Source organism: Heteronotia binoei, chromosome 6, assembly GCF_032191835.1.
Source record: "Heteronotia binoei isolate CCM8104 ecotype False Entrance Well chromosome 6, APGP_CSIRO_Hbin_v1, whole genome shotgun sequence".
NCBI lineage: Eukaryota > Metazoa > Chordata > Lepidosauria > Squamata > Gekkonidae > Heteronotia > Heteronotia binoei.
The window spans coordinates 58,981,355-59,053,443 of NC_083228.1; the positions used below are offsets into that span (position 1 = coordinate 58,981,355).

Genomic DNA, 72,089 nt, shown 5'->3' on the forward strand with positions numbered 1-72,089 from the left:
GTAGTCTATGTAAAAGTTAATAGGATTCAGAAGGATCTGCACCTCATGTTTTTGCCCTGTGGCAGTGTCATGAAGTGCTGGATCTGTGATTTTAAAAGTCTATTCTGTGCACATGATATACTTGGAACTGATAATGGATTTTGGAGGAGTGTACAAGAAAATCATGCTGATCATTCCTTCATCCATTTTTTTGTGCCACAATGCACTATGGAGCCTTGGATCGTGGCTTTTAAGAAATAGCCTGTGGACATAAGACAGTTGATCTGTGATTTGATTAGGACCACCAGCTCTGGGTGGAGATTTGGGGACTTGAAACTGGAAAAGGTAGGGTTTGGGGAGGAGAGGAACCTTAGCAGGGTACAATGCCACATAGAATCCTCCATTCAAAGCAGCCATTTTCTTCAGGAAATCGTTTGCAACAGGAGATCTTCAGGTGCAGTCTGAAGGTTGGCAACCTTAGATCTGACGGTGGAATGGGGGGGGGGGGGTCTCTATGAAAAAAGCTAGAGAATCCACTGGTTTCCCTCTAGAAGTAGGTTTACTGGGCGTCACTAATTACCATACAACTGGCTTCCAAGTGTCAGCACTGTTACTTGACTCCACGAGTTTTCATTGGGATTTACTTCAATTATAGATTGCACCTTCGCCTTAGGTGTGCCTAATTGGACAGAACTGTATACTTCTGGCAAATACATAAGCTCAAATATTTGCCGGTGCGTTTGAACTTTAAGCAGCTAACCAAGTCCTATGGAAATCCATTGAATGGATTGCTAACGAAGTATGTCTTAAAGAAGGCCGTTACTGTTAAATCTGTCCTGTGATTAGTTATGTACAACGTAAAAAAGAGCTGAGGGCTATTCTTCACTTTCAAGGGAAAGGGATTTAGTACCAAGACGTACTTTTATTTGAAACTCCGCTTCATCATCCCTTGTTTGCGTGTGTGTGTTTTTCTCCGGTGCGTGGCGGGAGGGGTCCATTATTCTCAATAGGCTTTTCGTTTTCCACCGGCCACAGCATTCTGTTTCCTTCACTCAGTTTCCCAGGTAAAACCCTCTTCAAAGGCCGGCGATGGCCTATTGTGGGCTGGACTGGCTTGGACAAGAAGCTCCGCGGCGGCTGGGAAAGGGAAGAGAACCCTGCCCCTCCGCCCTCTGACCGCCCAAGGAAAGAGGCGGCGCCGCTCATTCGCTTCCCACTCAGCAGCGCCGGTGCAGGGCAATATGGGGGAATGCGGAAGTGGAAGCTCCGGCCAGGCAGCTCTGGAGACCGTGTCTATGGGAAGCGGTGGGGCAGCGCTGAGAGAGACCCTCTCTGCGGCGCGCACTCGCTCGGCAGGCCCGGCGGAAGGCGACGGCTCTGGCTTGTTTAAACGCCGCAGTGGGCAGAAAGCGACGTGGTTCTCTCTCACTCTTTTTGTCTCCCAGCTGTTTTAGTGAGGCAAACCAGGGAAGTCTAAGGGTGAAGGGAGGCCTGGTGGTGGGGAGGGTTACCTCAGGAGCATCTCCCTTCCCCCTTTAGATGGACGGAGCCATTTTCCCCCAATCGCTGATTTCTTCCCTTCACCACCCGCTGGAATGAAATACAGGGAACCTGGTAGATCGTTGCTTCAGATAAAGTAGGGAAGCTCAGGGGGGTCTTTGCTAGTAAGGGGAGTAATCACTACAGGGGTTATTCATTGCCTCAGGTTTGAGCAGGGTAATGGAAGTTATGTTCACAGAGAGGGAGTTAACCTGAAAAGAGTGTGGAAGAATACAAGGGTGGAAAAAGTTGTGGTAGAAAAGAAGAATCAGTGAAAAGGGGTCTGCGTGTGGATGGCAATATGAACTAGATTAAGAAATCTGAGCCCAGTGTAAAACCCTTGGTTAAGGAATAGTTGAGAGATTTGCACATACAGATATCAAGGATCTGTAAAGCTTTGAAGTTCATCTCTAAAGTAGTAAGACTTCTTCAGGCTTTATCACCTCCGCTTGAACCCCATGTCGGAGACTATGTTGGCAGAACAAACCCAGAAGTGGTTCCCCACTCATGTACAGGTCACGGTCCTTCAGGCCAAAGGCTTAAAGCCGAAGGGCAAAGGTGGTACTAATGATACATATACGATCATACAATTGGGAAAGGAGAAGTACTCCACCTCAGTGGCAGAGAAGACCCTGGACCCTGTGTGGAAAGAAGAGGCCTCATTTGAATTACCTGGATTGCTGATGGAAGGAAATTCAGAAAAATACATTCTCTGCTTGATAGTCATGCACAGGTCCCTTGTTGGCCTTGATAAATTTCTGGGACAAGTGGCAATAAATCTGAATGATATCTTTGAAGACAAGCTAAGAAGAAAAACAGAGTAAGTGTTGTTTTTCTTATACTGGAAATCTAAAGTAGAACTTTTAAAAAAAATTTCAGCAGGTTTATTCTATTGCATCTCAAGTACAGATTTACAAAGACAGCAAAATAAGCAATGTTGGTATACCAAAACTAGATGAGAGCTCATCAGGGAACAGTGGAGTGTATAAGTTTCTAGGCTGTCACAGGATAGTTGGTGTCAAGTAATGGTTAAGAGAATGAGCTGGATTCTGGGATGCTGCCTGTTCAAATCTCACCTCCGTCAACACATTCAGTAGGTAGCCTTAGGGAAAGCCATTTTCTTATGACCCCATCCTACAAATGGGGACAATAGCCTGCCATACAGGGCTGCAAGTAGGGTGGTTTGAACTCTGGAAGTACTGTAAAAAGCTAAATGTTATTATCCTTATTGATGATCTCCTAGCCCACAGTGAGTATGAAGTGGTGTACACTCTAGGATTCTGAGTTAGCACACACACACACACAATTTATTGGCAATATGTAGTCATACTCCCACGTTAGATGATTGTGGAGTATTTGGATATATATGATGATATGGAAAATTTTCTGAGTGCTGCTGAGCTTGTTTGTTTATAAAATGTTTTTATTGTATTTTATTGTTTTATCATATGTTGTACTCCGCCCTGAGCCCTACGGGGAATGGGTGGAATAGAAATATACTAAAATAAATTTTAAAAATAAATTTTTAGGCTTTCACCAAAATATACTAGGATAATGCAAAGCAATCTTACGGGAACGTGATTTCTAATTCCATAGTAGGAAGTAATCTGAAAGACTGAATGCTGATCAAAGAAACTTCTATAGTGTCACTTTAGTAAAACAGTTGTAAAATGTTTACAAAGGTTTATAGTAGTAGTTAGTAGTTTTAGCAAAACTATCTTTTAAGAAAGTGATCCATATAAGCCTCTTTCTCTGGTGTGTAGGCATCTTATACCTTCCGTTATCTGTATCAGATTTACCTGCTATTCTCCTACCTTGTAGTATTTGAATGCTGTGTGAATAGCTGTGTTCCTTCCTGTATCTGATACTTCAATGAATCTATTACTCTAATGAAATAATATCTAATGTTTCATACATTGTAATAAATATTCATCCCATAAGTTATACTTTATAAGATCTTATTCTATCCTAATACTTATTTGATTTTTCACTGTTGGCTACCCATGGGCCCAAAATTGTGAAGGATGAGAAGCAGTCAGAAGTAATTTAGTTTTCAATGTGTGTGTATATCTGCTTAATATTAGCATATGTATCTGTCCTTGTAACTCTCCGATATGTCTAGCATCATCATTATTATTGCTTGAACAGTAATGATAATGTTTATATTTATTAATTAGGAAGCAATTCAATGTGTCCAAAGAAGGTATTCCAAGATGAAGTTCTGGGCTTGAGAATGTTAATTGATTGCTTTGGAGAGAAGTATAGATTTTGAGGAATTCTGCCATGAACTGCAGTTTGTTTATTTTTAAAATTCAATGCTGGTAAATCTTAGATCTCTTAGATAAAGACATTTCTACCAGGTATTCCACTTTAACCAAGTATTTTTTTGTGCAGATGGCTGTTGTGTTTCTGTGGATTGCTCAATCATTAAGAAGTTTCTTCACGGAACTTTACACAAAATAGTTCATGCAAGAATAATGGAATGAAATGAAATATTCATAAATGGAGAGTAGTGTAAAATGATGTGCATAATAAAGTGAATGAGAATTGTTGCAAAACCCAAACCACTTCATTAAGGGAAAATGCTGCTATTCTTGTATTGTGAAGTGGCAACATTTTCAGATCCATTTTATAAATATGTTGTAAAGCACTGATGAGTAAATCACTGCATTGGAAAGGCTTATTTCCGGTATAAAACGAAAGTCCTGTGGCACCTTAAAGATTGACACTTATTTTGTTTTATTTTGCTACAAAAGACCCTTCAGCTTTTTCATATATTACTACTTTCCTGTTTTGCGCCTAACTTCCACTTCAGCCCCATTTGAAATTGAAACAATAGGGATTTTCCCAAAGATTTGAGAGCCATCCCATTACATTCATTAGTTATTCACTAGAGGAACAAGAAACATTCTTCTGTGAGAACTCTATTGAAAATGATGCTTTATACTTTGACTGAAAACTCTTCCTGTTGGCTGGTATGCTTATGATACCACTGTTTATCTTCTTTCAGCAAGATGCCAGCTGATTAGCTGAGTTTTTACTGTTTCTTATGTCACTTTATCAGGCTTTAAGGTGAGAACGCTGCAGTCTTTAGAGGAACTGAAGATGGAGGCTGCATTCTTCATCTGCAGTTATTGTGGGATTCCCATAATTTCTCCTTTTCTTAATAGACCTTGTCATTACAAATTTTGGACTAGACAGGAGAGGTTTAATGGTTAGGCAGAAGGGGACATGGAGGAACTCTCTCCCTCTGTCCCTCTCTCACTTCCATGGATACCCTAGGGAAGGGATGGGTAGATGAAGAGAGGGGGTAAGAATGTAGGATTTGAATGAAAGGTGGAATGATATATGTGTAGCTTGAATGGGTTTGGTGGGGGTCTTTGTATTCTGCCTTTTTTAGAGGGAATCACCCTTGGTTTGAGCAATAGAGGTGTTCCTGGATTGATGAATGAATTGGAACTCCTCCTGCTTGCTAGCTCCGTCTTGGGGTTTCATCCTTATCCTGGGGCATTCCATTTAGAATCTAAAACAGGCACTAGGCATATTTGAGTTGATGCTTGACTTGGCTGTTATTTTCCCCAACTAAAATGAAGGTGTCATCTCTCCTGAGAAATATCCATGCTCTTTAATTCTGTTTCTGGGGATAGGCTGCAGTGAGTCAGAGGCAAAAGAATGTGATCTATATTTGCTCAGGTCAAGGTTGTGTTGTGAATTCAGTGCACATATTCAAGGACTTAGCCTTGGTATTATAAACTGGGCCATCTTCTTCCATGGCATTGATCAAGGGGTTTAGGTGTCAGGGATTTCATTTTACCTCTTCAGATTTCATTGTGGTCCCATTGTCATACTAAGTACTTCACCAGTACCCACAGGAACCATAACTTTTATTGTGCCAATGTAGTTCTCATGAAAATTTGGTGTGGCGTTTGAAGAATTTCAAAAGTTTGTGAGCATGAAATGTCAGAGAAGCTCACTCAGGATACTTTTGCTTGTGTCAGTGTATTCGTGATAGCCTTACTCTTTTCTGACAATGAAAATTATTACAGCTGAAATAAAAGGTGTTAAAACTGAAACACAGTGTATTTAGACCTTTTCATGCCTTCCAAGGGCCACAATTTATACCATGATTTTCTTTTACAAGCCTGAAGTAACTCCGTGTCCCAATAAATTCCATTTAACTCCTTGCAGCACATGCTACTCTTCATAATTATGTGTCAAGAGGAAGTGAAAAGCTGAGGGAAATTTGACTGTAACAGTTTATACCTTGCTTATCACTGGCTGTATTAGTGTAGGGCTCCTGGCCTACAACAAGTTATATCGGTTAAACATCCCTAGATTATAACAGATTGCTACTGCTTGGCTTCTCAGTTTTCTCTGTCAAGTAATGGCTGCTGCTCTCATAAGACTTGTTATATATAGCATAGGACAGTAACTCTGATGCTGTTTAGCCTTCAGGAACTTCGGGAATTTCAAGAAAGGGTATCAGGAACCATTGCAGCATGGCTGCCAGTAGAGCAGGAGTGTAGCCCTGTTTAGAAGTTACAATGAACACAGCCTGCCTGTACTTGTGTACATCTGTTCATAAGGAAGACCTAATGCTTGTTAACTTTACATATGAAATTAAGGACTAATGCCTGTATAAATGTTTATATCACATGTTGAGTTGTACATGTGTGGCATATAGCCTGATAATTGTACATATAAAGAAAAAACAAACATATGCTTATTTATTTACAGAATTTATATCCTGCTTTTCTGCTCACATAAGGGTCACCAGGGGGTCTAACAATTTAAAACAGACATCATAAAATTACATTTTAAACCATTAAAATCAACCCCCCCTCCCAAGCATATAACATTAAAACAATGTTAAAAACCAGTTAAAATACATACAAAATGCAGAAAACATGCCAAATGAAATAAAAAGAAGTATTCACCTACTGGTGGAAGACAGCAACAGATGGGTCATATGACTCTCCTTGTGGAGAGAGTTCTAGAGCTTTGTTGCCATAACTGAAAGTCCATCTCCTGGGTTGCCACCAGCCTAATCTTAAAAGATGGCGGCACTTGAAGCAGGACATCCAAAGATGATTGTAGTGGTTGGTCAGGTTTGTATGGGATTAGGTGGTCCTTCAGGTATATTCAGGGCTTTTTTTGTAGCAGGAACTCCTTTGCATATTAGGCTGCACCCCCCTGATGTAGCCAATCCTTCTGGAGCTTACAGTAGACCCTGTACTAAGAGTTCTGTAAATTCTTGGAGGATTGGCTACATCAGGGGTGTGTGGCGTAATATGCAAAGGAGTTCCTGCTACAAAAAAAGCCCTTAGTATGTTGGTTCAAAGCCATATAAGGCTTTGAAGGTCATGACTCTCCTTGTGGAAAGAGTTCTAGAGCTTTGTTGCCATAACGGAAAGTCCCTCTCTTGGGTTGCCACCAGCCTAATCTTAGAAGATGGAAGCACTTGAAGCAGGGCCTCCAAAGATGACTGCAGTGGTTGGTCAGGCTTGTATGGGATTAGGAGGTTCTTCAGGTATATTGGTTCAAAACCATATAAGGCTTTGAAGGTCAAGACTAGCACCCTTAATTGTGCCCCAAAACAAATGGGAAGCCAGTGTAGATGGATCAAGGCTGCAGTGATATGGTCCCTACAACCCACTCCAATCAGCGTCCTGGCTGCAACATTCTGTACCAGTTGAAGTTTCCAAACACTTCTGAAAGGCAGTTCCTGTTGAGTACACTGTATTAATCTAATCTAGATGTAACCAGGCAGGCAGAAAAGGACACAGAAGGTTAAGCAGTCAAAGCTGATAAAAAAAAACACTGCTGGCCACAGCTGCCACCTGCTTATCCAGCAGTAAGTCTTGGTCCAAGAGCACCCCCAGATTATGGACCTGTTCCTTCAAGGGGAGTACAACCCCATCCAGAATGGGTGACACCTTAAATCCCCGGTCACCCTTCCATCCACCAATGGCACTTCCATCTTGTTAGGATTAAGCTTCAGTTTACTAGCCTGCATCCTCCCAAAAACTGCCTGCAGGCACAGGTTCAAGTTTTCTATAACCTCCTTGGGATCAGATGGAAGTGTGAAATAGATCTGAGGGTCATCTGCATCTTAGTGACAGCCCAGCCCAAATCTCCAGATGACCTCATCTGATGGTTCCAAATAGATGTTAAAGAGTATAAGGGACAAAATGGTACCTTGTGGAACCCCAGTGGCCAAGGGGATGAACAACAGTACCTCAGCATCACTTTCTGAAATCTACCCTCTAGGTAGGACCAGAACCAGTGCAGAATGGTGCCTCCCAATCCCAGTCCAAGTAGGCTGTCCATAAGGATACATGGTCAATTGTATCAAAAGCTGCTGAGAGGGCCAGAGAATCCACAGATTTGCACTTGTACACTGATTGTTCATGTGTTCCTTTTAACTTGAGAACAGGGCCTGAGTTTTTGGGGAAGAGTTGCTATATGGTTTCATACGCTGGAAAAGAAGAGAGTTTGCTTCCTCCATGGGCACAGAGAAATACTGTCCAGTGTAGAGATATGAGAGCCATTATCTGGGACCAAGCTGAGGATGTGTGGCTGTGTTGCACCTGCCCAGGATGAACTCTGTGCTTTACTAATCATGGAGCTGGTAGGGAGTGTCCTAAAACTTGCTGTTTTTTCTGCTCCATTAAAGATCAGTGAGACTCAAGAAGCAGGTAGGCTCCCAGAAACTCAGCAGGTGGTATTTTATTGGGGATGTAAAATATCTGTTTTGGAGGCAGTCTGCTGGTTTTAAAAAATATTTATTTAATTAAATTTATGGATTGCACAATCCCTGCTACTGCAGGGCTCTGGGACATGCACATCATTTTATTAAAAAAATAATAAAATCTTAAAATAAAGCCATACATCAGCAGTACTAATTGTTAAATACTGGAAGTTCTTTTTTATAGGTGTTTATTGAACAATTAGTATGAAGTTGCTACTCAGTTGTAAAGTGAATCAGTGATTTCAATAGTGCAATAGAAGCTTTATGTGGAGAATAAACCCCACATCTTTCTTGGAAAACACATGTGTTTTTTACCTACAGCTAGTAAATCTGTTGCACTTTTCAGTACTGTTTGTACTGTGATTGTATGAGTATTAAAGCTAATAATTAATACTCCTTTACAGATGTCATTTTGAGAACTTTTAAGAGCATATTTTATTTGTTTTTGAGTTTTCTAGGCTGTTTTCTTTCCACTGTTCCTCTCAAGTGTGAACAGTCATAGTAGCTTTTAAAATGTATTTTTCTTTTAAGAAAAATTGTTTATTCCTCACACCCCAATCCCCATACAACAACAAAAAACATCTTATGAGCTACTTGTCTGTCTCATGCAGTAACCATCTATTTAATGATTTCCCTCCTTTAAAAAAAAAAAAGCTTAATTCTAAGCCATATAAGGAGCAAAATAGAAGTATGATTTAGAAGGAAGTGGAGATCAGGTAAGGTAGAGGAAAGCAAAAGTAGAAAAATAACTGAATAGGTGAGAGCGCACCTATACTAAACTGCTTTCCCTGTCAAGGCAGGAAAAGAACTGAAGAGATGGGTGGCTCTCACCAAGGAGACAGGAAAACTTTGTTCCTTCCTCCCTGAATGGAGGATGGGAATCACCCATCACGTTTTCCTCTGCCTCAGAGGGAGAAGCTGCTTTTCCCATTCCTTGGGCTGAGTTGTGATATTAACCCTGTACAAAATTTGGGGATGTAGGTGTGGTGGCATGGTCAATACAGCAGCCTCATGGGTTACATGCATAGAGGCCAAATTGTCTCAGTGGAGACGTCACAAAAAAGCCTTAGTTTATTCATGACAAAAATACATCTAGTTAGTTGTTATGCTTCCCCCCTGCCCCCCCCCCCAAAAAGGAAAGATTGAAAATGGAAGCCTTCAACTAACTTTAGTTAGTAGTGATGACTGGATGTGGGCATCACCAATGTTAGAGGGTTGTTTCCTTCTTATAGCCAGTTTGATGTAGTGGTTAAGTTTGCGGACTTTTATCTGGGAGAACTGGGTTTGATTCCCCACTCCTTCACTTGCAGCTGCTGAAATGGCCTTGGGTCAGCCATAGCTGTCGCAGGAGTTGTCCTTGAAAGAGCTCTCTCAACCTCACAGGGTGTCTTTTGTGGGGGAGAAGGTGAAGGAGATTGAGCTGCTCTGAGACTCTGAGATTCAGAGTGGAGAGCGGGATATAAATCAAATATCTTCTTTGTAACTGGGATTCTTGACCTGGGTTAAGTCCAGAAATGTCATGATAAATTGGGAGACATTTCAATGCTTCCATCATCTTTCTCCATGTGTTGTATGAGGAGGGTGTGTGTGTGTGAGTGAATGTATAGGCCTTCACCACTCACTCAATATTACATGGTGCAGTCTCCATGTTCAGCTTTGTATCTCTAGGCCCCTTACGCAAATGTGAAAATCCAATATGTAGATAATTTGAAGAGTTGAGAGAATAGGGCAATACTGACTCATTTATTTAGGGAAAGTATATGCAATCACTCCAGAAACCTGCTCAAGGCAGAATCTGAGACCTTTTCATAGAGCTTTAGTTTAATAGCCTGGTATCTGAACTAGTGTTACTGTAGCTGTAAGACAAAAATGTTTTTCAAGTTGCTGCCTAGAAAATTGCATATCTGACTCTTCCAATGTGGAAGGGGCTGGGTGTGGGATTAATTCTAGCTTGTCTGTTTCTTCGTGGTGAAAAGTTGAACCTTGGTAAATAACTACAAGTGACATATCTCTAATGCATGGTGATGTCATAATGTGACATAGGAAAACAAGACAGTTGTATGGTAACATAGACATTGTAAATAAATGTAAGAATACCATAGTTCAGGGAAACAAGAATTGGAAATATTTTATCACCCTTTCCCCTCCCCCCCGCATGCTTAGTGAATTAGTATAGAGCAGGGGTGTCCAAACTTGCTTAATGTAAGAACCACATAGAATAAACGTCAGATGTTTGAGAGCCACAGGAAGGAAGGAAGGAAGGAAGGAAATAGTTGGAGAAGGAAGAGGTGGAGGTGGAAAGAAAGCACCTTTAACTATCAGTGCATTCTCCAAGCTGCTGATTGACTTAACTTGGAGAAGTGATTTAAAGAGAGAAATGTCTTCTCCAAGCTGGCTGACAGGGCGGTGGGGGCTTCAAGAGCCACATGTGGATCCCGAGCCACAGTTTGGCCACCCCTGGTATAGAATGTATTACTTTTAAATAATGCTTGCATTTGGATGTGTATTTGGGGCCTCTGAACAAACAAGATTTCTGGTATATGTAGTCCAGTAGTAGTTATTTATATGGGAGTTAAGAGTGCATTGCTATTCTGAGTCCATGGGCCCATAATTCTAAATGCAAAAGTCGGATGCCTGGCTTTCATAATTTTGATTCTTTCAAAACAGCTAATATTTTTTTTTATTAAATTGCATTTTTTTTTGCTTTCAAATGCATTTAGCAGATCTGGAGCATTGTATCCAAAATGACTTTGTAACATTGATGTGACCATAACTGTATTTATTTGGGGGATAAATGAGATCCAAATAGTTGATGAAGTGTCTTTATTGGTAATATTTCTAGTTTTTAATATATTTAATAGCTTCCTCCTTCCAACACAGCTGTACATATGGTGCTCTAAGAGACAGACTTCAGAGTCACTGGAGTATTACAAAAAAGATATTTAATATTCTGCACAGTGCTGAACCTTGTCAGCAATTCCCTAGTGTGTTCCGCTCCCCGCCCCCTAAGAAAAATGAAGGCTACCAGCTGATCTAGGATTTCTAGGAAGATTTCTGACCAAGCAACATGCAGGGCTTTCTTTTTATCAGAGAGAAATATGGTTGCTAGCCCATTGCGGCTTTAACAGTGTATGAAACTACAGACTAATAACCTCTTGCATATAGCACTTTTAAGTTGCTTTTGGTTGCACCTTTGAACAGCATATGCCTTTAAAATAATCTGAGTGTTAAAGTTTCTTCAAGCTGTGATATTATGAAGGGGCCCCTCTTGTATTGAATATTTTACTGTCTTCATTCTGGCACGAGATTTAAGCAGCTAAAACAATAGTTAATATAACTCGGCATATAAATATTTTTATTACCATTATTCAGAATTTTTTCCTTTCATGAGTGCAAAAAATCATTAGGTTTTTTTTTCAAAACACTAGTTCAGGTTTGGTGCAGGTGGTGGTCATCAAGGTTTCATTTACAGCCCTTGTGTTGTTGTAACAGAAATGCCATAGTTACTCATGTTCCATTTTCCTTGGTTAGATGTTGCTGAACATAGAGTATAAAGGTGGGATAGGACTTGTTCACTAGTTACCTCAGAAAAATCTGGACCTATTATAAGTTGTGTTGCACACATATATATTTCCTTCCCCCTCAATGTAGTGAGAATCAAGGGGTAAACTGGACAGTATATGATTGGTTGAATATAGTAGTTTCCTCACTAACCAGAAATAAGCGGGGAGGGTGATTTAACACCAAGAGCACATTTTACATAGGGATAGTACAGACTGGTTCACCTGTTTTAGTTTTCCCCCTGTGATTGAGAGGAGAGGGGTACACAGGTGACTGAAACTCAGACAAGATGGACATTTTTAAATGGGAAAGTAAGATTTGATATTTGGGCAAATAGCATGGATAATCATGTCATTTGGTATTTAATTTTTGTTTTATTTATTTAGATTTTTATTCTGTCCTCCCTGTGAGTGGGCTCAGGGCAGATCACAACAAGAGAACAGAGTCAGCAACTCATCACAAGAAAATTCAATGAAATATACAATTAATAGTTATAAATATACATCATCATTAGGGTTTGTAGAATCTTTCGGGCTCAAGTGCCGTGTTCTACTGGAGAAAGTTTTTCTTCCAGACGTTTCGTTCTCAGCTGCGGAGAACATCCTCAGTGGCGTTGCAGCCGGAGCAGGCGCTCTGACCTTCTTGGCTGCTGCAGCAGCCAAGAAGGTCAGAGCGCCTGCTCCGGCTGCAACGCCACTGAGGATGTTCTCCGCAGCTGAGAACGAAACGTCTGGAAGAAAAACTTTCTCCAGTAGAACACGGCACTTGAGCCCGAAAGATTCTACAAACCCTAATGATGTTACCAGCTGTGAAAACCTGAAATCTTTGATATAAATATACAGTTTATAAGAATGAAAATCATTAAAATATAAGACTAAAACAGGTACCAACAATTGCATAGTGACTCACGACTTTCTCAATGTTGGGTCATTGTCAGAGTTTTGTTGAGTCCCTTCACCCCCCCCCCCCCCAGCACTTATAGGGCAATTTTATTTTCAAACTGATTGCAAGTCAGCTTGATTGCATGTGCAAAACACTTGAATCGTTATTTTTTTGCAGCAGTGATCTGCATCCACTTTGAACACCCTCCTCTGTATCCACATCCCTTTCTACCTTTTCCTTCCCCCTCATTTCCTCCTTTCTGACATGCAATATATTTTGAGGGAATTATAATGGAGATTGGCAATAGTGCATTAATGATAGCTAGGTGCTATTATTTTAAATGATCATATGTGTGATAGCACGTTTATTTGTTATTTTAAAGACTGTCATTCATGCCTTCCAAATTTTTATTATTCTGAATTTGGATTATTTTGATTATCTTCCTGTATACTCTGAGTCCAACCCCCATGTCATTCCTTTGCTTGCATTGTATCAATGGCATCAATGCTTGCTAATGTTTCCCTATTGTGATATGTTCATAATGTTCCCACTTTACTGCCAGTTTGCTAATTTCTTCAGCAGCACATGCAATTACTTGTCTCCCAACCACCATCTTTTCTCACCTTTGGTTTTAGCAATCCCGTTCACTCTGGGCAACCTGTACTTCACCCAGGGTGATTTGTCAATTTTAGTAGCTGGTAATATGGAAAATTGTTTTTTGCATTATTTTGCTGTACACATCACTCTTATTTAGGGTTGCCAATCCCCAGGTGGGGGCAGGGGATCCCCTGGTTTGGAGACCCTCCCCCCGTTTCAGGGTCGTCAGAAAGCGGGGGGAGGGGAGGGAAATGTCTGCTGGGAACGATATTATTATGGAGATTTATTCCCATTGAAAATCATGGAGAATTGATCTGCGGGTATCTGAGGCTCTGAGGGGGGCTGTTTTTTGGGGTAGAGGCACCAAATTTTCAGTATAGCATCTAGTGCCTCTCCCCAAAATACCCCCCAAGTTTCAAAAAGATTGGACCAGGGGGTCCAATTCTATGAGCTCCAAAAGAAGGTGCCCCTATCCTTTATTATTTCCTATGGAAGGAAGGAATTGAAAATAGTCCCTTTAAATGTGATGGCCAGAACTCCCTTTGGAGTTCAATTATGCTTGTCACAGCCTTGATCTTGGCTCCACCCCCAAAGTCTCCTGGCTTTACCCCCAAAGTCTCCTGGCTCCATCCCCAAAGTCCCCAGATATTTCTTGAATTGGACTTGGCAACTCTACTTTTATTTGTGTTTATTGAAATAGGCTTTCATTGGTATGTTATTCAAAATAGTGCAGGATAGCGCATGATCAGTAGTCATGTTGTAGGGGTCTTCCTTTAAAAAAAAAAAGTGATGCGTTGGGATCGATTTCAATTTAGTGTTATTGCACAGTATCGTTAGTACATGTGTGCAAAATTAAAAAGGGAGGGATCTGATGGCAGCAATGACATCATTGATGTCTGCTGCTTTCAAATTTTAAAACTGGATTGTGACCCAGTGCAAATAGAAGAACAACAAATTTAAAGCAGGAAATAGTATGAAAAAAGGTCAAGGTGTGGAATGCTAGATTCCAAAACTTGAAGATCATCCAGACAGAGGAGTAGCAGTAAGGTCAGTATGTGGAACAGACCTATGTCTCCTTTAATCTCAGGAAGCTCCAATTTAAAGCTTGACAACTTAAAAAAATGTATGTGGACATATAGAAAGATATCCTTGTATTGTTTCCTGATGCAGTCATGATTGCAGTAGTTGGGTGTTTTTGCCACTAATGTGGATTTGCTTGATTTAGTGTACACAAAACTTTGCCTGCTTTTTTACTTGAACAAATATATATTGCCATGCAGTTGTTTCTGGTGGAGTTTATGTATGTGGAACTTGATTGTTTTGTCTTGAGTAGTATTTATGGATGTGTCACAATATAATATATATTGTTTATATCAGTAGTAATATATTATTAGTCTGATTGTATCTAATACCTCTTTGTAGCTTTCTCTAGTTATCTATGATCATCACTTCTCCCTTTTCTGCTTTATTAATTGGTGCTTTCTGTATAAGAAGCATCAAGTATCACTTCAGAAATATCTAATTGAAATCATATAAAATATGGAAATATATTTAATCACTGATACAGAGCTTTTTAAGCAAACTGGAACTGAAATGGCTACCACCTGCATTTCCCCCAATTTTTCCAGGAATTTTCCCCAGGTTCACTCCTATGATGTTTTGGGAGAGGTTGCAAAAAAGCTGAGAGACACCTGTGTGAACAGGAGAGTCTGAGTCTTCCTGATCCCACCTGCATCAGCCTCATTTTCATTGCCCTAGTCCCCTCAGTGGCCATTCACTCCTCTCTGAATGGCTTTTTCTGTAGTTAGGTAATTGACATAGCATTATAATGTCAGTTTCCCTGAATTTCTAGCTTCCATTTTTAAAAACGTTCTAGCAGCTTTTGCTGTGAGGATATAAAGAAAAGGGCATATCTCTGCAAAGAGGGGCTAGAGAAACAATTAAAAAGCCCCCTAGGGATATGGAAGATGGGTGCTGTGGTGAACTGAGGGAGGGAAATTTGCCATGTTGTTGCTCAGCTGCCATAGTAGTAATGGAGAAACTATAAAAATCCAACCCTATGTGGAAAGCACCATCATTTTGAAAAAGGGGTTTGCTTTTTCTTTTGTTTAAAATTTCTTAGGTTTGCATATTTCCACACATTCCAGAAGTCTTTTTGTTTTGTTTTTTAAAGTAATCATTTAACCTTTTGGGGTGAAATAATAATAATAATAATACTGTGCCTAGTACATTTTTTGCCTTTCTGATACCAAGGGTTGAAAATTTAATTGAGAAGAAGGCTGGTGTTCTGTTCAAATTACTGCATATTTTTGGTTTTATTCATATATCCATGGATGCTAACTTACTTGAATAATTAGGAATTTATCACAGTGTTTGTTCCAACTGCTGAAAGAGTTTTTCAGTTATTTAATGGGTAAAATCTTTGCATTCCCTATGTGTATCAAAATTTAGTGATGTCCGTGAATATTTAAGACCCCTTTATAAGGGGTAGATGGACAGGTGCAAGAGTAATTTCAGTACTTTATTTACAGGGCTTTCACTTTGCAGGAGGGGGTCTTTTCTTACTGTCCTGTTTGGATAATAAATTTTAATCAATACATAACTAATTAACTTGTTTCTTTGTACTTTACTCTGTAATTTCAGCCAGAACGAAAGTGTGGCTTGAGGAACAGGTGACGGAGACATCACCTCAGCCCCTAGCAGCAAGGAATGCTTATGATGTCAGCTCAAGGGCTTTACAGATAATTCTGCCACATTTTTCAGCATCCCAGTAATTTTGGTGGTCCCCAAACCAATGGGGGCAGCAATCACATATGCCAGGGGTGGCCAACGGTAGCTCTCCAGATGTTTTTTGCCTACAACTCCCATCAGCCCCAGCCAGCATGGCCAGTGGCTGGGGCTGATGGGAGTTGTAGGCAAAAAACATCTGGAGAGCTACCGTTGGCCACCCCTGACATATGCTAAAACAACAACCACCTGTTGAATTCAGTGAAATTTGCAAATATAATGTTTGAAAAGATCATGTGTATATGTTTTTTTTTTCTCCAGCTGAGAAAAAAAGGTGCAGAAAGGTCAAATGAACATTTAGCCCAGGGGCCCCTTAGACATACAGAAGGCCCAAATACTTCTTCTCAACAACTGAGCTATCAGAGCCCCAACAACACTGGAAAATGTAGCTATGCATTTCTTGAAAAACAGTTCCTAGGTAGGGTATCAAAGTCCAGAATTTACAACATAGTGTTTTCAGAAATGATGCCTCTTCCATGCACAGGGCAGCTGAACAGGCAGAGCTAAGTGGTCTCAATATTGGTTGAAATGCTGGTGTTAGGAGAGCTTTAGCAATGGGGACAGGTTAAGCAATGGGGGAATTGTTGGGCCAAGCTGACTCTGTCAAAAGAGAAAGAGAGCTTCTATCTGTACCAGATCGTTGAGACTTGGCATTAAAAAGACTTCAGAGCAACTTTTTAAACTAATCTTGTAAACTTAAACTTTTAAAACTTAAACTTTTTAAAGTTTAAATCTTGTAAACTTACACTTTGTAAACTTACACTTTTTAAACTTAAACTTGTCAGGAAAAGCTCCCATACTGTTAGGTTTTAGCCTCACTCAGTGAGATTTATGGATTACAGATTCAGGAAAAGCAGAAGTTCTTCTCATACAATGTATAACTAACTTATGGAATTCACAGACACTAAGGTAGTGACTTGCTTAGATGGCAGAGACTGGTTCTGTTCACAGAGGATAGGTCTTTCAGGGTCTGTTTACCCATAATGGCTAAATGAAACCTCCATCTTCTGAGTCATTGTAATTCTGAAGAGCAGTGTGTGTTTGGGACAATGGGGAGCAACAGAGGAAGGGAGTTGATTTCATGCTTCTTGGGAACTTCCCGGAGGCATCTTTTGGCCACTCTAGGAAAAATGTGTTAATTTGACTTTTGGTTTGATTTAACAGAACTCTTCTCTGTTCTTAATGGTCCTATCTTCTATGAACTCACTAGCTGCTAAGCTGCAATTGCAGCCCCATTTGTAATATAGGAATAAAAATGGTAGTTGATCTTAGACAGTGGTAGCTAGGATTACTAAAGTGTATAGACTTGGTGGTTTTGGAGCTTTATAAATAAATATGCATGTTGAAGTGCTTGGAACATTTAGAAAATGCCTGAAAATGTATGATCTGTTTTTATGATTTGTTTTGAAAATGCTTCGTGTCAAGTTCCTATGTGGCAAAATAGGTATTTAAATCTTATCCAGAACCATTGAGATGTAGAGATTGTTTTAATTTCACGTTGTTAAATGAAAAATTTAAGCTGTAGTTTTAAAAAGTAGAATATTTGGTTCAGTGCAACATAACTTACTGTATATTATCTTTTCTTTTAAGGTGGTTTAACTTAGAATCTAAACAAGGAAAAAGAACGAAAGACAGAGGAGAGATAAAGGTCAATATTCAGTTTATGAGGAACAACATGACAGCAAGTATGTTTGATCTATCTATGAAAGACAAAACTAAATCTCCTTTTGCTAAACTGAAGGACAAAATGAAGGGACGCAAGACTGATGGGACCCTTTTGGATACATCTTCTGCAATCATTCCAAGCACTCACACTCCAGAAACGAGTGCTGTAACTTCCCTTAGTGAAATACAGTTAAAATCAAAACCAAAAAAGCCTTTTCTTTTGGGACCTCAACGACTATCATCAGCTCATTCAATGTCTGATTTAACTGGACCTCAAGTGTCCTCGGAAAAAATTAAATCAGGCACAGTTGGAAATCCATACTTCTTCAGACGTCAGCTAGAATCTGTTGGTTCTGTGGATGAAAGTGGTAAGTAAAAATTTGACTTTAAGCAGTGGATCTTGTTGGACACCCATATCTACTATTAATGTATATGCTTCTTTACCAGCTCTCAGAATTACTGAGCAGAAAACAAGTTAAATGTTTAAAATCTGATGATGATGATACTGAAAATATGATAATAATAAACAATATTTTAAAAAATATACAAAGCTTTGATACAAGAAATGTTTTAATCTTGTGCTGCAAAGATATCATATTTTAGTTTTTGCAGGCTCCTCATTCCTTCCCACCGTAGCGTATGCTTACTTCTACAGTGATAATCTGTGTATGATGAAAGTGGCAGAGTGGTACTAGTGAACATATGAACATATGAAGCTGCCTTATACTGAATCAGACCTTTGGTCCATCAAAGTCAGTATTGTCTTCTCAGACTGGCAGTGGCTCTCCAGGGTCTCAAGCTGAGGCTTTTCACACCTATTTGCCTGGACCCTTTTTTGGAGATGCCAGGGATTGAACCTGGGACCTTCTGCTTCCCAAGCAGATGCTCTACCACTGAGCCACCGTCCCTCCCCTTCAGTCATGTTTCAACAGCTAACTACTAGGATCAGCGTAGGGAATGCTGTAGACATTGTTTGCAGGATCAGGGGAATGCTGTAGACATTGTTTATCTTGATTTCAGTAAGGCTTTTGATAAAGTTCCACATACTATCCTTGTTTACAAGTTGGTAAAATGTGGTATAAATCCTGTTACCATTAGGTGGATCTGTAATTGGTTGATAGATCGCACCCAAAGAGTGCTTGTGAATGGTTACTCATCCTCTTGGAGAGGAGTGACAAGTGGAGTGCCTCAAGGATCTGTCCTGGGACCTGTTTTGTTCAACATATTTATAAATGATTTGGATAAAGGAATAGAGGGAATGCTTATTCAATTTGCCTATGATACTGAATTGGGAGGGGTTGCAAATACAGTAGAAGACAGAAACAGGATGACCTTGACAGGCTGGAAAACTGGGCTAAAATCAATACAATGAATTTTAACAGAAAAATGTAAAGTTCTGCATTTAGGTAGGAAAAATCCAATGCGTAGTTATAGGATGAGGGAGACTTGTCTCAACAGTAGCATGTGCAAAAAGGATCTAGGGGTCTTAGTGGATCATATGCTGAACATGAGTCAACAGTGTGATGTGGTGGCTAAAAAGGAAAATTCATGGGCTATAAGCAGAAGTATAGTGTCCAGATCACGTGATGTGATGATATCGCTTTACTCTGCTCTGGTAAGACCTCACCTAGAGTATTGTGTTCAGTTTGGGGCACCACATTTTAAGAAGGATATAGACAAGCTGGAATGGGTCCAGAGGAGGCTGGTGAAGATGTGGAGGGGTCTGGAGACCAAGTCCTATGAGGAAAGGTTGAAGGAGCTGGGGATGTTTAGCCTGGAGAGGAGGCTGCTGAGAGGTGGTATGATCACCATCTTCAAGTACTTGAAGGGCTGTCATATAGAGGATGGTGTGGAATTGTTTTATGTGGCCCCAGAAGGTAGGACCAGAACCAATGGGTTGAAATTAAATCAGAAGAGTTTCTGGCTCAACATGAGGAAGAACTTCCTGACAGTTAGAGCAATTCCTCAGCTGAGCAGGCTTCCTCGGGAGGTGGTGGGCTTTCCTTCCTTGGAGGTTTTTAAACAGAGGCTAGATGGCCATCTGACAGTGATGAAAATTCTGTGAATTTAGGGGGAGGTGTTTGTGAGTTTCCTGCATTGTGCAGGGGGTTGGACTAGATGACTCTGGAGGCCCCTTCCAACTCTGTGATTCTATGATTACATATGGACAGTTGTGATGACTGTGGCAACTGAAATGCTTTTTAAGATCCCACTCACACCACATCACAACTCTGCTTAGTTTTCTTCATGACAGGAGGCAATATGAATAGATAACTGTATGTGTCCTTAGGATGTAGGAATTGTGATCACCCTGTGTTGTAAATTGCCTTAAATAGTTACTGTATTAATAGCTAGCATTTTGAAGGAGAAAAGGGACATTATTTTTAAATCATCTCTTAAAAGTATTCCACTCACTACTCTCAAAAGAAAAATATTGATGTTAAGTGCTATTTTTAATTTTTCTTATTTTCTGTTTTTCAGTTGAAAGACAAATTGAAAATAAAATCTCAGAGGAAAAAAATGCTGTTTCTCCTTCTCCACTCCAACTTTCCCTTTGCTTTTCCCCATACCTGTACCTCTCTCTAGAGCTACTTTAACAGAGATTCAGATAACATGCATTATCTTACAAATCTTACAAGAATTCTTTTGGTACAAACATGGACTTTCCTACACATAGCATGGATCCAGCTGAAGGTTGATATTTAAAACCCATTGATTCTGTAGTAGAGATCTGAGCACATACTTAATTAACTTGCGTTTATATTGATGGGATTAGAATATACTTTCACCAGGTCGTGCCTATATTAAGAATTTTTTTATAGTAAACCAGTTTTCTGTTGGAATAATGATTAATTGCAAAAGCTTCTAAAAACAAAGTTATGATTTTTGTTTGCATAACCATGCCACTAATTGTGTACTAATAACAAAAATGATTTTCAGGAAATCTAAAATCTCCACACAGACGGACACTAAGTGCAGATACAACTAAAGTGAATCGTCTTGACAACACAGCTGATGACAGTGAGTCTGCTTTTGGAGTGCAGAATGACCCTTTTACAAATGTGAGTGCTTCATTGCCTCAGAAATTTGCAACACTGCCAAGACAGAAGAATCCATTTGAAGAAAACCCTATATCGTGGGACCAAAACATAGGCCTGTTTTCAAAAACTCATGAAATGAAAAAAGACATTAAGAAAGAGAAAAAGGAGAAGGTCAGTCTTTTTGAAAGAGTCACTGGGAAAAAAGATAGTAAGCGGTCAGAAAGACTTAGCAATGGAGGATCAGATGGCTCCACTGACTTGAAATCACCTAGTGTATTTGGTGAAAATCATCAAGGCAGTTTTGATTTTGATCTGACTAATCCCTTTACAAGCAGCTTCAAGGCGACAAATGCACTGTCATCTTCTAGGTAAGGTTTTCTATTTAGATATTATGTATTACAGTCACTATTTTTATAACATGAAGCCATTGCATTTTCAAGCGCAAATATGTTGTGCTTTAATTAGGGCCATAGACTTCTGAAATAGTTCTTTGTATTTTTGAAGTATTATTTTACCCCAGATGGCTCCTGATATGCTGCAAGAGAGCTAGCTCAGCTGTTGTGTAGGAAGCTCTATCCTCTACTTCCCTCACTAACAGCCTTGCACTTCTAACATGAAAAGCCATTTCTAACCTTAACTGATTGGTTGGAAGAATTCTGTAAGGAACAAGGGAATGTTTCCTCCATAAGCAAAAACTCACATTAAGATCCATTAGGAGAGACCCTGCTTTGTGTGTCTAATTCTAGATAGCGGTGATGGCCTTTTTCACTGAGATAATGCACCTCTGGAATTCCCTACTTAAGAAATCCCACCTAACTAGTTTAAAGTTATTCCATTGTTTTTCTTTCTTAGAACACTGAACACTCTTTGAAAAAGTTTTGATAAATAGCATTTGGGTTCCTATATATGAAATTCTTGTTTTGAATTGCCTTGTTCTTAGTTTTTAATCTGATCTGCATACTGTGATTTTATATTAGGCACTTTTGAGAGCATTTGGAACAATGGACTAGTTTATTTCAAAAGCCTCTGGATTTGTGTTGTTGTGTGGATAGGACCCATATGAAATGGGTCTGTATACTGCTCTAGTTCATACACAAATATTTATGATTTCTGTTCGCCAAAAGCAAGAGAACGTTTTATTTTTTATCTGCACCTTCTTTACTTGTTTTCTACTTGGAAGGCATTCAGAGGTATATGACAAAATTACAGATTCTAAGGCATGGTACTAAGGAACGGGTGTCAAACATTCATTAGGAGGGCCGGATCTGACACAAATGGGGCTTTGTGAGGCTGGACCATGAGTGTAAAAAAATATAATGCCAGGTAGTGGAGATATAAACTTTATAATGGAAACAGACAAACACAATTAAATATATTATTTTTTTAACTTAACATGCTTAAAACTCTTCAAGTAGTTTAAGTTGGAAAGGTAGGGGAATAGTGGAATTTGGCAGTGCAATTTTTAAAATAAAACATCAAAAAACACGAGGCTCTGACTCTGTGGAAACAATGAAATGGTATTGTAAACTTTTCCCCTCCCCCAGTCTACTCAGATTATCCCCCATTCAGCAGAGATAAGATGGCTGAAAGCATGAATCCTTTGTTTGCCAGGACACAATGCCAGGAAGCACAAGTTTCAGCTGGCTATAGGAATGCTGAAAATGTAACCATTTCCACTCCCTTTGAAACCATTGCAGAGTACAGACAAAGCTGCAAGAAAAACGTGGAATGGATCTTAAAATCCACCCAGTGTTTTTCTTGCAGCAGCCAGCAAAGAAAGGTAGGAAGAGCCAGGGAACTGAAACTCAGCCTTGGAGCTTCAAAGGGTTCTTCAAAGAACTGAAACGGAAAGAACTGAAAGAACCTCAGATCTTCAAAGAGCCTGGAACTGTAAGAGACTCAGCCTGGGAGCTTCAAAGGGTAAGAACAGGAGGGAGAGGAAGGGCGAGAAAAGAGCCTCGCAGGCCTGATCAAAGCCCTGGGAGGAATGGTTCTGGCCTGAGGGCCAGATGTTTGACACCCCTATACTAAGACATGGTTTGGGATCTTCTTCTTGTGGAATAACTAAACACCCTTGCATCACCTTCAAACTTAATTCGAAATCATTCAAACTTATGTTTATCCTAAAGCATCTCTAACTAGAACTCATGTCACATGCTTCTCCAACCTCACTGCAAAAAAAAATACAGACAATTTGTTGATTGAGTCCTTTATCTGAATTTATTGGCTCTTTCTGGCATGAAAAAGAAGAGGATAGCTCTTTGGAAACGGTTTTTCATTTGTTAAGTGACAAGAATTTGAACAGTGTTGACCTGTCCATGTTCTGAGGGTTTTTAAAATGTAAACTTGTGCCTTGGTAAAATGTGCTATAAGTCAGAGGCTCTGTCTTATCACCAGGGGAACATTTTCTAGTTACCATTAATGACCAGAAAGACACCCAATTATTTAGAGGTGATGAGAGATTTGTGTTTCAAATCCTTATCCACCACTGTAGAAGTTTACTTTTACACACTATTTGATTTCATTCATCAGTCTAACTGGATGCATTCATTGCAGTGGCTCTTAAGGAGTTAATATGTAGCTGTTTTATTGGGCAGTTCCATACAATGAACATACCTAAGGACAAATGTCAATTTAAATATAAAAATCCTGCATAAAGTAACCAGATCTACATGCTGCGTTCTAAAAAAAAATGTTTGTTTTTTTAATCTACACTACAGTAGGCTAATACACTGATGTGAAAATTTCTCAATTTACAGCATTTGACAGGTGCTAAAAGAAAAGCATCTTTAATTTTAATGTGTTGTTAGGCCCTCTTTAGAGGGATTGTGCAAGTTATTAACAAGGTCCTCTGAGACAGGAGACGGGTAATTAACAAGACCTATAGAAAGAGAGTTTGGGTAATTAACAAGCTCTTAGGCACTGGACACAGGGTAACAAATAGTCCAGTAGTTAAAGGCGACAGGTTGTTACTAGAATGATCAAATGCCAGATTTGAGAATGTGAGTAGATAGGTGTCTCAGTGAGGTGTCTAATTAGTATTGTTGTTATATATAAACTCCTTAGATTACATTTCTGTAATAGAACAGTCATGGTAATAGCAATGCATACATTTCTCAGTTCCCTTTTTATGACTGAAATTTCATTTAAAATTGTAGTGGTCTTTGTAAAGATTACTAGGGAGAAAAGAGAAAAAAATTAAAACGATATATTAAGAAAATAACATTTTAATTAGGTAAATTATGTTTTGTTGAGGTGTATGGATGCATAGAAATGTGTCCTGATAACAGTTACGCTGTTGAATGCGCCCTTTATATGTTAAGCATGATAAATCTGAGTGTTTGTAACCTAAATGCAGCATCAGGCTTCGTATTCTGCATAGCCTTTACTTACTGGCATGAGGAGAAAATGACATCTTGACACTTGGTTTCTACATAATCTCTAGAAGCATGAAGTAGACTGAAATTTACATATCTGATGTGAGAGAATGGCCACTATTGTCAGCTCTTTCCCTGCCCTCTATGTAAGAAGGTGGAACTGAACATGCTCTGTAACATCTCGTTTCTGCTGAGCTCTTTTTTATTGCTTCTTTTCCTTCTTGTGTGCTTTGATCCTGCTGTTAGCTTCTTTTCCTCAGGCCTTCAATTGTCTCTCACTATAAAAGACAAAACAAACTCTCCTCCTGTCTTCAGCTTTGTTGATTTATTTTCACTCTCTCTCCACACCACCCCCATTACTAGCTCAGTTGTGGCAATGTCACAGGCAGACTTGGCTTCAGAAGACAAAGACACTTTGATATCTTCCAAAGGGGAACTCTACAACAACATTCCCTGGCTCTCTCTCTCCCCCCCCCCCATTTCGGTATAAAAAACTTGGTGGTCATCATATCACCAGAGCAGTAGGCCTGGCCAGAAGGATGGAGGATAGAAACAAAATGGAGGATCATCAGTCTTGGAATCACTATATAGACTCTCTGAAACCATCTTCTACCTCCATTTGATGATCAGCACTGCAGAGAGACAATCCAAACCCCAGAGCATTTGACCACTTCAGGCCTATTTCTGGCTCACTAAATCAGCATGCATTGGGCCCTTTTGCTCGTTGTGTAATTCTGTCTCCACTCTGTTTTATAGATCTAAATAAGGCAACTATGCCATCAAGTTGAAGAATTCAAGTGCTGGGTCAGACAGACAGTACAGGGAAAATTTCTTACAAGGATTTGTTCCACGAAAGTCTATTGTCCAGACACCTTTTTTTCACAAGAGGAACTTCCTTCACTGTTCGTTTGTGCCATAAGGATCCAACAATTATAAACTTTTAAAGTACTTTAACCTAAGGAAAATCAAGCAGGAGTCAAGGCTGCCCACTTGGATCTATCTCCAAGGAAAATCAGGAGGACTCAGAAAGGGCCAAAATGTCATCCCCAGGTTTAGGAGTCTGGGATAATATGTTTCCTTTTCCAGACTTCCTTTCAGGAAATAAAGGAAGAATGGATATCACCCAGGATTCAGAGGTTCCACTTGCACCATACCCCCCACCCATACCACCTGCTCACTTATTTGTTTACTTACAGAATGTATACTTTGCCTTGTGCCCTCATCAGGGACACCAGGGTAACTAGCAGATTTGAAACATTCATATTAAAAACACACCTTAAAAGCCATTAAAACCAAACAAAAACACATAATTAAAACAATTAAAAACAAGCCAAAATTCACATGCAAAAACATAATGGTGAGAGCATTGTATTAGTATCTGGAAAACCCAGGTCTGAATCTCCACTTGTGCCATGGATGCTCACTAGGCCTGTCACTCTCTCAACTTATTCCACAGGGTTGTGAGGATATAATTGAGAAAATTATGTAAGCTGCTTTGGGTCCCCCTTGGGGAGAAAAGCAGAGTATAATTTAAAAAAAAATGCGTAAAAGCAACAAAAGATAGGGCAGGAAGGATGGGTTACTAAGCGAATGCCAAATGAAACAAAAAAGTCTTAATCTACTGGTGGAAGATGGAAACAGAAAAGGACAGATGTATCTGAGGAGAGAGTCCCAGAGGCTTGGTGACCAAGATGGCATTCTGCAAAATTGCAGCCCCTTCTCAGAAGATGGAGGCATCTGAAGAATGCCATGTATAGAAATAGTAACTAAGCCCTTTACAGTTTTTATGAAGCTGCATCCCTTCCAATAAGAACTTCCAGCAGAAGTCTCTCCATCCCTTCCAGAAGTAGTAATATGACATTACTCATATGGACCAGGGAGTAGGCAGTCCTTGAAACAGTGCTCTTGTGTCTAATGATCACACTGTCTAAGCCTACAGCCAAACCTACAGTGGGGATCATTAGCCAACAATGACATTGCTTTCAGGAAGCTGCTAGTGTCAGGGTAGCAATTCTGCTAGGGATTCTAAAATCATCCACCAGCAGCTGGGTAAGAGTGATCATTAACCAGGCTACACCATAGAATTCTACAGTCTACCATACTGATCTCTCATGGCTCTTGTCTCATCATGCCCCCCCCCAGGAGGTGACATACCCTGTATGCTGTACATCTTTTAGTACCTACAGAAGCAATGTGTATGTCATATACTTCGGTTCCCAAAATGAACAAGGACAGGAGAACTTTCTTAGACATCAGAACCCTTCACAATTTTGTACAGTACAGAATATTGAAGAAGGAAATGCTGAAAATGAGAAGGCTGAAGTGCCTCAAGGTAGGGAATTCAGTTTTCACGGACGTGACACATTCCAGTTTTCTGGCTGCACAAATCTTCCCTCAGATGGAAATTTGGAAAACACTTATAATTCGGGGATATGTTTTTTGGACTTAGTATTAGCCATACACACCCACCCCAGCTGGGTGTTCCAGCAAGCTTATTATGTCAGTAGCAGCCAGTATCTGAATCATGGGCATTCACCTACTGCAGGGGTGGTCAATGGTAGCTCTCCAGATGTTTTTTGCCTACAACTTCCATCAGCCCCAGCCATTGGCCCTGCTGGCTAAGGCTGATGGGAGTTGTAGGCAAAAAAACATCTAGAGAACTACCGTTGGCCACCCCTGACCTACTGCATGCATAGCTATAATCTACTTTTCAGTCCCCTTTCACACTCAAAGCGATTCAGGACATTCAGATTACCATTTAATGCTGTATAGAGAACGACTTCCTAATAGGTGAAAAGAAGAGCCAACTTACTCTCAAGTTATCCTGCATCTGGAGGTGGTCTTCATCTCAGTGGAAATCTGGGAGTAGTCTTCATCTCACTCAGTGGATATCTGGGAGTGGTCTTCATCTCACTCAGTGGAAACCTTGTCTTTCCCCAAGACATGAAGGAAAAAATGACCAAGGCAACAAAATATGTACATTTGCCAAAACAATTAACCTGATGTTCCTGTTGCAATTGCAGGCCTCCATATTAGCCTAAATATATACAGTTCCTTGGTGAAGAGCTCCTTCCTAGTCTCCACATTCATCAGACACTATGAAATTGACCCTGTTGCCTTGGCTGACACAGCAAATGGCAAAAAGTCCTCTAATAAGTAGTATAAATTCACAGTTGGCAGCAGGGGCGAGTTGGCAGCAGACTTGCTGCCTGACGCCCCCCATGCCTCCCCCCTCCCCACCGCAGCTCTGCACCTCCCGTGCCTCCCCACTGCGCCTCCTCTTCCTCCCTCCCTTCAGACCCTTTCCCACCCCCCTGTGCCAATTTCAACACCGGAACCGGCTCTAGCGCCGTGTTCCGGCTCTCTATAGCGCCCCTCCTCCCTGGCTGAATACTGGAATCACGGCTAAAACCGTGCCGCACGGCCAGGCTGCACTCACTGTCTCTCAGGAAGAGCGTCCTGAAAGGGCGACCTCTGCTGCCTCCTCTCCCATGCAGGAAGTGGGGAGGGGAGGAGTCAGTGGCAGTGGGGGTTGCCGTTTCAGGATGCTCTTCCTGAGAGACGGTGAGCACAGCCTGGCCCCACGGCATGGTTTTAGCTGCGATTCCAGTGTTCGGCTGGGGAAGGGGGGCGCTTTAGAGAGCCAGAATGTGGCGCTAGAGCCAGTTCCAGCGTTGAAATTGGCACTGGGGGGTGGGAAAGGGTCCTAAGGAAGGGAGGGAGGAGGAGGCATGGCAGGGAGGCACGGGAGCTGCAGAGCTGCAGCGGGGAGGCTAAGGGAGGGAAGGGAATGGAGGGGCGGGCGGTGGTAGCGGCAGAGGGCTGGGGAGAAAGGCAAACTAGGTGCTTGCCTGGGGCACTGGGAAGGGGGTGGGGAGCCCAATTTTCTGCCCCCAACCTCCTGGTGCCCTAGGCAGCCGCCTAGTTTGCCTAGTGGGAAGGCCCTGGTTGACAGGCAGTGTCCCTTTTCTATTAGGGTATAAAATATCACAAGCATCAGGATGTCATCTTTGAATTTACCAGGAAAGGCACCTTCTACTTGAGGATGAGGAGGACATCCCGGACATGCTAGCTGTTTTTAGGGGGGCTCCATGCTCTTTTCTAATTCACTATAGAAAATTATCTGTCCACTATGATTCAGTCTTTTATACAAAAATTCTAGTTTGTTTTCCTTGTTTGTGTCCGACTTTTTCCTGTCCTTTCTGTAATCAGTTAATGGTGCAGTATCCGCTGTGGTTGCTAATGTTGTTAGCCTACTTTTACTACCATAACATAAATCTAAGTAATTTTGGGCACACATTACAGAGTAGTTGTACTGCTGCATAAGTCTCCAGATTGAAGAAGACAGTGATTACTCCTTCTCATTGGAGATGGAAATTGCATCCTACTACTGCCTTCAGGGACAGTGGGGAAAGGAGTGCCCAAGTGTCAGAATGTTCTCCGGTGGTCTGGACAGTGGGTCGGTCCGACTACTGGGTATAGGCTCCTCCTCCTCGTCACAGGGTCGGGTGCTCCAATCGATCCGGAGGGGGAGTGGCCTATACCACCCAGGACGCGCCAGTTTTTCTCCCGGCCCTGCACGAGGCAGGACGGTTTTTCTCCAGGCGCTTGCTGAGGAGCGCAGAAGATCCGGATTATTGAAATAAAACACAGACCGGAAGCGTTGGGATCGGTCCCAACAACGCCGGTGGCGGCAGTCTGCAGGGTCTACTCGCGAGTAGACCTTGAGCGAGCGGCAGACGCCCGCAGCGCTTCGTTCCCTCGCAGACGCGATTGGAACGAAGCGGGAAGGAAAGAGAGGAGGCAAGCGGAGCGGCAGCGCGGTAAGTCGCCCTACAGCAATAGGGCTGCGCGCGGATCCACGGGGCTTCAGAAGGGTCCCCATGCTGCCTGCGTTGTCTCTCCTTCGGACTGCCTAGTCGTGTAGACTTGGCAAAGGAGTGAGAGAGAGAGGCCTCTGAGGGGGTTTGTTCCTGACTGGAAGGCAAGATACACAAAGGCCCGCTAGAGGGCGCAACGGAGGCATTCTGTCCTCCATTTGAGCCTTTCCCGCTTCTTTTTAGTTGCATTTGCCTTTCCTTCCCTTATAGGGACGTGAAAAGCAACAAAATGGCGACTAGCTCTCACAGCAACTCACCCAGCGAATTTGATCTACCTCTTCTGTCAGGGGCTCTGACTCCTCAACAGGAGGCTCAGAATCTTGACCTCACAGGAGAGAATGCCAAGTCAAATTTAGTCCTTTGGCTTAAGAAAGAGCTGCTAAAAGAGCTGGGACAGGACCTTCGTCAGCAGCTGGACTCCCCTGCTTCCCTACAGCCAAAAAGGAAGGATGGAAGGAAAAGGGGCAGAGATACTAGTCCCAGTGACACTATGGAAGGACGCTCTAAGATCAAGCCTCCTTTGGGTTTGGACTCCCCCCTCCTGAGCTCAGCTGAGGAATCAGAAGACTCTGAGCAGTCAGATAAGGAGGATGGTGAACTGTCAGACGAGGAGGAGCAGACTGACACTGTTCAATCTAGGCTCTTTCCTTCTGAATACTATTCAAAATTGCTTCCCAAAGTACTGAGGACCCTCAACTTTGTACCCACTCCTAAAGAAAATGAGGAGTTGGATCCTGATCTCCCCACAGGTTCAGGGGAGATGATGCCAAAACTGAGCAGTGCTCAGACAGGGGTTCCTTTGCCTGCGGCCTTTTTTGCCCTGGTCAAGGCAGAATGAGAACGTCTGACTAAGCCTAAAGCAAACCAACAGATTCTCTCCAAACGTTATTCTCTTATTCTACAGACTACTAAGAGATTAAAGTTACCAACAGTGGATGACCCTGTAACTAGCCTGATTTCCTATGGACGCAGATGGTTTACCCAGGGATCCATGCGATAGGAGGATTGAGCAAGCCTTACGCAAAGAGTTTGAAGCGACATCTTGGGCCATCAAGGCAGCCACTACGTCTTCATTGTTTGCCAGAGCAATGTGCACGTGGTCTAATAACTTGGCAGCAGCAGACAGTGGAGCTCCTAAGGAGTTCAAGGACGAGCTAAAAAAGATTGCTTTATCCGCTGCCTTCGTGGCAGATAGTTCATTAGACACCATGCAACTGGCGGCCAGAGCCATGGCATGTGGGGTAACTGCCAGATGCAACATTTGGTTGCGTAATTGGGAGGTAGACACTGCAACCCAGGCCAGGGTGGCAGCGGTGCCTTTTAAAGGAACCTTGTTGTTCGGGGAGGGTCTAGATAGATACCTCATTGAGAACAAGGATAAAAAGAAGGTTTTACCTTCTAAGAGTAAAGAGTCGAAACAGAGGAAGTCCTTTCCTTCCTTTCGAGATTCGAAGAAACCATCCAGACCAGGTCCCTTTCGTCCCTTCAGAGGGAAGTGGCAGCAGAAGGGGCGTGATCCCAAACCATACTATTCTGGGATGTCAGATCAGGGTTCCAAAAATCCCTCCAAGAAAGGAGGATCCCAGTGACTATGCCTCTCACCAGCCGACAAACAAAATAGGGGGTCGTCTTTCCCTTTTCACAGACCTCTGGAACCAGTCAATCCAGGACAAGTGGGTTTTAGAAGTAGTGGAACAAGGTTACACCTTGGAGTTCCACTCTTTTCCCCCCAACCATTTTCAAGGGGTTCCCCGGAAAAAAAAATTATCTACTCACAGAGCAATGTTGTCGGCCATTCAGCACTTGGTGAATATAGGGGCAGTGGAGGCCGTCCCGGTACTTCAACAGGGTTTGGGGGTCTATTCGGTGATATTTTTAGTACCAAAAAAGAGCGGGGAGTTCAGAACCATCCTGGATCTGAAATGGCTCAACAAGTTCATCCTGACAAAACATTTCAAGATGGAGACAATACGGTCAGTATTGCTAGCCATTCAGCCTCAGGATTTTCTGGCTTCCTTGGATCTATCAGAGGCCTACTTGCATGTTCCCATTCGGGAATCACACAAAAGATTTCTACGTTTCTCCTACGGGGGGAAGCATTTTCAATATCGGGCCCTGCCGTTTGGTCTGAAGTCTTCGCCCTGGGTATTCACAAAAATTCTGGTGACCCTGGTGGCGGAGCTGAGATTGCAGGGTGTGGCCCTATTTCCTTACCTGGACGACATTCTGGTGAAGGCAGGGTCCCACCAGCAATGCCTGGAGGGCATGCAGCAGACAGTGACCATGTTGCGCTCTCACGGCTTCGTGGTGAACCTAGAGAAGAGCAATCTTCTTCCCTCTCAGAGGCTAGTGCATCTGGGAGTGGAAATAGATACAAAGGTGGACAGAGTCTTCTTAACCCCAGAGAGACGGGAGAAGTTTTGCCTCCTTCTGCAAGGGGTGTTACAGCAACCGAAGGTGTCAGTCATGAAGTTAGCACAAGTCTTAGGGATGATGGTATCCTTTCAGGATCTACTGTCTTGGGCCAGATTCCACACTCGTCCCCTACAATTTTTTCTGCGGCCTTTTCAGGAGATTATAGGGAACAAAATTCCCAAACTGGTGACATTACCGTTAGAGGTGACGTCCCAGTTACAGTGGTGGTTGAACCCGGGTCTTTTCAGTCCAGGTTACCCGCTTCGCGAACCTCAGAGGGTTTGCATGACTACAGATGCCAGTTTATGGGGTTGGGGGGCTCACTCACAGGATCAAATGATCCAGGGTCAGTGGGAGCCTCACGAGATGAAGCGCAGTATCAACTTCCTGGAACTCAGGGCGATCCGGTTAGGGTTGCAAGGGTTGCAGGCAGTTCTGAGGGGTCACCATGTCCTGGTGAAAACGGACAACTCAACCGCCAAAGCATATGTAAATCGACAGGGAGGAACCAGGGTGAAATCCCTTCATGCCGAGGCGAAGGTTCTCTTCGAGTGGGCCGAAGTCAATCTCCTGTCAATCAAAGCGGTGCATGTTCCAGGGAAGGACAATCGACTAGCGGATTGGCTCAGCAGACGCTGGCTGGACCAAACAGAATGGATGTTACACAGGGACACCTTCAGTCTAATAGTGGACAGGTATGGACCAGTGTCGGTGGACTTGTTTGCCACGGCAGAAAATTGCCAAGTGGACAGGTTCTTTGCCAAGGTCAGAAACACAAGGGCAGAAGGAACCGATGCCCTCAGCGCTGCATGGCCGACGGGACTAGTGTATGCCTTCCCGCCCCTTCCTCTATTACCCAGGGTGTTACAGAGGGTGGTGGAACTAAGGGCGGAGATGGTGTTGGTGGCCCCCTTCTGGCCGAGACGGTCATGGTTCCAGGAGCTTCTGAGGTTGTCTATTCAGCCTCCTTGGCGGCTGCCGGGGAGGGACGACCTTCTGACACAGGGCAACATGTCTCACCCTCAACCAGACATGTTGCAATTGACAGTTTGGAGGTTGAGCAGTTGCAGCTCAAGGAACTAGGTTATAGCACCAGAGTGGTGGACACTATGTTGGCATCGCGTAAGTGTTCCACTAATAGGATATACAGTACCACCTGGAAGGTTTTTGCTTCGTGGTCTACCTTACGGGGGTGGGATCCGATGAAGGTGAAGGTAAATGGTATTCTAGGTTTTCTTCAGGAAGGGGCAGACAAGGGGCTTTCTACCAGCACGCTACGGCGTCAGGTGGCGGCCATATTGTCTATACAGGGGGTGCGGGGGCGTAAATCCTTGTCAGCGCATCCGCACATTAAACGGTTCCTGAAGGGTGTTGCTCTCCTTAAGCCCCCACAGGTACATAGATTCCCCTCGTGGAAGTTGAATATAGTACTGAATGCCTTGTGTGGGCGTCCCTTCGAACCTATGGCTTCCTGTGGACTGAAGGAACTGACTCTAAAAACAATTTTTCTAGTGGGTATCACTACAGCACGGAGAGTGTCTGAATTAAGGGCCCTGTCGGTTGACAAGGAGCTTTGTGTTTTCCATAATGAAAAGGTGGTACTGAGACCAGACCCATCTTTCATTCCTAAAGTTAATTCTGTTTTTCATAGGTCCCAGGAGTTGGTTCTTCCAAATTTTTGTCCCAATCCCCAGTCTCCCAAGGAAAGGGAGCTGCACTGTTTAGATGTTAGGAGGGCACTTAGTTTTTACATTGATCGCACAAAAGACTGGAGGAAGTCTGATGCATTGTTTGTTTCGTTTAGCAAGAAGTCGCAGGGACGACAGGTCTCCACTTCCTCCCTTAGCAGGTGGCTACGGGAGTGTATTGTTCTGGCTTACAAGGCCCAAGGTCAAACCCCTCCAGATGGGATCACGGCCCATTCTCTAAGGGGTGCTGCAACATCAGCTGTGTACCGGTATTTTCCGTCCTTAGAAGCTGTGTGTAAGGCAGCGACTTGGAAATCGGTACATACCTTTACCAGACACTATAAGGTGGATAAATGGGCTTCAGCGGAGGCGGCCTTTGGGAGGCGTGTGCTGCAGCATGCACTCTAAACAGGGAAGCCGGTCCCGCCCGGGGATGTTCAGCTTTGTTACGTCCCAGTAGTCGGATCGACCCACTGTCCAAACCACCGGAGAACGGAAGATTGGTATCACTTACCGTGAAGCTTCCTTCTCGGTGGACTGGCAGTGGGTCGGTCCGGCCCGCCCGTTGAAGTTGAGCGGCTTCCTGGGTTTTGGAGATGGATTCTGGAGCAATGGTGCTTTCCCTGTGGGGAGGATATTACCTTTGCTTTGCTTGACAATGACTTTTTCTTTCAATCTGCCATTTTGTATGGTGTGTTGAACTGTAGTAAACTAATCTTCTCATTTATTCGTCTCTGTACGTGAATGGGGAGGTGGTGAAAATTTTTATTATTAGGGGGATGCGGCTTGGATACAACTGGCGCGTCCTGGGTGGTATAGGCCACTCCCCCTCCGGATCGATTGGAGCACCCGACCCTGTGACGAGGAGGAGGAGCCTATACCCAGTAGTCGGACCGACCCACTGCCAGTCCACCGAGAAGGAAGCTTCACGGTAAGTGATACCAATCTTCCGTTCTCATCCTCAAATAAAATGAACCTTCTTGGTAATCTCAGTGTTCCTTTCCACTACAAGATTGTGCTAGGTTAAAAAACAAATCCGTACTCTGAATGCCTCCACAGGGACCTGAAAGTTGGTTGTGTTCCAAAGGAGGTGCCATTTTTTTATGCTTCGAGACTGATGCTTTGTCCTGTCTTGTTGAAATGAGGACAGGGCTTGCAAACTTATTGTGCTCAAGTTACTCTTAAGTGATGATTCCTAATCATAAGAGGTACGGTATATGTGTGGGGCTGGAGTTTTATTAAAATAAATGAAACATAATATAAATAAATGAATTACGATTTATATAGAAAGTAAACACAAAGGTCATCAATGGAAATGACATTAAAATTAAACCTATTTTGAGAAACATCTGTTAACATGGGGGTCTTTTTTTAAATATGACAAATATTTTGTCTTTTTATTGATGCATATTTTACTGAGCATTTTAAAGTAGAATTTGCTGAAGTACAGAAATACTGTAGTGGATCCACCCACTACACAGCTGACTCTGGAGAATAACGACCTGCAATATGTCTAATGTGGATATGTCTTACAGTTTACATGTCTGAGTGGCAGAGACTGAAGGATGAATGTCTGATCAGACCCTTTTTCTTTTTCATCACTTTTCTTGGCAACTTCTGTTTCCATTGCTTGTTAGTTGGGAATGTCATGTCATAGATAAGGCACATGCCAACATCTCTCCCTGCCTTTCTTCCTTTGGAGGTGGGAGGAACTCAGTATAATGAAAGGCAGCTTCTCTAGCCATCTACGTAAGTTTATCCCCTGCTAGACGAAAGGAAATTCACATAGACAAACAGCTATTAATTCTTCCTTGTGGTCAGCTCTGTGTTTCTCCTTTTGCATTCTGTCAAAAGAGAGAAGGAATAAGAATAAGACTTCTAAGGATCCAGTGTAGTCAAATTTACGTAGGATCTAATGGTTCCTTTACAATGTATTTTAAAGTGTATTTTTACAAGTTGTTATGAGCATTTACTGCCAAGGGTCTTTATAAAAGTATGCAATACGTTTGATGGTTGTCAGACTCTTATTCTGCGAAACTCTTAATCTTCTGGAAACATGAAGTCTTTGTCTTTTAGATACCTTTGTTGCCATCTTCCATCTCATTAGTTCAGCAATGAATTCCCTATTAGACTCTGAATTCTTTGTAAGGATTTCACCTAACTAGCCCCTTTTTTAAAAGCATTAGTTCAGAAATATGAATGTGAATGGGAAGGAGTTATTATTTCATTGTATGACTTATTATTCTTTTCAAAAAGATTATAATGAAAATATTGCAAGAAGGGATTTTTTTAAGCATGTTAAAATATATTTTAGTACATTTTGTCATGAAAAAACACAAATCCAACCTGTTTGGTTCTATCCTGTAATCTATTGACAGCTTATGTTTTGAAATGTTCTGTTGCTCCTTCAAACATTTTGAAAATCACATCTCAAGGAAAAATTAAATGTCTTGAGTAATCTCCATCTGTTTTGTTTATCTTTCTGCTTTCTTGGTTTCTGCCAGTCTCTCATCTGTGAATTTCCATTCTTCTGCATGCTGATGAGATTTAATGTTCAGACTTGGTTGTTTTAAGGTTTCAGGTATTAACTTGACATACTAGATGTTGACCATGGAAGTATTTGTCAAGTTTCAAACAGCCTTAATACTTACGCTGTTTTCTATCATGGGGTTTAACTTTCCATCTTCCATGCTGGCAAAGTATGGTTTTCCTGTTTTTCACAAACTTGTTTTCCAGTTCAATTGATTTGTAAGATTAGGGAAACAGAGCAATTAATTTATTTTTCTTTAAATGTTATTTATATAGATACATATTCATTCTCCAACATTATTTTGAATGCCTTTTTAAGAGCACATTCTCTAATTTCTTAACTATACAACTAAGTAAAAATATGTTTTTGCTTTCTCTTAACATTCTAAGATGCACTTATTTGGATGGGAGACCACTAAGGAAGTCTAGGGTCTTGATGAAAAGGCAGGCAAAGAGTAAACTCCCTCTGAATGTCTGTTGCCTTGAAAAGTCCATGTCAGCTTCCATGTGACTTCTTTCTGCCACCAAGGTTACAGTTTACCACCAGCTTAGATTTTTTTTTCATAAATGGAAACCCAGCGGAATTTTCAAGGCAAGTGATGTTCAGAGGTGGTTTACCACTTGCCTGCCCCTGTGTAGCAACCCTGGTTTTCCATCTAAATACTAACCATGGATGACCATGTGTAGCTTTTGAGATCTTATGAGATCAGGCTAGTCTGGGCCATCCAGATCAAAAAATTGTACCTATACCTGTGCACAATGCCACTTTTCCAATGCCTCGGTAAATTTGGCCCATATCCTCCTAGACCTAGCCCACTGACCAGGACTTTTTTGATCAGGAACTCACAAGAACGCCGTTCTGGTTGGCTTGGTGTCAGGTGTGTGGACTAATATGCAAATGAGTTCCTGCTGGGTTTTTTTTACAAAAAAAAGCCCTGATAAGAACTATATAACCTTGATGAAGGTAAAACAGTTCCAGCCTTTAAATACAAGAGAACAAACATAACGTCTGCCAAGATAAGACTATCCAAAATTTGTACTTTACATTTGTATGGATTAATTAAAGTACTCTTAAAAGGGCATCCAAAATAATCTTTAACTCTGAATATGTATCTTCATAAATAACATTTGAAGAAAAAGAAATTAAGATTGAGCTAGCCTGAGGCTATCCATATCAGGGCAATTTAGAATATTAGGGAAAGCTAAAACATACTTTTGCTTGGAAAGGAAAAGTCCCCTGTGCAAGCACCAATCATTTCCAACTTGGGGATGATGTTGCTTTCACAATGTTTTCACAGCAGACTTTTTGCAGGGGGGTTTGCCATTGCCTTCCCCAGTCTTTTTACATTTCCCCCCAGCAAGCTGGGTACTCATTTTATCGACCTCGGAAGGATGGAAGGCTGAGTCAACCTTGGGCCGGCTACCTGAATCCAGCTTCCGCTGGAATTGAATTCAGGTCATGAACAGAGAGTTCAGACCACAGTACTGCAGTACTGCTGCTTTACCACTCTTTTGCTTAGCATTGTATTAATTGTGAATTCTCCCTCTGAGTTGGAGGCCATCTTGGGTGCTTTCCACCATCTTGTCAGGAAGGCAGGAAATAGAATAATTCTTCTTTCTCTCCTTTGACCCTGGAGCACCCAAATCTCCTCAGTTTCTTTCCTGCCTCTAAAGGGAGAGCAACTAGCTAGTTTAGCTCCAAAAAGATAGGAAGTAACTTACCTTTTTTTTTCTATTACCTAACTCTTCTTCCTTTAACCTTACTTCGTTTAACTATTTCCTGAACTTTAGTCGTCTAGCCCTGTTCTCCTTCTCACCTTATATTCCAACTCTTTCACTCACAATCTGTGAAGAGGCAGCAATACCGCAGTTAATTTTCAAAGCGGTTGATTTGTTTTTTGTTTTTTCTCCGCTGAGTGGTGCAAGCCGCAACAATGGAAAGCTTCAGGGACGAATTCTTGGAGGACGCACCTTCCTTCGGCCCTAATTCTGACGCCTCAGGAAGGGACTCCGGGACTGGCATGTCTTTGCAGCTTGCTGCGGTTCCCGGCAATCTGTCCCACTCTAGTGACTCCGGTCACCGCCTGCAGAAGCGTGCAGGCTCATCATCGGGCGCACTTGAGGCTCCTGCTTTCCAGAAGCGAGCAACTGACAGCAGCCATTTTGAAGACGCGGTTTTGGCGTGCATTTCGCCTGATCAGCGCCATGAGCCATTTACTGCACTACAGGGCATGGTTGCCAATCTCCAGCCAGGAGACTACCCAGGAGGCCAGCCCCTATCGGATCAAGCCTCCATGATGGATCCAGACCGGATGTGCCAGGGTGGTAATGTACCCAACCCCAAGGGGCTTTTTTCTAATGATTTTATTACCATGATTCAGAAGACTATTAGGCCGAATTATTCAATGCCTGTCAATCAGGGGCTATTAGCATGGGGTCAGTGGGATCCAGATCTCCTTCCCCTCCTCCTCCTCGTTCGCATCGCACAGGTCAGAGTTTGCCCAGACAGGACATTTGGCCAACTAAGGCGGCCAGAAAGCAGATGGCTGACTCTAGATTACTAGAGGACGATTCAGAGGAGACACAGTCAGAGGAGGAGTCTCAATCCAAAGATCAAGAAAATTTTATTTCAGATGAGGTGGAGGATATTTGTGTTTCACGTCAGTCGGTTCGTTGTTTTAAAGCGGACGATTATCAGTATTTGTTAACCAGAGTTATGGCAGCCCTGGCACTCCAGGATCCATCCTCTGAGGAGAATACCAGCACTGACACTAATCCTAGGAACAAAACTACTGGGAATAGGGAGTTTTTTCCAGGCTCTCACACAACTGCTAAGGTTTTCCCATTTCCACAATTCTTTGAGAGGCAACTTAAAGCTGAATGGGAAAAACCTAATTCCAATTGCCAATTTCCTGGGCTGGTGAAAAAGTTATATGATTTACCTGTTTTTGCAAATGAAATGTTACAGGTTCCAATAGTTGACGCCCCACTGATGGCACTTCAAAACTCGGGGTTAGTTTCAGAGGATGGTCATGGTGCCATCAGGGACAACTGGGACAAGAAAATAGATCTGGCATTAAAGAGGTCACACGAAGCGGTGACAATGGCAATAAAGGCAAGTACAGCATCCTCTATTGTTTCTAGAGCAGCTATAGTCTGGGCTAGGAGACTCGCACAACTACTGCCGGAAAACAACAAGAAATTAATTGAGAGAACCACTAGGCTTCTTAAAGCAGCAGAGTGCACGGCTGATGCATCTTTAGACGTGCTCACCTTTTGCTTCAGAGGTTTAGCTTCAGGGGCAGTAGCCAGAAGAGGTATATGGCTGAGAGCATGGCCGGCTGACAATCACTCCAAACAAATTGTGATCTCTCACCCATTTCAAGGAGAAAAGCTCTTCGGCAGTGCTTTAGACAAAATTTTAGTGGAAACTAAAGACAAAAAGAAGGCAATGCCAAAGAACATTAGGAGAACTGATAAAAGAAGTTTTTACACCCAGCCCTTTCGTTCTTCACACTCATTGGCCAGATCTAGACCCTACACAGATAATAAAAGATCGTCCTGGAATCAGCCAAGACAGACCTTCAGAAAAGGATTCAATAATCCTAGATTCTCCAAACAGAGCGCAGACCGCAGAGACAAGCAGGATCGGGAACCGAAGCTCAACAAGGCGTGACTGGACTTCAATTCCGGTAGGGGGAAGACTACATCATTTTCAAGACGCCTGGGAGGCTTCCCAGACAGACTGTTGGACATTAAAAATCGTATCGTGCGGTTATGCAATAGAATTCAAAAGCACCCCGTCGGAGCGCTTTCTGATATCTCCAATTCTAAAGGATTCTACAAGGAGATCAATAACAAACAAAGCCATATCACATTTTCCCGAAATCAATGCCATAGAACAAATGCCCATAGAGCAGAAGGGTCGAGGCATGTACTCAGTATTCTTCACTGTACCCAAGAAGAACGGAGACTGGAGAGCAATACTCGACCTAAAGTTTCTCAACAAGTTCATCCATCTCCGACATTTTCGCATGGAGACCCTAAAGTCAATCACAGAGGCTCTGCAACCAGGGGAGTTCCTCATGTCGTTGGATCTCATGGAAGCCTACCTACACATTCCGATTCTTTTATCCCATCAGCGCTTCCTTCGGTTCTGCATGGGGCACAGACACTTTCAATTCAGGGCACTTCCCTTCGGCTTAGCCACAGCCCCCAGAGTCTTCATGAAGGTGATGGTGAACGTTGTGGCTCTGCTCAGACAGCAGGGTGTCCATATTCATCCATATCTAGACGACCCTTGATCAGATCATCATCCCATCAGAAAGCCCTGTCAGACGTCCAAACGACTATCCCGTGTCTACAGGAACATGGGTTTCTCATAAACCTATCCAAGAGTGTCCTAGAACCAACACAACGGTTGGAGCACCTGGGGATGATCAGAGATGCACAAAATTTTTTTGCTTTTTCTGCCAAATGATAAGATCCTGAAAACCAAACAACTTGTGAACCTTGTTATCCGGAGTATCCACACCCCACTATTGACTTTAGCCAAATTGATGGGGCTATTCATCTCGAACATGGATGCGGTTCAGTGGGGCAGACTACATACCAGACCCTTACAAAGTTTCCTCCGTCCCCACCAATACCAGATCATGGAAAAAGAATCTGCAGATCACGATCTCCTTAGTGGTCAAACACTCTGAAATGGTGGTCCAGGGATGTCAACCTCCGTCAAGGCAGAATCTACTACCTCCCCAGGAAGATACAGCTGTTCACAGATGCCAGCCTGTCAGGATGGGGAGCAATACTCGACAACATTCCAACGCAGGGTCACTGGTCACCGTCAGAGACTCAACTTCCGATCAATGTGTTAGAATTATGGGCGATCCGTCTAGCTCTGTTATTCTTTGCCGATCTAGTACAGAAGCAACATGTTTTAGTACAAACAGACAATGTGGCAGCGAAATCTTTCCTGAATCATCAGGGGGGTTCGAGATCTGCAGCTCTGGCCAGAGAAGCAAAGATGTTACTCACCTGAAGATATTGAATATATTGAAGAAGATATTGGATTTATATCCCTCCCTCCACTCCGAAGAGTCTCAGAGCGGCTTACAATCTCCTTTACCTTCCTCCCCCACAACAGACACCCTGTGAGGTGGGTGGGGCTAGAGAGGGCTCTTACAGCAGCTGCCCTTTCAAAGACAACCTCTGCCAGAGCTATGGCTGACCCAAGGCCATTCCAGCAGGTGCAAGTGGAGGCTTGGGGAATCAAACCAAGTTCTCCCAGATAAGAGTCCGCACACTTAACCACTACACCAAACTGGCTCACCAACCTGGGCAGAACATCATCTCCTGTCCATCAGAGCAGAACACATCAAGGGCATTGTCAACATCCAAGCAGATTGGCTCAGCCGAACGACCATACAACCAGGAGAATGGAGACTGAAGTCGTCGGTATTCCAGCAGATAGTTCAACAGTTTGAGCAACCAGTCGTGGACTTGTTTGCTTCTCACAACAATTATCAAATACCAAGATTTTACACCAGGTTCTTTCACCCCGCCGCAGCAGCGGTGGATGCTCTGACAATGACTTGACCCCAGGGTCTATTATATGTCTTCCCTCCGATTCCAGTGTTATCGAGATTTCTTCGTCAGGTGCAACACCAGAAGGCATGGTAGCTTTGTGGTGGCCACGGCGCCCATGGTTCTCATCTATTCAAAAACTATCAACCACCCAGCCACTTTGGTTGGAGATATCTCCAGACATGCTGACACAGGGTCCAATTTGGCATCCACACCCAGAATGGCTGCAATTGACCGTGTGGAAATTGAACGGTCTACATTCCGAAAATTAGGATACTCATCAGAGGTTACTAACACACTACTGGCCTCGAGGAAGGAGTCCACCACCAGAATTTACAATACTACCTGGTAGGCCTTTCATAGGTGGTGCCGCAGAAAGACAAGGGATCCGCTAAATCCATCAATTCAATATATTTTGGAATTCTTACAAGATGGACTTCATTCTGGATTGAAACCAGCCACTTTACGTAGACAAGTAGCAGCTTTGTCATCGGTATGGGTACTGATACAGGGAAAAGATGTTTCCAGACATGCACATGTACAGAGGTTCTTGAAGAGGGCCACACTCAAATGCCCCCCACAGACTCACAGATTTCCAATGTGGTGGTTACACACTGTCCTGTGACAGTCCCACATTGGGGAGGGATGGTGGCTCAGTGGCAGAGCATCTGCTTAGGAAGCAGAAGGTCCCAGGTTCAATCCCCGGCATCTCCAAAAAAGGGTCCAGGCAAATAGGTGTGAAAAACCTCAGCTTGAGACCCTGGGGAGCCGCTGCCAGTCTGAGAAGACAATACTGACTTTGATGGACCAAAGGTCTGATTCAGTAGAAGGCAGCTTCATATGTTCATATGTCCTGTGCGTGCTCACAAAATCACCTTTTGAACCGTTACAGGACATTTCTCTAAAATGGCTACGTTTGAAGACCATATTTCTGATAGCGATCACATTGTTGCATATTATCTGACTGTTATTACTGTCATTACTGTTATTACTGTTTAATTCTTTTGAGTAAGGTTGATAGTTTAGAAACTGCTTCTCGGAGTATCCCAACTGAGGAGAGCTGGGTGCTCCAGGGTCAAAGGAGAGGAAGAAGAATTATTCTATTTCCTGCCTCCCTGACAAGATGGTGGAAAGCATCCAAGATGTCCTCCTGTACTCAGAGGAGAATCACCCCTCACGGTAAATACCAATGGTCGTTTCCTTGCTTAGAGCATATAGGTCAAAATCTAGCTAGACACAGTCCTGCAGACAAGGAATATTCAGTAGAATGAAAGAAAGTTAACTGAATTATCCTTTATATAGGGTTCATTAACTGATTCCAATGTGAGGACACTTTAATATCCAGCATACTCTTGTTTTACAGTTTGAGCTGAGTTTCCCCAATGTGATTGCAGTTTTGTGGTATGCAAGCATATGAAGTGGAATGAGAATGCAGCTATCTTTCAATAAATGCCATTTACATTAGACTTTTTAAAAATGTGTGACAGTTAACAGGATATTGATGCGAACCGTTTATACTAGTATTTTAACATACACCAGCCATTTGGCTTCTCTTAATAAAATTATACTTTCTATAAATATTGCATAATGCTCATTGCATTAAATGGTTTTGGATGTTTCTCAGACCTTCAAATCTGTTTTAAAGGAGTATTAAATACTGTATAACAAAATGCCATGATTACACAGTGTTGCTTTCGTTTACAGGAACTGTACTGCTTAGAGATGGTTGTGACAGTGAACACTGAGTTTCTGAAGTTTTCACAAAATTGTGTGTGTTTAAATGTTATGGTGCTGTAAAGGTTTAAATGTTATGGTGCTGTAAAGGTTTGTTATGGTTGCTTAGAAGTAAATCCTGTTGATTTCAGCAGAGCATGTTCTGAGTAAACATATATAAGATGGGCTTCATATCACATTGAAATAATTCAAAATTATTGTAAAAAAATATAACATGAATATATTTGTGAGCTAGCATGAAATTGATCTTTGTTTTGAGATTCCACATGCAAAGCTAAAATACTGACTGAATGTCATTAAAATAAATTACTCCTTTCTTTGAATGGTAAGTACTAAAATGGGATGGCTAACACAATCTAAACTGTATTGGTTTTAAATATCCTATCAGTGAGATCTTTTGATCCTCACCTTAAATATTGTATAATTAAAATCCTGACTTCATTAAGGCAACACTTCCTTCATATAAAAGTTGTTAAAGAAAATTGTGCTATGTAAGTGTAACTGTATTTTTGAGAGTAAGCAGGACATTTAAATATCCTGCAATTCTTGCATTTCCACAGTTAACAGCAATATGGAGAATGGTGGTAATTATACCAAAGATTGTATCTGAAGTGTCAAAATGTACCTTAAGGCTCTTATATTGAGAGTTGTCCCTGTGAATGTTCTTGTAGTCATCCTGAGAGAGGTAACACAGGTGATCAACAGTTCCTCCTCTTCTAGCTTTTCAGAACATATATGTTAGAATCCATGATGCCTAGGAATTAGGAAATGTCACACCACTTTTTCTGTGTGGTTTCAGTGTAGGTCTGTATATGGGTTCTTTGTCTCAAGAATGCACATGGGGAGTATTCCTGAGCCTTTTCCAAGGAAATGGGCTCCTGTTTCCATCCCTCAAGAGTATATTTTGGATTATTTGCACATACTTTGCAAAGGTGGAGCAATCTATTTCCTTCTCAGATCTTCTCTGACCACTATTGCAGCAGAAGTTCAGAGAATATTGTTTCTCCTTGGCCAGCTCTTGTGATTTTTTTTCCCTCCCTCTCTTTTTACCCAGGTAGTTCGTTCCATAGTAGGGCATAGTATGACCTGAATTTTGGGTCATTTGATTAATTTTCTTTTGTTTTCTTGTTTTCCTGTAACACAGTATATATTGTTCAGATTGTTGTGTTTCACTGTGTGGGCGTGGTTCTTGTGATTGTAGCTTAATTTCTTGATAAAAGCATCCTGTAGGCTCCTGAACCCATACACTGTCAGGAATTTATTAAACAGATTTAGCGAGAGCTGTTCACTAGCACTGAAGACTTTGAGTGCAGGGGGGAAGCACTGATTGGTAATATATTTGATTAGTTATGGAGTCCAGTGGCTCATGTTCCATTTACCAGTCCCAGTGTAAGGTCTGCTTCTGGTGCTTTGGTTCCTAATGAGTCTTAAAAGCATACCTTTCTAGTGTCTCAAGCATCAAGATCAAAAGCATGCTGCCTTGGACCAGCTTAGTCTGCTGACTCTCAGCATGAACCTTAGAAGAAGGAATATTGTATTAGTGATCCCACTGACTGATCTGCTCCTCCAGATTTGTCATCTTTTGATGTGGTATGGTTACTTTTGGATCCCACATCTGCACTTGATTAATAGGCCTTGAGTTCCCCTTTCTCCATTCTGGCTGTGGTTCCCTCCAGTCAAATCAAATAACATCTTCTGGAGTAGTGTAGATGTCATTTCAATGGGCAAGGGGTTGCTCCTCTTCAGAAAGTGTAATAATCTTTATCCATTCCTGCGCTACCAGCTTGTTCATCTTGCAAACTGTGTGTTTTTGTCACTGCACAATCCTATGCCAATCAAGTCCTAGGACCAGGAGCTTCAGAATATAGAATGAATTGGAGCGATGGTCATAGAATCATAGAGTTGGGACATCCAGGGTCATCTAGTCCAACTCCCTGTGCAATGTAGGAACTTCACAAATACCTCCCCCTACACATACATCCCCAGTGACCCCAACTCCATGCAAAAACCTTCAGAATCCCTTGCCAAACTGGCCTGGAGACAAATTGCTGACTTACCACAAAGTGTCAAGCAACATTTACCTGGGTATGTAAGAAAGGGCCACAAGAACTAAGTACTGATGTAACCCTTACTGCTCTTCTTCTCATGATCTGCCTGATTCACAGAATTAACACTGCTGTCAGATGTCCATCTAGCCTCCTTGTGTCAATTGCTCCTTCTGCAGAGCAGTATACACTAGATGCTCCATTTGTGATGAAATATGATGATGAATGCTATAATTCCAACTGAGATCAATACTCCTATTCAGGTTCTTATTCCAGATAGTCTTATTGTTGTTTATTCTTATTGTTGTTTATTCTCATTCAGAAGATGCAGTGGTGAGACCATTTCTTAAGAAACCCTCCCTAGACCTGGAAGATTTGAATAACAATAGGCAGGTAGCAAATATTCCTTTCCTGGGCAAGGTTCTGGAGTGGGTGGTTGCCAATAAATTCCAGTCACTCTTGGATGAAACTGATTATTTGGATCCATAATAGTTGGGGTTCAGACCTGGTTCTGGCATGTAAACAGCTTTGATAGCCCTGTATGATGATGACCTATGTCAGGAGTGAAATGGGAGTGTGTGACCTTGTTGATACTACTGGACATCTCAGTGGCTTTTGATACCATCACCAAGGTATCCTTCAGGAGTGAATGTCTCAGATGGGAATAGGGGGCACTGAACTGCATTGCAGTGGTTCAGTTCCTACTTGGAGGGCCATCTCCAGAAGGCGGTACTATGTAAATACTACTATAAATACTGTGTAATAATACTATTTTGGTTATTTCCACAGTTCTAATGTGAATCCTTCAAAAACTGAAGATCTCAGGAAAGCAGCGGTATGTTGACAGTTCATTCTCTGTAATGTGTGAAATAGTTTATTTCTTTGTACGTTTGAGATGACTAGTAAAAGGTTTCGCTTTAGCTGGTGTCTCCTTTGCATGTTTGTCAGAGTGTCCTTGCTGGATCAGCTCATCTTGCCCAGCGGTTTGTGTCTTACGCTGGCTGGCCACCTTCTCCTGGTAATCAGTGAGAGAGTACCACTGAACATGTAGGATCTGTTTGGCTACAAAGGTGTGTCAACAGTTCTTAGCTATTCTTCCACGATCATATGTAACTATATGTTATGGTCTCTAAATTAAAGTTCATCACCACACCTTTTGTTAGTGAGTTTCATAAGTTAATTATGCAACGGTTGGAGTAATAGTAATTTTTTTCCAGTTTGTCTCTGAAACTTCTGCCTAAAGGCCATTTGATGACCTGTTGTTCTGTTATGGGAGAGGAAAATAACATTATCCATCCATTATTTCCATGTTGTTCTTAATTTCATAAACCAATAATACTCTACCCTACTTGTCTCCCCCCCCCCCCCAAAAAAAAAATTAAGTGTCAAGATCTTTAGCATTTACATGTGGAGAAGGTCCTTAAACTTCTTTGTCATGTTAATTGCTCTTTTCTGTCCTTCTGGTTTTATTTTCCTATTTGAAATGAGCAACTAGAACCCAAATTGCTATATAACATGACTCATTATATCAGCTACAACAATATTCATGTGTTAAATTTGTATAATAAGATATATATTCTAAGCAATAGATTTGTTGAAGAATAAACCCAACTAGTCTTTCCCAAATCTAAATCCTATAAATCTTTAGAAGCAGCCTTAGGAAGGTTAAACCAAAATGCAAATACTAAGTTGATGGGTAAACATAGCAGAGTTTGTAGTATAAATAAATGAACTCTTGTGAACAATACAGAGGTTCTCAGGGGCTTGAACTGATCCTTTGGAATATTCATTTGACCATGAGAAGTCGAAAGAATAGCCAGCATGGTGAGAATTTCAGAGATGAAACCCTTCTCATTCAGATAGAAACACGGTGGTATTAGAACCTACTCTCCAAGCACAGTAGAAGTTTAAAAATGAATTTGGCGTTTGGTTGCTCGAAAAGATACTGCAACTGCTGGCCTTGTACACAGGCTGTTTAAATAGTCTGTAGTCCCATGTTCACGCACTTGGGGAATAAGTCCCATTGGATTTTGTGGAGTGAAGTTGTCACTCAGCTCAAAAGATCAGGATGCACATCCCATTCACTGGGATTTAAACATTGTTTCGGTGTGCTGGACTACAGCAAAAGTTAGAATTGTTTAAAATTTATCTCTTTTAGTGTAAAAAATCTTTTTTGATCTGGCCAAGATCTTCTATTGCACTAAACTAATGTTTTCAGTCAGATGAAAATGAATTCAACCAAGTAGCAGTTTAATCTCTGAATTTAAAAGAAATATCAAAAGCTGCTTTGGCTTGGCAGTTTTGGAGTCCATTCTGTTGAAAGTTAGTTATGACTTGACACAACTATCTGCATTTCATTTATTTTAATGGTGTACTTCTGCATAATTAGTCAGAAAAAGTTGCCACTGAAATCAGTGGGGCTTACTCTCATGTTGCCTGCATAGAATTGCACCCTTTGTCTAGAATAGTTTTGTTAAACCTCTGCACATTTTAAAGATAATACTCTATGTAATGGCTGTTTAGGAACCATTAGATGAGATTATGGAGGAATTGACCATTATAACAATCATTTGTGGCCTTGTTCCAATTCCCATATCTTACTTGTAAATATATGAAGTCCAGTTTATTTTTTGCAAGATACAATTAGACAGTAGAAAGTAGTGTTTTTATATGCTAAGCCTGAAATACAACTATTGTAAAAAAAAATCAAGTGTTGCAAAACTATTCTTAAATAGTTTGAAGTAATTTGTAGGATGTTCTTCCAATGAATTATTTCTTTTTTCCCCTTTGGATGCAGTGTTTGGTAATTAAGTTTGTATGCCTTGTGCTCTGGTGGTGCCAACACCTGTCTGTGAATGAACAGTGTTTAAACAGGAGCAGTAGCCAGTTGAAAGGGCACTGAGAGCTCTTTAAAGCCTAATTAAGATCTGAAAGGAAGATGACGCAAGTAGTACAAGAGATGTGAAAGTATCTAGGATGATATTCCCAGAGCAAAGTTCCTCATTAGAACAACAAACAGATGATCAAAGAATGCCAAGTTACCATTTTATCTCTTCATTTCCCAATAGTTGTGACTATCTATTTGTACCTAACCATCAAGGCTTTCCCTACTTACTCACCTATTTAAAAACTTTTCTACTTTGTATGGATATTAACAGAAATATTCTTGGTAAGCAATAGGAAAATATTTGTTACAATTACATTTCCCCTCACTCCTTTAATATGTAAAAATGAAATGTTTTCAAAAGACTGAATTCATACTGTTTTCAGTAACTTCAGTATTTGCATATATACATTGTGATTGTACTTTAAAATGTGCATATGGTCTGTGCATAAGTGAACATTTTAAAGATATATTAATGCAAGACCATCTGTGATGCAGTATCTAGTAAGCTATGACTGCTTTCAGCAGTGTGTGTGTTTATGAGTGTTACACTTGTAGAGAAGCACAGTGTTACAGATTGCACTTTTAAAATTTTAAAGTGCAGTGTAAACAGATAAAGGGAGTTCCTTTACAGGAAAACATCCAGTCTGTGCTGAAAGTGCTGCACTGGCTACCGATAGGGTACCAGATTCGCTTCAAGGTGCTGGTCATTACCTTTAAAGCCCTATATGGCCAGGGTTCTGCATACCTTAGGGACTGCCTTTCCCTGCACATACCCCAGCAAGCACTTCGGTCCAGGTCTCAAAATCTGTTGACAGTTCCCAGTATCAGAGAAATGAAGCTCAAAACAAAAAGAGCCAGGGCCTTTTCTGTTGCTGCCCCTAGCTGGTGGAATGAGTTGCTGGAGGAGGTTAGGGCACTGCGAGAGCTCCTACAGTTCCGCAGGGCCTGCAAAACGGCACTCTTCCACCAGGCATTTATATGGATGGTAACATCTGCAGCAATGGGACTGGCCCATAAGAACACCACCAATGGCCTACTGCACTACGCTATGGCAATCCTGAGACCTCTTGAGTATAGCTAACCACCAGAATTTAAATCGCTGCCTGAAATTATGATAGTAGCACTTACAGATGTTTTAAATTGTTTTTATGTTCTATGTTTTTATTGTTGTTTATTGTATTGGTCATACTAATGTGTTGGTGTCGACCCTTGGTTTGTGAGCTGCCCTGAGCCTGCCTTTGGCGGGAAGGGTGGGATATAAATTAATTACTTAAATAAATAAAGGGCTGTGAAGGGTTCTTCACAGAGCCAGAGGGTTTTGGGTAACAGGCTGCTCCAAGCAATCTGATAAGTTAGCATCAGCTAGGCCTGCTCAGTCAGTAAAGGGAAAGAGAAAAAAGTGGCAAAATTTGCCTCTGAGGGAGGGAACAGGTCCATCATACACATAAAACAATGCTGGGCATTTTTCCTGTGCAATGCAGTTCAGGTTATATCTGAATTTAATGTAAAGTACTCCAGAAAGATACATTTGTGAAGTGTTACATATTGGTATGGGAATTTTGGTATTCAGTAATTGACAAAAACACATTTTAACTGGCATGATAAATTATATCTAACTTGGAATAAGGCCCATTGTGAAGAAAAATACAACAAGTGCTAGAAAGAAGCTCTAGGTAAGTGCCCCCCACCCTTAATGTCTTCTCACCCACCCAAGTGAAGGTGTTCACTCCACCCCACACATCAAGGGGAGCTGATCTCTGCCATCTGGAGAGCAGCTGTAATTCTGAGTGATCTCCAGCCCTCACCTGGGGATTGGTAACAGTAGTTCCCCAGGAGGAAATGGCTGATTTGGAGGGTGGAATCCATGGCATTGTACCTGTCTGAGGTCCCACCCCTCCTCAAACCCTACGCTCCTCAAACCCTACCCTTTTCAGGTTCTACCCCTCAAGTCTCCAGGAATTTCCCAACCTGGAGTTGGCAACTACTAGGTCACACTGGCTGTCATAGGAGGGCTGCTGCTGAACAGGAGCAAGCAGCCAGGCCTAGCTAAGTCATGCCAATCAGGTGGCATCAAATCACCCAGAGGGTGTTGCCAGATGGAGACAACTTCTAGGTGGAGCCTGAATATCTCCTGGAATCACAACTGAACTCCAGACAACAGATCTCTCTCCCTCTGAAGAAAATAACTGCTTTGGAGGGTGGATTCTATGGCATTATATTCAGCTGCCTAGCAACAGTTTCTGGCTAGCAGCTTCTCCAGTGGAGAAGAAGGAGGGGGAGTGAGTGACAGGAAAGAGGCAGCCTCCATAGCTGAGGAAATGCTTTGTGAAGCCACAGTAGAGCGGCAGCCCTTTCCGAGGCAGGTTGATGGAGAAGACACAAAGAAGCATCTGAGATGTGTCTGTCTCTGAGGTAAGACTGTTTTGGTGGTTTATTCAGTGTTTCAGAGCCTGCAGTAGGTGGGAGGTGGGGGAGTTAGCCAATGGGAACCTAGAGGTGGTGACTGATGCATAATGGGCCAATTATTTGTTGAGTGCATGGAATACACCCACAAGCCAATGGCAGAGCTCAATTTGGCCACCACCACAGGGGAATTATATATAGAGATGAATGTAAACCATTGAAATACACTTTTGCATTCAGTTGTTTCCAAGAGCATAAACACTTAAGGAGTGCTTAACTTGTAGCATTTATACTGGCTTGCTAGCTAACCCTGTCTAATTAGCTTTATTGCAACTTTGCCACCAGCATGTTTTAATAATGTGAGAGGTGCCTGTGTGGACAGATTGCTATGAAAGGGAGTAGGGATTGAAGCTGAATTATTGCATATTTGAGGTGGCATGCTTCCTAAATCATCAGTCTTTGTCCTCCTTAATGATAGCCTTCATCTTTAAACAGGCATCAGTTTATGTCACCAAGCTTCCTAAAGTTTAAAATTTGACTTAGAGGGCTGATGGTAACCATTCAAATATTTCATGTCATTGTTACCTATGATTTTGAGCTGTTGATGGCTTTCCAAATTGCATCTTTCTTTCTTTCTTTCTTTCTTTCTTTCTTTCTTTCTTTCTTTCTTTCTTTCTTTCTTTCTTTCTTTCTTTCTTTCTTTCTTTCTTTCTTTCTTTCTTTCTCTCTTTCCCTCTCTCTTTCCCTCTCTCTTTCCCTCTCTCTTTCTTTCCCTCTCTCTCTCTTTCCCTCTCTCTTTCCCTCGCCTGAGCCTGTTTGAAAGTTGTGTTGTCATTGCTGCACTGGAGAACTAATTGCTTGCATATTTTTTATTGTTGTTCAAAACACTTTTCATTTTATATTATTTAGAACTTTGGTTTGTTTCCATTATAAATTGTTGTTATTATTTTTGCTGTAAACAAACTCTTAAATCTGTTAAACTAGCACATCAGTATTCATTGACTCACTGGAAAGGACTGCTAAAACCCGTTTTCTTTGTTAGACTGGTTTAGAATTCTTTAAATTTAGTTTACTATTCTGTAAATCAATTATTCTGTAGGATCAGTGGGCTCTTCTTTCTAGGTAAATAATGTGCTAGAATTCTGATGTATTTTTTACTTTGTGCAAAATATAGATGTTATATGATACACTAAGCAGTCTGGAAAATGATCATAAACAACCTCATCCACAGACTATTTAGTCCCATTGAAATCTGCTTAAATCCAAGTGCTCTGATTTTTTGTATCACAGCCATGGGAGGACTAGAATGGGTAATTAGACAAACAAGGCTTAAGAAGCTACATAAATCCTTGGCTGCATTCCTAAAGGTTGAGTTGTCAAAGAAAAGGCAGTTCAAACAGTAGTTTTTGGATATGCCTTAGTTACACAATTCTATTTTCCGCATTCCCATGGTAGACAAGATCTGGCAGAGATGAATCATGAAAGAAGGAGACAAAGAGGTACCTTCTCTCCTCCCATTAGTAGATGGATATGTAGGCACAAAACAAATGCACAGGGTGGGATTTTTGCTAAGAATTTTGTGCAGACTTTCAAATTACATCAGTTTTGTTTTAAGACATCATTTCTGGATTGATTATTCAGCAGGCTTGTGGTGCAATCGTGAGACCTAGCAGATGTTTGGATAATCACTGCCTAGTTTAACATTACTTCTTTAACTTTACTTTAAGTTTACTTCTTTAAAGGAGTTCCCCTCCTGGACATCTGCAAGGTGGCAGCCTGATTGACAGAAGACACATTGGTGAAGTGCTGTGCTTTAAACCAAGGGAGCCCAACCCCTGTGCTGTGGGCCAGTACCGGTCTGTGGCCTGTTAGCAACTGGGCCATGGGTTGTATAATTATTTCATTATATATTACAATGTAGTAATAATAATAATAATAAGACGACAACATTGGATTTATATCCTGCCCCCCACTCCAAATTTCAGAGTCTCATAGTGGCTCACAATCTCCTTTACCTTCCTCTCCCACAACAGACACCCTTGAGGTAGATGAGGCTGAGAGAGCTTTCCCCAGAAGATGCCCTTTCAAGGACAACTCTGCAAGAGCTATGACTGACCCAAGGCCATTCCAGCAGCTGCAAGTGGAGGAGTGGGAAATCAAACCCAGTTCTCCCAGATAAGAGTCTACACACTTAACCACCATGCCAAACTAGTAGAAATAAAGTGCACAATTGTATCATCCCCGAAACCATCTCTCCTTCCCCCCGGTCCCTGGAAAATTGTCTTCCACAAAACTGGTCCCTGGTGCCAAAAGGGTTGGGGACTGCAGCTTTAGACTTTCAAGCAAGGAAAGAAGTTGATGTGTGCAAGGCTATTTTACAGGCTCTTTGGCAGTGAGAGACTTGCCCTACCTTCTAAGGTGAATAGCTTGCTAATGGTCCCAATGAGGAGCTGCACAGGAAGATGGAAAATAAATATTGAACTACACCTGTAACTGTGGTTCATTGATGTCTTTTGTGCAGACATACATTCCCTTCCTCCTGCCCTGCTGTGAGCTCTCTCACAGGACCTATTGTGTCATGGAAGAGGGCTCATGATGGCTTTGCAGGAACTGAGGAAAGGAGTGCCTGCTGATGGAGCATGTGATGCAGTGGATGGGAATCCCATGCATGTGTTGACTCCAAAAGGGGCAGGGCACCCCCTTTGGAATTTTTGAGCTAGAAAGAAAATGTCCCACTCCTGACCTGCACAGGTGCGTGTCTGCACAGAACACATTGATGAACAACAGTTACAGGTAAGTGCAACTCTGTTTTCATCTTCTGACTTCTTGTACAACCCTACATTGGGACCATTAGCAAGCTACTCTGTTTTCATATATTTCATATGTAACCCTGTTTCAGTATAGTCAGCTGCAAGTAACTGTGTGACCAATTACACATATATGGGTGAATTAGCCCCTAACAGCATTTTATTTAAATATAGAATGTGTTAGATACAGACAGATGCTTAAAATAGAATGTACATTCATTAAAAAGCATGAGTGCCGAAGAATTATCTCACTGTTGGGAAGCAACCAAGAAATGTTTTTGAACCATATCTATTATCCATTTTAATCGTTTTGGATTTTTTTCAAATGTAGACTGGTTCCCTTGCAGCATCTTCTGCCAGGAGAGTGGGAAGTATTCCAGAGAAATGTTCACTTAATAATGCTGCACTGTGGGTCCCAGATGGAGGCCTGTTTCCCTTAGATCTCAATTACAATCTGCTCCTGCTTTTGCTACAGACCAACAGTGAGAGCTTGAAAAGTTGGTGTACAGTAAATTCCTTAGTATTTATATTTTGCTGCAACTTCTCATTCCTTTCTTATTGAAGTGATGCCAGGATTAATCAGCAAAATCATTCAAATGGTTGCTTCCCAACAGTCTTCCTGGGACCACTGTTGTTTTGTAAATCAGACTGTGTATAAGTAAATGCTTACACATAATAAAATATCTTGTTTTAAGATTACATTTGTTATGGTAAAATTTTGGTTTGGGGCCCTTTTAAAAGAGACATGGATCAAATCAAATGTTCCTGTTGAATGGCTAGCCTGGAGAAAACACATACTTGTTCTTACCAGAGTGTTCCAGTTAAACCAAACACATATAGCAGCTTCCAAATTAGTATCCACACCAGTACTTGTCACCAAATTTGCATGAAGAATCTAGTTGTAAGGGGGGTTCCTTCTGCCAAATTATGTGATGTTAATGACCTTCCATCATGCAGCAGCATTGCCAGTGTTTTCTGCATCACAGTTGTAATATAAGAGTCAGCCCTTATGTCAGTCCATAGCATGACAGGGAGTTGTACTGTAGTAAGAGGGTATTCTTTCAGCGTTTGTTTTATATCAAAAGAAGTGTTCCTGAGGTCTTAAGAACTGGGGGTTCTTTTATAGTAGATCACTCACTAATTTGTGATATTTGTAACCCACTGATCATTACACTTGGGCATCATGAAAGTGAGGACATTTTTTGTAGCAGGAATTCCTTTGCATATTAGGCCATACACCCCTGATGTAGCCAGTCCTCCTGGAGCTTACATTAGGCCCTGTAGGCTTTTGGAGGATTAGCTACATCAGGGATGCAAAGGAGTTCCTGCTGCAAAAAAACCCCCTCCTTTTTAGTATTCTGTGAATACCTCTGAAGTTACAGTAGATGGGCTTTAGAGTTTGTTACATAATAGTTTGAAGTCAACAGTAGGATTTGAGCACTGTAAAGATGCATTTACTGTTTATATGCAAAGATGGTTTTTGATGAATCATCAAGCCACAAATTATGAGAAGCAGATTATCTGTTTGAGGTCAGTACTGGAAATGTTTTTTCTGTGTTCTTTAAATGCAGTTATTATGCATGACCTAAGACAATATACAGGTAATGTCCTTAAGAGGTTTCAGATTCACACCCTAGCTTTTTGATACCATATTTCTATTTTCTCAGATGTTTCTTTAAATTCTGCTTTATTCTAGGATGGAAATCCTTTTGATGCCACTGCAGGGTATCGTAATCTTACATATGAAGAGGTGTTACAGGAATTAGTGAAACATAAAGAACAACTGAAGAAAAAGGACACCCACATTCGTGAACTTGAGGACTACATTGACAATCTTCTTGTACGAGTAATGGAAGAAACTCCCAGTATTCTCCGAGTGCCATATGAACCTTCTCGACGAGCTGGCAAATTTTCCAAAAGCTGAGGCCCCTGCCACCACCCCATGGCATTTCTTTCAAGAGTAATGGGATAGACAGCCTATTGATACCTTAATTTCTATTATCCCCTCATTTTTTCCTGAAAGGTTGACTCTAAATATCAGCAAGTTTTGTACAAACCTGTATGTGAACTTCATAATATTTGCAAAAATAAACTAGGTTCTGTTTGCCATATAATATTCCTATTACATTAAACATTTACACAAGGATAATTTTTATATCATAGCTAATGTATACAATTGTACACATAGGATTCCATACACTTGAATATTTACTTTGCACTTCAGTCAGTCTCTGATACAGCATGCTGTCAATGTGGATGCGCACAAGCAGGTTTACAAAGCTAAACATGAAGAAAAATGTGATAATATGAGAGTTATTAACATGTCATTGATAGCCATCAAACCACACTTAATAAAGAGGAAGCTTCATACCATGTGTTTGCCATATTGGTTTAAAGTGGAATTCATTTGAAACATTTAAATTGCTATCTCTGAACCTATTGCTATCCTTAGGAATTTGGGCTTTCCAAATGGCAACATAGCAAGATATTAAAATTGTCTGGAATATAACAAATTGTATATGTTGCATATAGGAACATCATACCACTTATTTAAACATACAAGCATACCTTAAGGTTGAGCAAGTGAAACAAAAGTAATACCTCATGTGTTTAATGTCTATGTGAATTAAGGTCAGTACAGCTGACTGACAGTAATGTTTTGAAGAATCAATGTGTGTCATTGTATGTATCTTTTCCTGGTTTTTGCCAAACTGGGAAAGAAAATGCAAATTGTATACTCGTTTGTTTTTGCCAATAAGGATGATTACTGTTTTAAAGAAGCAGTTTCAACCCCCCCCCCCACTATACTCCTTGTCAGATATCAAATAGTGTCCTTTATGTAAGCGTTGTGGATGTATTTGGTTAAACACATCTCAGATTGAGTAATACTTGCATATAGTGTTTTGTCCACCTCTCAGAGTGGTAAATGCAATTTCTAATGGGAAACATGCTTCATACCAATTAAAAAAATTATAGTATTGTAATTTGCATTATACAGTTCTTAATAGAGCGTTTGCTAGATGAAGTATGGAATAGGTTTCCACAAGGCAAGGACAATGGAGTGTTAAAAAGTAGGACCCCTTTGTGCTAATGTTTGCAAAATGCTAATGTTTGCAGAATCCTACAATGAATAATTTTTCTAAGAAAAAAATGAATAAAACTTACTTTCATCTTTTTACAAATAAATTTTTGTAAATGCCCCTAGTTCAGGTAGTTCATAGATGTATGCTTTAAGCCCTTTCTTTCAGCCATGTTCCCATTTGCAGAGACAACCATACTAGAATATCTGAAACCTCCCCTGCACAAAGGAACACCAGCTTTTTGTGAGGCAGGAGAGATGCAGATTCTGGAACAACAACAAAAGAATACAATATCTCAGGAGGTTTCTCTGTTATCTTCCTAGTGGCAGCAGAGAAAGGGATGATGCAGCAAAAATGCACAGACATTGTATATCCAAGGTCTTCAGGGTGAGTCTTGCATGAGGATAGCTACCAAAGAACTCTGCAAGGAGTTACAGGTGTAGTTGAAGTTTTGCACTATAGAAAGTAACCACTTTGGATCAACTGCTCATGCTGGTTGGCAGCCCCCCACGACAATAATTTTCTTTCAGCAAGCCCCCATGCACCATCCGCTTGTTACAAATGGGGGACATTGCCACTACATAATCTCTTTAATCCCAGCAACCTGTTGACTCCAGTTTAGCTGCACTCATGCACGTTTGTAAGATGCCTGCAGTGACAAAGAATAGCTTGTACTGGAGTACTGTTTTGGAGTGCTCAGGGGAGAGGACTGTGATTGGCTGCATATTTAGTCAACATTCTAAACTGTGAAAGGCTAGGGGACTCAGTAACTATTTTTAAAACTATGTCAGGGTTATCACTGGTGTAATGTTATGCTGGCACCAGGAACAGGAGTTTAGTGAATAATTTCTGGTCTGTCCCCAATTCTGCCATTTCTCATTTGGCTTGGATTTATATCAGCTTGTCTGATGTGGCTTAGTGCCAACATATTTTCAAGATACCCCCGTGTAGACCTTTGTCCCTGTTACAGGATGTTCATAGTCAGGACTTAAGATGGTGCCATTAATCCAATTCCAAGTCTTCATTGTTTTACTTTATTCTACTATATGCAAGTGCCAAATGATGCATTCTAATCCGTTCTTTGTAATTTTGGCTTTCTGCATTTGAAATAGATGTGTACCTTCACTGTTTATACCACATTGAATTTTTAAAAAGTATGAAACTTTCAAAGCTTGCAAATGTTTCAGCATACTAATGAATTCTGTCCATGATGTTGGAAGTCATTGGGTGATTGATAATAAACTTGAACTTGCATTATGTGCAAGTTCATCAGACCTCTTCAATGAGTTGCTAAAGTAAAATAGGAGCATAAACCATAGAATGCTTAAGCTTATATTGTTAGAAATATTTATTCTCTATTACCTTTAAAATGATACTCAACTCTTAATGTGAATTATCAAAGTACATAGTGGACTATACAAATTTTAGTACACAGCAGAGGCAGTAAGAACTTGATGATAGTGTATGTGGTGTGTGTATAGATTACATTAGCTGAAAAACTTCTGTATCCTCTCTGATCTACAAGTGAGCATCTTATTTGACACTTAATTGCAAACATCAGGAAGACAGATGTACCTTAGAAAAGGTGTAGTTTCTAAAATAGGCACAGTGCATTGTTTATAAACAAATGTATAATTTGTGTCTAAAGACAGCTATTTGAAGTAAGTTTTCTCTCTGACCAGCTTCTACATCATCAAGCAGGCATGCAACTGCCTTTTACAACAGTACACTTTTAGGAGCAACAACCAAGGCCCAGCTATAGTTGAGATAAGAGCCTCTGTGTATGATAGTAGTGCATCACTTCACCCACATACAGGGACACTTCTCTTAGAGTCCAGTCTCAGTGGGATCACTCTGCTGTTTTAGAATGTTCAGTCTCACTGTGTCTCGTTAAACTACATGCAATATTCATCTTAGAATAAGTGTTGTCCACTAGAACATTGTATAATTACTTTCAGTGTAAAATAGCTTCTGTAGAGTAGTTTAGGAGCTGGAAAAATCCATCCTCTCAGGACCCGCATTGTTCATCCCCCAGATGGGTGATGCTGGGAATGCACATGTTTCACACATTCTTTACAGAGCTTTCTTGTTAGCATGAAGGGCTTATCAGCAGACATTTTGAAATGTTCCTTTTGAAGCCACACCACCTACCAGCAGAATATTTAGTACTTTTTGTAAAGCACATGAAGTCATGTTTAGGGTTGTAAATATCAGGTGAAAAGTTTATTGCCATCAAAGAGAATGTTTAATATTTATATTGCTTTTGCTGTTGTGTTTTTTATGTTGAGCTTGATTGCCACTTACCAATGAATGTAGAATTATCTATAGATGAAGTTTAGCTACATCTAATGTCAGCTGTAAATCAAGGGCTATTTGTAATGGTCCAGCTCTGACAGTGTTGCCTTGTATTTGAAGGTTTTATGAATGTGTCCACTTTCTCCATTAAACACAGTAGTAATCAGTTCACTCCTTTCTAGCCCCCATTATCTTTACTCAGTTAAAATATTTTTAAAAGCATATTGTCTTTACTTCTGCACTAAAATATTATTCACAACCATCTCTCTTAGAGATTAACATAGATTATATTCTCCCAGAAATGGAAGTCATAGCCCCCCTAACTGTTGTAGAAATAGTACATGAACTTGTATGTGTTTTAAAATAGGCTTAATAAACACCTACTTCTTGCTCTCTCGAAAGCAACTAATGACTGATTACAGAACTGCTCAATTAAAAGGGCTTCTAATTCTGTCGAAAGTACTTATTTCAGGTATTCAAAGGGCTGATTTCCAGAAGTACAAGAAGCATGTTGGTGCAGTAACATGGCTCGCACTTCTGAATCCCCACTCTGTGTATCTAAATTGATTCTAAATGTAATAATGGTTTACTGGCAGTATTGAATATACATCAGTATTGTTCTTTTAAGTGGCTTAGGGTTCTTTTAAAAAGGTTTTCAGCTTCATTTATGCCAAGTAATGGTCAAAGCTACACATTCTGCTAGTGTTCTGTGACTGATAATGCAATCTTAATTTTCAGTGGGCTTGGAAGGGTGTAACTGCTTAGGCATCTCCTGACTTGTGCTTTAATCTTACCAAGCACCCTTGAGAGTGTCTGGTCTGCATGAAGGCTGTAGTGGTGGGGTACAGTAGAGATGGGGTTAACTTCCTCTCCATAGGATTTCTCTAATATTTAGAGAGTAGACACACAAACTACCACCTCTTAGGGGGAAAAGACAGGTATGATATACAGGAATGATCTCCTTACTGGAGCTATAAACAGCTTGGGGCTCAGCCAGTTTCTATCAGACAAACAATGAATACAGGAGGAGGAGGTAAACTCTTCTTATGCCTACACTGCAACTGTAGTTCAGGTGTGAACTTCATGGGAATTCTAATTTTGACTCTAAGGTGTAATTTGATGCTAACAATGCCAGAAGCTTTGTTGGCCCTCATTTGAGATTTTCGAATATGCCATTTCAATCTTGCACATGATGTAACTGCTTTGTTCAGCTTAGATCTTTCCACACTGGTATATTTATTTTGGTACAATATAATGCTGTAGAATCATATAGCAAGTCTATAAAAGATACGAGCATGTCTTGGCAAATGAGGGTTTGTATTTTTGTGCAATGATTGATTAAATGTGTATTGGCCACAGGAAGTCACATGTTTAAGACCTATGTGGCATTTATGTATGTAGAATGATGAAAAGCATGCCATGTCATTTGAGGTTGCATTTGTAGTCCTAAACATTTCTTACTTGATCAGATCTGTAATCTTAATTTTAGAATTTCCCCAGTTGTTGTTGCACGTCAGACACCAATAAAATGCCATTGTGCACTCCAGTAACTTGTCTTGTTGTTTTAATACATTCAGTACAGCAGAATTCAAATCTGTCCAGGAACCATGGAACATGCAAGCACCCTCCCAACTTACTGTCTCTGATCTCCTAAGTGAGCTGGCTTTTGCATTCTTTTCAGTGTCAGGACCAGGTTCCAACTCCATAGTATAATTTTGCCTATGTTTAAAATGGATTGCAAGAAAATGAAATTATAAATACTAACACAGATCAAAACAATAAAAGCAACTTTAATAAAACAATCTTCAAAGCCCTCCTCCATCCTATTCTCTAGTACAGGGGGGTTTAACTCAATTGCCAGATCTGACTTAAATGAGACTTTGTCGGGCTGGGCCATGTGTGTCGTAAATTGTAATGCTAAGTAGCAGAGAGATAAACTTTACAAAGGACATAAATACAAAGATTTTTTAAAAAACTTAAAACATGTTTAATACATCAGCAGTTGTTGATCTTAATGGTGCTTTCTTTGTATTTCTCCCATGCAATCCAGGGAACTGGGCAAAGGAAGCTCTGGCTTTTTCCTTCCTTCCCCAGGGAACCAGGAGGGGGAGGAGTCTCAGCCAATAGAAGGAAGAGAGGCCTGGCTCAGTAGCTCTACTGTGCAATTGAGAGAGCTTGGCAAAGCAAGCTATCCTCCCCTCTTTTTCCCCAACTGAGGAGCCTCAGCCAATGGAGAAAATAGAGACTTTGTAGCTCCTGTGCAATTGAGCAAGCCTGGCAAAGCAAGCTGAGATACAGAAAACCAAGAGAGAGGAGAAGGAAGCAGATGACAGCCAGTTGCTCGGGGGCCTAATTTGGCCCTGAGTCATGTGTTTGACACCACTGCTCTAGCACAAAGGGGGGGGGGGGAAATCAGGTCACCCCAAATGCTCAAAACTTAGAAATTTAAAAGTCAATATTACAGTGAAATCACAGAAATCCACCTATAGTCAGGCTTCAAAATTTCATTGGGAAAAAAATCTTCCATAATTTCCTGACTCTGGGTCATCACGTTACCTCACCTACCTCAGTAAAGTATAAAGGCAGGATTTCTCTTAATCTGAAGACAGTGGAGAATCTGCATCAGAGATTTCTGTGCATTAGTACTCCATAATCAAGCCTTTTTAATGCTGTTGTGGCACTGGGCCTGAGTATACTTCTCTCAAGGCTACCCGGGCAACAGTAAGGTGAAATTGAGTGCATCACCTTTGCAAAGGGAGCCCATCGACAGCCATACCCATAAGCCAGGTGTGGCCAGACAATATGGGATGAGGCTGGTTAGCTTCATCAGCGGCAGTTGGAGGCTTTAGAAAACACAGCAGTGAATATATAGAGCAAAAAAATGTTTTGAATGTGGCAAGTTCAGTTGTAATCTATACTGGTCCTGGATTTCTTCATGTCCTAACTACTGCTACAACACGTTTTTAGTGTCATCTACACCACAACTGCAGAGTGAGTTGCATGTGTGTAAATTGTTGACTTTAAATTCCATGCAAGTTGTTAGTCTACACAGATAATTATAAGTAGATTTGTAGACAATTTACAGTGCCTATGAATGTTTGGGTATTTAGTTTCTTAGACTTGCTTACTCTAACATGCCGCCTGACGTATTTAAAGCAGCGTTAGAATGTAACATCCAAGAGTAGTTAAGCCTGAGGTGATTCTTTGAGGATATTTTACAGTTACTGTAATTTGCATAAACTTATATTTTTTGTAAGAAACATGAAGCTTCTTCAGATTCATGATTCTGACAACCATTGTAGAATGATACACAATACTGTATCATTTGGTCTATAGTCTTCATTTTTCATGTTTTCCAAAGTTGTGCTGAAGTCATTAACATTTATGTAATTAATAATGGCAGTGTTTAATAAGGTAATTTATGTGTGGATATGCATTTTACGATAGTTTTCTATCTAGTATACTGTATACCTCATTCAGAAAATGTTTAATGGGGTTAAATTGAAATCCTACTGGAGAATTTAATAGTGATTACACTATTGCATTCTGTTGAAAATTGGCCTTTTGTTTAAAGAGAGCACACAATAAAAGTGTTTAATACTGCAGCCAAATTCATTTTACAATGTTGTTATAAAGACTTGAGAATTTATGTGAAGTGGTTTCAGCTCTTAATACTTACATAGTGACTTTTCCATCTGTTTTCGTCAAATGAAAGTAATGAAGATTAAAAGATGCCTGCTGTCTTGCAAATTCTGCATACAGTGACAAAAAACAGGGCAAAGTCCTTGGATTTTATAAAGTCATGCTTCAATTGTAGATGACTGAGATTGCAAAGACCTTTAGGCTGGCCCAAGTGTTTTGGGTCCCCTGGGTGAACTGTGACTTCCCATGGCGCACATAGATTCATTATAGAGAAAAATGAAACATCTAAGGTGTATTTACTCAACTTTTAAAATGAACAATGTAATATAAATTTAATTGATTTAAACAAAAAAAAAACACCTGGAGAAAAAAAATTCAGTTCCATCAAATCTGGCACCCTTTAACCTCAGGGTCCTAGCTTACTTCTATTTTGTCCACATGGTCAGCCAACCCTGATCACAGAGCTGCTACTTTCTCATGAGTGTCTTCTCAGAATCTCACATCTCCCTTACTGCTAATTTTAGGACCCAGTCAAACATATATTTTCCTTTTTCTAACAGTATGTCTCCAGTACCTAGGAAGCCCAACCCTAGGTCTTCAATTATGCTGGAGTGTCTTCTGTCTTCATGTGTCACCTGCTAGTTTTTTTTTTTAATTTCCACATAGTTTGGAGGAACTTTGTGCCCATAACAAAAATATGTTATTCTGTTCAATACTTTCATTGCTTTGGAACTGTCAGAGGTTCAAAAATGAGGTTTATTCATTCTAACAACATAGTTTGAAAAGAGGTAACATTATTTCTCAGAGAAATAAATTTGTCAGCCATTTCACAGGCTGCTGGTGGTGGGAAGCATTGTGAAGTCACAGCCAGTTTATTTTGACTGTAAGGGTTTTCAAGGCAAGAGACATTCAGTGGTGGTATGTTACCAGCTGCCTCTCTGCTGTGCCCCTGGTATTCCTTAGTGGTCTCCCATCCATTACTAACCCAGGCTGACTCCACTTAGCTTCTGAGATCTGATGAGATTGGACCATCCAGGTCAAAGACTAGAGTTGCTATGTATTGTAGGCAACTGATTACAATAGTTGGGGTTGGATTTGAAAGCATTTGCTTAACATTTATGTGCCCCAGTCTTTCCTTAAGTACTGCATTGGATTATTGCAGTGTTGACAAGACTGTCCAGAAGTTATGGTTGATACAATACGCTCTGACCAAAATGCTGACTGTGGGTCATGGGGACAACCATATCACTTCAGTTTTGTCCTATCTACATTGGCTCCCAATTTGCTTCTGGGTTCAATTCAAGGTGCTAGTATTGACCTTTAAATCCCTGTATGGCATGGCGTCAGCCTACCTGGATTGCTTTCTCCCATATGGATCTACCTGTCCACTGCAGACATCTTCGGAGGCCCTGCTTCAGATGCCCCCACCATCTGAGGCTGGATGTGTGGCAACCTGAGAAAGGACCTTCTCAGTCATGATTCCTAAACTTTGGAACTCCCTGCATAGAGAAATTCATTCATCTCCCTCCATCATTGTCTTCTGGTAGTGGGTTAAAACTGCTTTTTGTTTGGGTTTTTGTTTAACATACCCTTGTGTTGTTACATTGATCGTGTGTCTATATTCTATGGAATTGTTTAAATTATATATACCATATTCTAAATGCTGCTTCAGTGTTTTAAATGTTTTGATGCTTATCACCTTTGGAACCCTGTATGGGTGGAAAGGCAGCATAGAAATGCTTTAAATAAATAAATATAGTCCTGCTTGGGGTGGAAGTTATCTGAGTTAAGCCTCTCCTATTTTCCACAGCAAGACTGCCACAAATGTTAGGAAGGTTGGCAGATGGGTTAGTAACTAAGGCACTGCCTATAAGACATATGTCAGGGGCAAGTGAATTGCTTCAGCCTGCTGTCACCTTCATTTCCTGGTTCTTGAGGACACTGTTTTCTAAATCTTCAGGGATTAAACTAACCAATACCAGCAGGAAATGTCTTAAGAAATCTGGTGTCACAGGCTGACTGTGGCAGACCAGATTGCTTCTATTGTTGCCCCACGTAGGTGCCTGTCGCATGGTGCCAATAGCTTTAACAAGGAAAAACACTGCAATGTGTCATATCACGTCCTCCTCTAAATGATTCATGCAGGCCTTGTTAAGGTGATGTGGGCCTCATTCTCAGATATCTGTGGTTTCCATTAGGAATTCTTTGAAAATTGACTCCCCAGGACACCTTTAGAGGTACCTTCAAAGGGTCTCATTAATGAATATCATGCCACTTATACAAGAGCTTGAACAATAGCATTAGAAAAAACTGCTCTCTGCTCGGCCTGTGGATAAGTCAATGAATTCTATCTCTATAGCAAAGATAGAAAATGAAAAACAAATCTTTCTTTAACAGATGTGAATTTGATCCGTTATCAGCAAAGCCTTCCATTCCTTAGTAGTATGCATTTACCAGTAAAATCGCACAATTAACAATTGTTTGATTAGATTCCCTCAATATGACCTGCTTTTTATATAATTAACGGAAATAGTTTGTGGGCAATGTCTCTTACAATTGCATTATTTTTCTTTTAGTTTATTTTCTGTTCTGGAAATTGAAGTGATTTCAGAACTATTGTTTAACCGCTACAATATCAGAGCTTTCTTAATGCTGCATTGTGCACTATTACAAGATAATTGTAATTTATAATATATAGATTTATAGATATGTAAGATGACACAAAAAGGGCATTCTCCCCAAAGTATATGTTTTACATTTTAACCTCAGAATTAATTGAGTGACTACAGCTTTCATTGGTATGGCTATAGGTTCTTACCAGTGTTCCACATAGAGACACTGAAAAGTAGGGGAGAAATAAGGGTATGCTGCTCTGTTGACTGGATTTTCTAGATCTGAAAACCATACTTATAATACCCCTGATACTTCCTAGGCTGCACTCAGTTTATTCCCTTCAAGAGACCATTAGTTTTATCAATACATGGATGATATATGCCACGGCTCCCAATGGTCACCATGACACCTGCTGATATATTTCCTGGTACCCACCAAGTGTTTTAGAAAGTGGGCAGGGCCAGGTGGGGCTTTTGTCTAGCAGGGCTTCTAATTGGCCACTGGAGATCTGAATGACTGTGCAGATTTTTTTTTTTAAAAAAAAAACTGATTTGGCAGCAGCTGCCATCACAGCACAAGGATCTCCACTGCACAACTGAAGATAAGCAGTGAGTATGCAAGGAAATGGTTTTTGAAACAATGCATTCATTTTAAAAGTTATTCTGTCAATCAGTTCTTCTGTCTGAAATGCTGAAGAGTTATTATTAGAGTTATGCAGAACTTCCATCTCTGACATTTTGTGGTTGGCTCTGCTTCCTGCCGCAGGTATTTTGTAGTTGCATCCACCACCCTGTTTCAGAATTCCAAAGGAGTGTGCAGGCTAAAGTTTGAGGACACTCTGATAGCTCAGACATGTCAACCACATGGCCAGGGGGCTGGAATCAGCCTGTCCACGGCTCTGAGTAACTGGGGTGGGGGCGGGGACAGTCCAAATATTATTATGCCCTCTGCTATATTAGGATATGTCCCTGTTTAGGGGCAGGGTACACAGTGGGGAGAAACCCCTGAAACTGGGAGATCCCTTGCTGGCTGGCAACCCTACAAACCACCTCTGTTTAATCACTTGCCTTGAAAACCTTATGGGGTCACTGTTAGTTAGCTACAAGTTGACAATACTTTACATATACACATTTATATGAAGATGTGATATTGTAGTAATGTCACAATTTATTTATTTATTTATATCCCGCCCTTCCCAACAAGTGGCTCAGGGCGGCTCACAGCATAAGATTTCACATAGTAACATTTAAGCATAAAACAGTTAAAATTAATTAATACATTTAAATTATAAAATATTTAAACTTATAAAACATTTAAACCATTTAAAACATTAGGGACAGCAACCTCTAATATAACTACACCTGGATTTCTTGTACCAGCTAGTCATAGGCCAGCCGGAAGAGGGTTGTCTTACAGGCCCTGCGGAACTGGGCAAGGTCCCACAGGGCCCTCACCTCCTCCGGCAACTGGTTCCACCAGGAGGGGGCCGCCACAGAAAAGGCCCGGTCCCTGGTGGATTTTAAGTGGGCTTCATAACTTTGCTATGCTGTTGCAATGTGAAGGACAGGTGGTATAAAAGATCTGGTAGTAGTCCTATTCTTGTCCAGCCAACTCAAAGACAGAATTGCATGTTATTACTTCCTTGGCGCCAAAGTTACCCAGGATAGTTACAAATGTTTGGAGGAGCATGGTTAGGAAGACGCACTACATTGTGCCCTGTCTCTCCTTCACTCACTTGTAACTGTAGCTATGAACTTGAAAGATTTGTGGGGAAAACTAAAATGTTGAAAAGTAACTCCTGTAGTTGGTTAAAAAGCAGAAGTCATGGAAAGTCTCATCAAGATAATAGATTCTATTCATTGCATTTCAAAAAAATAGCTTACTCAAGATGAAGGCTAATGTGTTGATCTTCATCTGTCAAATTCTTCATTATATGAAGAAATACCACATTATATTCCTGTCCACCTTTTGTCAGAATTTTGAAACAAGGAGGGAGGGGTTTCAAAACACCAGGCTACACAGACATTACAGATTTTCTTGCTGCTTTCTCTTCAGCCATGGCCTCTGAGGCTTCAAACTGCTTTTGAAACTCCCCTTGTTCATTTTATAAAAGAAGAAACCAGGATTAGAATTCTCCATATAACAGAAACAATAGAAAAATCCATGTCTCAACAAATACTACCCATGTTTTATGCTTTTTAAAATTTTGATTAATATCCATAAAGAATTCAGAAATTTTGTAGAACACTTTCACAACATTCAAAGTATTTTTACCAATGCCCTGTGCAGAAGCACAACATCTTTTCTGCTTCATGTCTAGAATAAGATGTCATACAGAGGAGGCATTTGCTACCACTTTTTGCTATGATTCTCAGGGCATGGTGTTTCTTGCCAGCTTGATGAGCTGGTTGTGACCCTTTCTTTGGATAAGGATTTTGCAATTGTCAGTCATGCCATATGGCAGGGGTAACCAACGGTAGCTCTCCAGATGTTTTTGCCTACAACTCCCATCAGCCCCAGCCATTGGCCATGCTGGCTGGGGCTGATGGGAGTTGTAGGCAAAAACATCTGGAGAGCTACCGTTGGCCATCCCTGCCATATGGGATTACTGAAATCTGTTCTACATACAGCACCACTGGAAAATGGTTGGAAAGCTTTAGCTGGCACAGAAGTCCATGGATTATTTATTTTTCTCTTGTGGTACTTTATTAATAAAAACTAACAAAACATGCACAACAAATTCTACATAAGTACATTATGAGATACTCATTAGAGAATAACAATGGTATGGTCAAAGGGCACATGATCCAGCAACTTTACTAAAGTTAAACAAGCCTAGGTCTGATGTGGGCATAGATGGGAGACTTTATGGGGAATCTACATAAGCCATTTTGAGTTCTATGGAGCAGGAAAGGTTGGGTATCAATTCAATAAATACATAACACTTGGTGTTGAACTGAGCATATTCCAGAGCCATTTTTCTGTTATTATCATACAGTTTTCTTTGTTTATGTAAGGTTGGGCATTAGCAAAACATTTCAAACACTCAGTAACAACACTCTTCTAATACTTAATTAACAAGATGCAAGCTGGTGTCAGGAATTTATGAATTAAAACCACATGTGTTGATTTTAAGAACCATGTAGCATGGCATGATGGCAGTTACAGATGCAAGTCTTTTCCTTCCACCTCCTCTGCAAGACTTCACAGTCTTTCCCAAAAGTTGATGTTGGAAGCAGCCTCATGAAGCAAATATAGTTGGTCTGCATACTGTAGTGAGTAGGGAAAATTAGAGAAAATGTGATACCAAAGAGTATCTGTGCTTTGGAATTTTCTCCTCACTGCCCAGGGAGTTCTACCATTCAACACTTTTGCTTGAATTTGATATTATATGGTTTAGTGTAAGAAAAAGATAATTAAATATTGTAACCATGTGTTATTAATAAATTGGTAAAACACAAACACTTTTGCTTGAATTTCATTGACCTGAAAATAGATTTTTGTATAATTGAGGCCCCTCCATCATTAATGCTGTCATTATTTCATTGTTCTTGATATTTTTTATTGGTTCTTTTAGGTATTTGCTATAGCAGGGGTGGCCAATGGTAGCTCTCCAGATGTTTTTTGCCTACAACTCCCATCAGCCCCAGTCAGCAAGGCCAATGACTGGGGCTGATGGGAGTTGAAGAAGATGATGATATTGGATTTATATCCCGCCCTCCACTCCAAAGAGTCTCAGAGTGGCTCACAATCTCCTTTACCTTCCTCCCCCACAACAGACACCCTGTGAGGTGGGTGGGGCTGGAGAGGGCTCTCACAGCAGCTGCCCTTTCAAGGGCAACCTCTGCCAGAGCTATGACTGACCCAAGGCCATGCTAGCAGGTGCAAGTGGAGGATTGGGGAATCAAACCCGGTTCTCCCAGATAAGAGTACGCACACTTAACCACTACACCAAACTGGTTCAAACTGTAGGCAAAAATATTGGAGAGCTACCGTTGGCCACCCCTGTGCTATAGTATTTATTTTGATTATGGTACTGTACATTGCCCTGACTTGAATAACCCAAGCTGGCTGGATTTTGTTAGATTTATTTATTATTTATTTATTAAACTTTTATATTGTTCTCCCCACAAGGCAACCTCAGAGACCACTAAGCAATACCAAGATTGCTATGCAGAGGCAGGCAATGGGAAACCACCTCTTAATGTGTCTTGCCTTGAAAATCCTACAGTCAAGTCTAAAGCCAGACTTGAAAATCCTACAGTCACCGTAAGTCAGCTGCAACCTGATGGCAAAAAAGAAAAAAATCATTGCCTTGCATGTTTTTTTTTTTAAATGACCAATTTTTTATAAATAAAAGTAGACGTGAGAAATTAAAGATCACAGGGTTTTTTAAAAATCTTTGAATACAATCTGAGATTACAGTGACAATTGAATTTCATGAATTTGTAAATATCTATTTGTTGTTGTTGTTAGGCATTGTGTGTAGTGTAGCCAGGAGAACCTAAGATTGTCTGGCATCCAGACGTTCTAGCTCTTTTAGCATTATGCACCACTAGGTGGTGAGCTAGACTTGTTTTTAAGGCAAGAGAAATTTCAGAGGTGGTTTGCCATTGCCTGCCTCTGTGTCACAACCCTGGTATTACTTGGAGGTCACCCTTCCAAATACTAGCCAGGGCCAGCCCTGCCTAGCCTCTGAGATTTGATAATATTGGGCTATTCATGTCCATGAAGCTATGTGATGCCTCCTTTGCAGCAAGGACACATATTGGGATTTAAGGGCATCTGTGACCTCTGGAATATTGCTCATTTTACAGAACAATGGCTCTCAGACCTCATTCTGATATACCACTGCAGCATGGGTGATGATTCTTTGGATCTGGCCTCAATGTCACAGTGGCAACATCTGTAATTGAAAACCACAAGGGATGGATAATGTTAGATGGATCATGTGACATTTAATTACTTGAAAGATCACTATTCTTTAACAAATATGTCCAAATCCACACTGAATGACTCGGTTAATGATAAATAAATATATAAATTTGCCAAAATAAATAAATAAATTAATAATAATAATAATAATAATAATAATAATAATAATAATAATAATAATAATAATAATAATAATCTTTTATTTATAGCCCGCCCTCCCCGCCTAGGCAGGCTCAGGGCGGCTAACAAGACATGGTAAAACCATGATACAATAAAAGTATATAATATAATTAATAATTTAAACAGTAAAACCAATAAAACAGTATGACATTATGGTACAATCAAATTATGTATAAGATGGCTCGGTGTTATTAATAGCATCAGGAGTTCTGTCTTAAAAAGCTAGCTGGAAGAGGGCAGTTTTGCAGGCCCGACGGAACTGGTTAAGATCCCATAGGGCCCGTACCTCTTCCGGCAGTTGATTCCACCATTGGGGGGGCCTTTGTAGAGAACGGCTGTTCTCTGGTAGTTTTTAATTTGGTTTCTTTTGGCCCAGGGATTTCGAGAAGATTTTTTGAGTTTGATCCCAGTGCTCTCTGGGGAACATATGGAGAGAGGCAGTCCCTAAGGTAGGCAGGTCCTCAACCATATAGGGCTTTAAAGGTAATGACCAGCACCTTGTAATGAACCTGGTAAACAATTGGCAGCCAGAGCAACTCCCGCAGCCCAGACTGCACATGTTCTCACTGAGGCAGTCCCAATAGCAGCCTGGCTGCTGCATTTTGCACTAGCTGCAGTTTCGGGGTTTGGTACAGGGACAGCCCCATGTAGAGGGCATTACAGTAGTCTAACCTCGAGGTGACCGTTACATGGATCACTGTTGCCAGGTCGCCACGCTCCAGGAAGGGGGCCAACTGCCTCGCCCGTCTAAGGTGAAAAAAGGCGGACTTGGCAGTAGCTATCTGGGCCTCCATTGTCAAGGAAGGCTCCAGTAGAACTCCCAAGCTCTTAACTCTGCGCACTGCTACCAGTTGCACCCCGTCAAAAACTGGGAGAGAGACCCCATTCCCTAAACCGCCGCGACCCAGGCAAAGGACCTCTGTCTTCGCTGGATTCAGTTTCAACCCACTCAGCTTAATCCAGTCTGCCACGGCTTGCAACGCCCGGTTCAGATTTTCCGGGGCATTGCCAGTCTGCTCACCCATCAATAGATAGAGCTAGGTGTCATCAGCATACTGATGACAACCCAGCCCATATCTCCGGGCAATCTGGGCAAGGGGGCGCATAAAGATGTTAAATAGCATTGGAGAGAGAACTGCTCCCTGTGGCACCCCACAATTAAGTGAGTGTCTCTGGGACAGCTCTCCCCCAATTGCCACCCTTTGTCCCCGACCCTCAAGGAAAGAGGAAAGCCACTGTAAAGTTGACCCCTGAATCCCTGCATCGGCGAGGCTGCGGGCCAGCAGCCGGTGATCAACTATATCGAACGCAGCCGATAGGTCTAACAGCAGCAAAACCACCACGCCGCCTCAATCCAGATGTCTCCGGAGATCATCCATATGAACATATGAATATATGAAGCTGCCTTATACTGAATCAGACCCTTGGTCCATCAAAGTCAGTATTGTCTTCTCAGACTGACAGTGGCTCTCCAGGGTCCCCAGCTGAGGTGTTTCACACCTATTTGCCTGGACCCTTTTTTGGAGATGCCAGGGATTGAACCTGAGACCTTCTGCTTCCCAAGCAGATGCTTTACCTCTGAGCCACCATCCGTCCCTCCATGAGAGCGACCAAGACTGTCTTCGTCCCGTGTCCCGGGCGGAAGCTGGACTGGAATGGATCTAAGGTGGAAGTGTCCTCCAGAAAACTCTGCAGCTGTAACGCAACAGCCCTCTCAATAATTTTGCCCAAAAAGGGCAAATTTGAGAATGGCTGGTAGTGTGCCAATTTGGTCGGGTCTGATGTAACCTTTTTAAAGAGAGGGCGGACCACTGCCTACTTCAGAGGGGCGGGAAAATGGCCCTCTGAAAGAGATCTATTTATGATGTCCCGTATGTTTTAAAAGTTAAAATGTTTTAATGTTTGAAGTTCACTAATCTGGGGACTCTATTTGGGTGAAAAGATAGTGTAGAAATGTTTTAAATAAATCAATACTATTTAATGATGTGATATAAGATTGCTAACCATCCTCAGGGGACACAGAGTCTAGATCAGGGTTTCCCAAACTTTTCTCTCCCGTGGCCCAGTTATTTTTACACTTCTCCTTCGTGACCCACTAAAATTTGGAGGTGGAGCCAGGAGATTTTGGGGGTGGAGCCGGGAGACAGGAATTATGTCATTTCCTATGGTGTCAAGGGCCAAGTGATGTCAC

The 72,089-nt window shown here is 41.3% G+C and overlaps 1 protein-coding gene across 2 annotated transcripts; it reads left to right on the forward strand.

Annotated features, from left to right (window-relative positions):
- Positions 1-1,828: 1,828 nt before the first annotated feature.
- On the forward strand, positions 1,829-60,074 carry RAB11FIP2 (RAB11 family interacting protein 2). 2 transcript variants are annotated; one of them, XM_060241541.1, is made up of 5 exons: positions 1,829-2,338; positions 17,687-18,129; positions 20,702-21,170; positions 45,846-45,891; positions 54,850-60,074. In XM_060241541.1, exons 1-5 carry the CDS (start codon positions 1,977-1,979, stop codon positions 55,075-55,077), a joined length of 1,548 nt encoding a protein of 515 aa, XP_060097524.1. In that variant the 5' UTR covers positions 1,829-1,976; the 3' UTR covers positions 55,078-60,074. The 2 variants fall into 2 exon arrangements, with proteins under 2 accessions (XP_060097524.1, XP_060097525.1); XM_060241542.1 differs by lacking the exon at positions 45,846-45,891.
- The last annotated feature ends 12,015 nt before the right edge of the window (positions 60,075-72,089 follow it).

What these genes read in the sequence shown, in the direction of transcription:
- RAB11FIP2 (XM_060241541.1), top strand. Translation starts at nt 1,977, where the DNA reads ATGTCGGAGACTATGTTGGCAGAACAAACCCAGAAGTGGTTCCCCACT. An exon ending in TGGTTCTGTGGATGAAAGTG is followed by an intron (nt 18,130 to 20,701) that starts GTAAGTAAAAAT and finishes AATGATTTTCAG; the next exon opens with GAAATCTAAAATCTCCACAC. An exon ending in AATGCACTGTCATCTTCTAG is followed by an intron (nt 21,171 to 45,845) that starts GTAAGGTTTTCT and finishes TTATTTCCACAG; the next exon opens with TTCTAATGTGAATCCTTCAA.